Genomic DNA, 72,089 nt, shown 5'->3' with positions numbered 1-72,089 from the left:
TTACCAACCGTTGACAGTTCTCTAATTCAGCCTCGAACATTGCTGTCTCAAAAATATCAACTATGGGTTCTTGCAGAGTAGCTAATAACTTGAACCAAATTGCGTTGTCAAGAGCTTAGAATAGTTCTAAGAAAACAGCTCCCACCCGATGCACATCAGCTTTACGAGTGGTGTTCTTAATGTAAGGCAAAACGCAGTACTATCTTAGGAAGGTGGACCATATTTGAATTAAATATAGCAGTGGATAGCTGCAAGTCAACCCATGCGAATAATGCGGAGGCTGGAACACCGGTGGGCTACTCAGTCATAGAAAAGCGACCAAAAAATCAAAGTACAAGGTCTTTCCTGACTCATCGACACTGATGACTACAAAATAATGCTCTTCCCCTCTCTCCATCTCCCATAAATTCTTCGAACGCAACTACTGTAGCGAAAAAAAAAACAGTTCTCCTTAAGTGGATAGCTTCCGTCCTGCGGTTTAAAATTCACTAGCCGTGATCCCTCCTGAAATTTAAGCTTGATTATCCCAGGGCAGCTCAGATGAAAATTCCATTCCTTCAAGATGGGAAGGGCAAACTAACATGCTGATGTATACAAATGACAGTAGAGCAGATTTTTACATTTTACATTTTTTACATTTTTAAGAAATGGTTACAACCAAGATAGCCGATAGCACATGTTTCTGGCCGCTGAGTAACATTGCGGTAGCTACACTCACGCACTCCGATTCAACTGATATAAGTGAGGCAAGAATCAGTGTACTCTGAACTGTCACAAGTATTTGATGTTGTGAAACACCGTTTTTTCTATTGAAACGTCAGTCGTATGGCTCTTTGGGTAGTTACTGGGAGGAGTCCTGGGTCAAATTCGGCTCGGATGGTTTTAAAAAGAATGAGCGCCATGTGGTTATAATATGGAATTTTTAAAGTCAAAACAATGTAGTGGAATAGGGTGTTATAATGCAACGTTTTGGTTGCAACCTTTTTCGAAGATTTCTACAATCAATTGCTTGTACATGGTTTATAAATTTATATAAAAATACAGATATGGTTTGCACAAACTCGGTAATCAATTTCAGTGAAATTTGATGTAATACAGGTACGGATATCAGGTCTTCAACTGCTCTTGACCATCGATTATGAGTTGGCAGTCTACTGATTTCCCTAATGAGACGTTGACGGTGTTTATATCCGGTCAACGAAGAATACGAACACGGTCAATAAATCCGTGTAAGAGATTAGACGAATGCTTCATGAAAGTGGATATCGTCAAACGTTCCTGGTGAGCACGAAATAGATGTTCTAACACCTTTCCAGATAATAAGTGATACCTCAGCCTCGTGTTCGGGCTTGGGTGCCTGCAGGCTAGACTGGTTAGAAACTCGTTCCTCCAGGTAAAAACATGTCAGGAAGGTAAAAGTGGAGTAGCCAGATAAGGAACAGTGAGTGTACGCACTAACGCTAAATGAAGTTTTCTATAGAGGAAAATGTTGGTAGCTCAGGTAGCGTAGATGGTGTTTGGCTTGTTCGCTCAGCTGGGCAATTTGATTGCAAATGTTTCATCACCAGTCGAGGTGACAGCATCAGTGAGTTTTTGGAGAGCGTATTGGTGCGTAGCGGTGGGTTAGTGGTTGTGCGTTGAGCAGTGTTACTTGTGTGTTAATATACGGTGAGATGGACCACCTCCTCGTGACACCGACTGGGTAGCTTAGACGTCAGTCTGGGTGAGCTAACAGTTCAGTAACTCCAGACAGAGCTGACCACCCCGTTTGGTCTCAATGTGCTGGTTACATTCGACAATGTGTACTACGAATCATCTGGCGCCTTTGCATCAGTTCTAACCAATACCCAGGAGAGACTCGTTGGGTTCACGTGTGAGGGATGTTGCAAGTGCTGTAAATCGAAAGCTGGCTTGGTAGCCCACCATCGAGTTCACGAACATGGTTGCCTAATTGGCCTGCGCTGATTGTTCCTGCCTTTTTCCGACGAAGATTGACCTAAGTCAACATCGCCGGCACGCACACCCCAGTCAGTATAATGCAGATAAGCTTGGTCGAGTGAAGTATTCCGGTATCCGCCGGTCTCAACAAAAGTCACATTTACTCTTGCGCCTGGTTAACCATTTATGTACATCTTATGCACGAAAACCACGCTGTTCACGAGGCTGGATCAGTATATTCCTGGTCGATCGGCTATCAGCATCAAAACCAAGTAGCGGGTGCTTGACTGGCAAGCATAACAGGACAAATCATCATCTGGTGGACCTGACCAAATGGCGGCCCACCCGTTAGAAGCCGATGACTATAGCGTCTGGTTTATACAAACAGGTTCTCTCAGCTCCAAAACACGTGGATAGCCGGCCAAGTCGCATAGTAATACCATCCAACTGGAGCTTGATGGAGCTAATTACAGGAGAAGAAGTCGGCTGTACGATCCATTTAATGGGCAATTCGTCCTCAGGCCTGGACAGGCTCACGCCCAGGATGCCCCGCCGGTTCAGTGCTAACGTGCTCGCTGGGTATTTCAACCTACTGTTATTATCTGGGGGTTATCCCCCACATCCGTGAAGTGCCCGTATTATCCTAGTTCCGAAGGTCCCTAATCTGACTTCACCGGATCAACTGAGACCGATATGTGTCATCCGTTCTTGTTCGTTGCTTTCATAAGGTGCTTGCTGATCGCTGGAGTCGTAGATTGCAACTGCCCTCACTTCAGTAAAATAGTTGAGCATTCCCTTCACTTACAAGAGGAAAGGAGTCTTCACCGGCAGCACCTACTCAAAATGCTCCATTGAAGCCGCATCAAAGAATGGAGATTACGAAGAACTACCTGATACCGATGCTGACGTATTCGTTCGCGCTTAACCAAGTTCACCGAAACATGCTCAAAAGATTGGACAACTACATCAGGTAATATATTCGTGGCTACGTCTACCGAAGGACACCCCGATCAACTACATCCACGCGGGTAAACAATATGGGGGACTTGGTATCCCAAGTCTTAGTGCAACAAACCCGAGGTAGCGGAGAACGCGTACGGAAAAGCGCCTTTCTACTTAGTGCAGAATAATACACACTGTGGTCAACGATTCCGCATTTGGCGAAATTGTTCGGAATCTCAGCTATCCGATCCGAGTCCATGGTGCATGCGTAAGCACCATGAAAGAGCTGGTGGCTGCTGAACAACGCTGCACAACAGTGTTGATGGTCGCGGTTTACGAAAGTTGGTCGCTTCGCCTCTTTCTAGTCGGTGGATTGTATTTCCAGAACGAGTGTTTCCTCGGATATTTATCCGCGGTATCCAGCTCCAATGCAACATGCTCAGGACGAAAGTTAAAAGCGCTCGGCATGATCATGGTGGCCAGACGATCTTATGTCATGGAAATTGTGGCCAACCGGAGAGTTTGGTGCACATTTTGCAGTCCTCCTGGATCGTAATAGTCAGCTTGTAAGGGGACTCGCAAAATGTCTCCGTCGATTGGGATACACCGTCTTCGAGGAGCTGATAGCATCTACTTCGACGTCGTTCATCAAACCTGACCTAATTGCTGTCCGAGATCGCCGAGCAACTGTAATAGACGTCAGCATAGTCTCGGATGGGCGCAGTGTGACTGGAGTGGGAAGAAGCAAAAGTATGGTGCTGATGAATATTTCCTCGCCATAGTCTCAGCTCTACATGCAATCGGCTGTGCTATCAACTTTTTGGTTCACCAACCGATGATCATCTCTTATCGAGAGGTCTGCTTTCCCCAATCAGCTAAGACTGTTATTGGACTGGGACTTCTTAAGGTCGCAGTCCGTGACTTGTGTTTGCTTGCCATTGTGGGTTTTCTGCGTACTTAGGATACTTTTGTGCGCGGCATATGGCGCTGAATGTAGATTTTTGCCATTTAATCTCACACCAGACCCCGTATGAAAGAAATTTTGTGCCTGATGTGCGAGTCTTAATTGTGTCTTAATTGTACCTACAGTGCTTTGTTTGTTTGTTCTTTCTTTGCTTGTTGGCCTTCAGACGCGTGTTTCCATATCAAAATTTTTACATACTTTGTGATTCATGTCATCAGACTGGAACTGTTGTTGGCATGAATTCGAATGATACGTCTCTCTTTTAACTCATATTCTCCTGTTACCCTTTCACATTCGTCGCTTGCATTCACTTTTTATGTTTGTGACCATGCTCTCCAAAAATAAATGACAATTGCTGTTAGCCGGGGATGACCTTCGATCGCGGTTAGTTGTCTGTTTGGGTGGTTTGTTGGTTGCTCCGTTGTCCTGTGTCCTCATTCGCCGATGTCCACTTGACCTTTGAGCTTGGCATCCCCTGCCGTCGTAATCTGGTCGTTGCTGGAGTGACCTTTGTCCTTCCGAGTCCCGGCTTGTTATCTTTATTGATTTAATTTCAAGGAGTTCGTTATTTCTTTTCTTGTGGATCCGATATTCTGTCCTCCTTGGGTGTCCCGGTTGAGAAATTTGTCTTTTGCACGTAAAGATGCGCAAACTGGATAAAGTTCGATGCACAGGTTGACCAAATCTGCCGTGGAGTATCACACTTCCAGAAATTTTCTTCCGTGTCTCTTGTCTCTCTATGCCAAAATCTTTGCGTTCTCCAGATTGAATTAATGGCCTTCTTGGCCTTTGTGCATGATTTCAATGACAAGGGGTCATGTCTCCTGATGGCCGCGTTGTGTTTCTTTATTCGTGTACATAATTTCCTCCCAGTGTATCCAACGTAGAATTTGTTGCAGTTGTTGCAGTTGATTTAGTATATCACATTGTTCCTCTTGGTTTCGTTCGGTTGTCCTCCGGTTTACACATTAATTTCCTTAGGGTAGCACACGGCTTGTGGGCCACGAAGATTGCTTTTGATCCAATTATCTGGTTGCGAGTTCTGATATATTTTTGATGTAAGGCAGGACTACCCGTCTGGTGGCTTGTTCTTGCTGTTTCTATTGTTAAGAAGTCTTCTCCTTCAAGCTTCTCTTGATGAAATTCCTCGGACATCCATTGTTCTGGAATACTCTGAATAGATGGTTTTCTTCATTCTTCCGTAGTTCTGTGGTGCTGCAATGTCTCCGCCCTCTTGGACGCAGCTGTTCTTGTGGCTTACTGAATGATTGCTGTTGTAGTTCAGTAATTGATCCGTATGAGTCTCCTTCCGGTATATGCAGGTTTCAGAGACCCATCCGCCTTACTGTTGACTAAAACGACTAAGATTGGTAGCCAACTGTTTCTTTACAGTTTGAGATTTTAAACTTGATATCGTCAAATGTTGTGTTGAGCGATTCATGTACACGGTGTACTGTGCCCGTTTCATGATGACAAAGGTGTCGTCCACGTAGCGGATCCACAGCTTTGGATTGATGATCGGCAGTACCGCACGCTTTAACCTTTGCATTACCGCGTCGGCAATAAATCCTTATATTGGGGATCCCATTGGAGTTCCTTTCTGCTGTTGACATATTTGTCCATCTAAGGCAAAGTATGTATCCATGCAAAATTCCAGCAGTTTGCATATACTTTCAGGTTTCATGGTTCCTGTCGTATTGGGCTTATTCTAAAGCAGTTCTGCTAGGGTTGCCCTGGAGATGTTGTGATTGATTGAAGTGAAAAGCGATGTGACATCAAATGAAAGCATGACTTCATCGTCTTATATACTGACGTTCCGTAGTTTGTGTAGAAATTGACCTGCATTATTGACTGTGTGTTCCGATCTGGAGATTAAGTGGTTAATCTTCTCCATAAGTCTTTTGCTAATTTGTAAGATGGGGTTCCCGGAAGTGGAACGATTGGTCTCAGTGTGCACCTTTGTTAGTCCGTAGAAGTGTGCAATGTTGGTATCATCGGCTTTCATTTTCCATCGTTCCTGTCTGGTTATCTCGTGTGTTGCTTGCAGTTTCTTGAGCGTCCTGTTGACTTGATTGATGATGTTCGAATTTGGATCTTGACTGGCTGGTCTTGGTGTTATTTAACAGTTGTTTGGCCTTTTCAAGGTAATCTGGCTTGTCCATTATCACCGTGATGTGTCCTTTGTCCGCCGGTAGTAAATGAAGTCGCACGGCTAATTGCGATCGGGGTGTGGAAGCCGTGTGGCTCCTCCAGAGGACCGGCACTTATGCACTTGTGGAAGTAGTGACCCTGTCCTTAATCGAGGACCAGAGGTAGTAGAAAAGATCGCCCTAAAACCTAGCCATACTGATTGTCCAATGACCAGCAGGAGCCGCCAGAACGGTCAAAATACTTCTTATGTTAATGTGAAGGAATTTTGAGATTTTCACCTGCGATTTCGTCTTGTAAATGAAACCAGCATATGCCGAAATACATAACCACTGTGTAGTTGTTTCATCATCAATAATGTGCATCTCATGAAACTCAAGGGAGTTCCAAAAATACATTCGAAACCGAGAGTCTGGTGCTTCTTAGACGCATCTGTTGTGCGTTGTAGTGCTAGCACACATACGAGTATACCTTAATTCTCAAGCCCTAGGGTTAAATTGACCTTCAAACCGGGTGACTTGGACCACCGAACCGTCGGCTTCTCTGGTAGTTATTCAAAAGTATGATAAGACTCATTGCCTGGCGATCCAGGATGAGACATACGAACGACAGGGCCTTAGAATCACGCTGTCCTCTTGAGTCAAGTTAAAGTGCCATGACTAACTCTCTGCCACGGCCGTCTGGCTCTGTCAGAATTTGCAAATAGATATCCACAACCGAAATTCTGTTATCTTTGTAGGCTCCCCAACGAAATGCAGCAGTGATACTGTCAAGGATACCTTTCACGAAGAACTTCCCGGGTATCTTTGGATGGCAAATTGTATGCGTACTACTAGTCTATTTAGTGATTTGAGTGCATGGTCTGCAGGAATAAAAAAAACGTAAAGTTTGTGTTGGTAGAATTTTTGGTGTGGATGTATCCAGAACCGACAGTAGTCAAAACTTCATGCAACTGTGCTGGTCACTACCTATTTATCACAATCGCGAAGTTTTAACACAAAGGTGAGCAGTGTGTTACCTGGTGCACTTTTAACCATAACCACCAAGGACCTTCAGACTGTAAACAGAGATCACACTTTTACGACTATTGTTTCTTTTGTTGCACATGTGCGAGTTGAGACCATAACTTGGTCTTCACCCATGCTACAGCTGGTCCTTATGCGAACAAGACAAAAGGTGTCCATTTATATGATGCACACTACTAACAGGATGTGTTCCATAAATACTCCAGTCAGCAGCGACTATCTAGGTAGCTGAGGAGTACGAAGCAGAGTAGTCGGCCGAAGGGAGGCGTGTTAGAAATTAGCCACCTTATGAATCCGGCTTCGAACAATTACCTCAGTGTGATACATTTCTCTAACTGAGACAGAAAAGATTACACTATTCAACAAGAGGGTTCCTGAAAGAACATGTAGACCAAAGGGTCATTGTTAATCGATAGAAGTTGTGGCTAAGAGAATATGGAGTGATTAGGAATAATCGAGATCCCTTCGAACTTACTCACTAATCAGGGTCAAAAATACCTGCTAATGAATTTATCACACAAAAGGAAGTTTGGGAGAACCACTCAAATTCACATCGCCTAGTTCTGTGAGCGGAGCACTTCGGAAACCAAAATGTCTTGCGTTAAGTGCACACTACAACGGTCATTTCACTGAAAGCTTCAGACTGAAATGAAAAGAGTTAGATTCTAACGAAAAGTGAAGTAAAAAATCTGGTCCTGGCCATCTCCTTTTTTCCCGTCTAAGGAGGCATGAGAGAATTTCCTTCAAAATCTGACAAAATACGTTAGAGGAGAAAAGGATGTCAAAGGAATAGCAGACAGGAACTGTCATCTCTGTCTTCAGAAGGGCTGTTAGGCTTGAAGCTCAGAATCATAAAGGATCAATCTTCTCAACATTTTTTCTTTGCCGACACGTATCACTCTACAATGGCTTAGCAGCACCTTCGAGAAACAGAATGATTGAGACCCAGTAGAATTCAGTCGGAGCTGTGAATGCGGCAAATGTTGAATCATTTCCGCACACATATCTACAGTCAGCGGTCGAGTCGGCCAATCGCATCGCTTTGTAGTGACTTGTCTTCAAATGAAGCGAAGTACATTCATTTGTATAACATTTGGGTTTTTACGGGCAACTTAACTGAGTCCCAGCTGAATCGCTTGTTTATGATATTCTTCAACTGAATGTGCTACACACAGGCGTCTGGTGTTTCAAGTAGTACCAAGATAGTCGCAGTGTGTAATCTTGAAAGGAACTACTCACAAGTTCAAAGAGCCTTCAGCAAACTTGAGCAGTTTTCATAAACAAAGACAAGCGATCATCGGTGCTTCGATATGAAAAAAATAGATTAGTACTAGTGAAGTGTAACGAATGTTTTTGATAGCTTGTTAGATGCACTCCAATTGATGCAGTGACTTGACTGCGTCAAATGCTTTTGCTAGATCATCTGCTTCGTATTCCAGGCACTCGATTTTCTCACTCCGCTGAAACAAATTCACACTTGAAATTGATGTGAAGACGAAACATGAAAAACATAGCATTGGATCATAGCCACACTAATGTGTGAATTCTTTGAGGTTAGGTACACGTGTCTCACTATTCTCTGGGTGGTTCTTCACAGACATTGTGACTTCATGCAACCGGCGACACTTTCGTACCTATTCTTGAAGTCTTTATCTTTAACCCATCATCTTTTATCTGTTGCAGAGCCTCAGACCAGGTTGGTCAATGTTTACAGGTCTGATCTCTTAACTACTAGAGTTGTCGTTGTAACCTTGGCTACATACGCCGAAAAAAATTACGGCCCTAACGGAAGCATTCTCCATACGGTATACAATCATAGAGAAGTACCGGGAAAGTGCTTCCCAAACGCCATTAGGCACAAAGTCCTACTTTCTGCGTGTTTCCAGGTTCACCAGGTATAAACTAAATTGATGATAGGGTCATGGGACAGGAAGCTCATTTTTAGTCATAGGACACGTCTCCGCCGTATCGTCCTTGGACTGGCCGCAAGGGAGAATGGCTGATCCAGGATAATTTAATTCCCCCATAAATTCCAGCGCCACTCTGTTGACTTGCACTGCTTGCCCAGTGCCAAATTCTAAGAGGGAAAACTTGATTTTTGAGACATCACTCTCTGATCCACCTTTAAGTAACGCCGCAGTAGTCTGCAGAAAAAAGACGGTATTTTCCAAAAGGTCGATGTATCCTGTCCAATTTTCATTCCGAGATATCCGTCGACAGCCCCGTGCATGATTTAGTCTACGGCGAGTTTGGGCGACATCAGAGATAGTCGGCACCTCCTGACAAGCATTGGAGGTCAAATAAAAGGTTTTCATAGCGTAGTATGATTCCAACATCACCAACTTCCGTCAAATACGCTCCCCTTCCATCATATTCAACAGTGCTTTTCATCGTAATCGAATACTGCCAGGAATCGACGGTGCATGTTAGCCTTGATCGCCAGTGTTTGCAGCTCCAGCATAAGGTGTTGGGTGGAGAGTTAATCAGTTCCACTTTACCTTGGAAAAAGTGTTGTTTGGTCTGGTACTTGAATGTTTTTCGCTAGCGAATCGGTTCAAAAAAGTCAGCTGAAGATTAAAACCCTCATACTTAGTAGAGCTAGCCAGGAGAAGTTGCCACATCCTGTGTGAAAAGATAAGAATAGCAGTGATTCAGCCATGAGTAAACGCATATCTACCTTGGGCCGAAACCATAAACTATGAAAGAGTGCAAGAAGGGTAGATGCGCATACCGTGTGCATCTTGATTTATGGTCTTTCAGTCTTTTACCCAAAAGACAATATCATATGTTTCTTCTTGCTCTGGAGGCTCGCAGTTCACTTTGTATGACGTAGTAGAGTTAATCGGAGGGCACAGTCGTGGCGTAACTTCAATTAGGAGTTTTCCCTTTGTACTTGGGAAGGCTCCGCTTGCTGCAGTGCTCAAAATCAGTTGACAATAGGCATGTAAGGCGTCAACCGCTGGTTTTTGTGTATTTGTCTACTGGTTTGCATCGGCAACTAGTGGAGTATTTTATTTGACCCATTTGTCGATTATGTTACGCCAGGACATCATGTAAGTGCTACTTATATCTCTTGAATGGACCAGGTGGCTCATTTTCACGAGGTTAATGATGCGCCTTCTTACCATGAAACCGAACTTCGAATTGGTTTTGGAGGCCCAGTGGTTAGACCAATGGTTATAATCCACTAAGCCTCCGCGGTGCAGTGTAACATTTGCCATCTACACTGTCGGGTGTGAAGGCAGCATTCGTTGCTTCCTTAGACAGTGACATGAACTAACCTTGGAAATATTGGGGCCTTGGCAAGCACAACTTTTGAACCTAGCCCGTAGGCTTTGTATCCTTTTGTTAAACGTCGGACGTGTCGGAGGTTGTGCACCACATTCTTTTAGCTGCTGGATTGTATTTCATTGCCTTCTGTTAACTGAAATTTGTGTGACCAACGATCTACTGTCCCCCTTGATTTAACAAATCCATATTATTTTCGTTTGCACTTTTTTAAAACTTTTTATGCGCACCAGGCTTCGGTTGTTTTCCAAACGATGTTAGCTGATGCTTCACCAGTCCTTTGACCAGAGGATTTCAGCAGCATATACAGGGATTTGGCTGCATTCGGATGCAGCAGAAAACGTTGTATATGCACGCTATTGTCATGTGATGACAGGCTGGCGTTGTGTGATATTTTCAAATGAAGACCTTGAATGTCAAACACAACCAGCTTGGTATTTGACCTGCCGTACGGTTCGTATCCATGTGGGCACGGCCCTCGTAGGCTGTAACAAATTCATCCTGAGGGCACAATTCTTTCCTTAAACTCCGAAGCCTCTTCTCTACTTATAAAATACGAGTAGCTTGCTTACAGTAGGAATCTTTCGGCAAGATTTTCTCAGTACCTCTGGTACAGTTAAACTCCTCCAGGTTTCCTCTGCATGTTTGAGTTCTGAGACAATAAACGAACAAACCGGACTGACTTATAACCGTCAATATGATGGATTGACAAAAGTTGTACAGATATTTATCAAATAGAATAAGGACGAATGGTTCCACGCACCTATAGACGAATCACGACGTATCAGCAAACCACTACATACTGATGATAATCTTCGCTATGATACACCCGTATCCATCACACAACATTGACACAATACCCGCTTGCTTAAATAAGGATAGAGATAAAGAAGATGACAATGTACTAGCTGGTTGTCGCATTACAGTGAAGGGAATCACATTCATCGTCAATATCCAATTTCAGGTTCAAGAAGACCATATTACAGTAACCCAGTTTAATAAGTAGGTGCAAGGCAGAAGAGATCCTGTTCCGGTCAGTTTTGGATGACGGAGTAGAGTTTTCTTGGTCAACATTTTAGATAAACTGGTTAAATCAAAAATCATACCAGAGATCAAATTCGCCGACCACGAAAGCAGGCCGATGGACAGTCTATTCGTGAGGTATGGAAAAATTACCGCTTCCCGAGGAGGGACCATCACCGATCCTATTAGGATCAGTTACAAGATAAGCATAAAAGTGTAGGGAAAACTGCACCTGGAAAGGGACCTGTCTCATCTCTGGGTGGCAAGCTCTCCCAGTGAAACCAATTAGTTTATCAGTATGGAACATTGCAAAGTTGTTGTTCCAGGTCCACTGAAATCACACAGTGTCAAAAATAATGTTCTACTACTTGAGGACAACTACAGAAGCTATACACATATACCTGCAGATGTTTCCTCGTTTCCATATCAGCAACGGTACAGTACTGTGGCCGAAATGAAATTGGGTTCATAGATTTATCAGAATTCAATGGCTTTCCCGTAAGACCGAAGTGTTATTATAACACTTGCCGTCAATTATTATGGGCTAAGGGAAGAGAATATGACCTAAGAGTAACGCGGCCTTGATGCCTTTCGCTGTTCATCGCGCGAGGCGATATGTGTACAATGTACGAATCCAATCTGTTGTTTTGACCAAAAATCCAGAAGTCTCTAATGAACAGCAGCAAAAATTCTCAGCAGAATTTCACCAAAACTTAGGAAGGACATCAGTTGCTCAGATGGAACATACCTATATAGCATATGTTGTTATGGAGCACAATTCAAATATATCATTGTTTGGTTATCAGCGATTCAGCACTCTGATAAGAAAGGGTCTGCTTGAATAACTGAAAAATTATTCTTTTGCCTTGCATGTACGATGTGCGCAAATCTGCATTTGGACATAGGACACTACACATTTAGACTTTCCTGACTAACTTTCGTTACTGGAAGTTGCAATCTGTCCTGCTGGTAGTCAAATTTGTGCAAATACTTGCTGTTCAACGCCACACTGGGAGTGCGTAGGAGGAAAACCTGAAGGGCATTGCCTTCAAAGAAATACAACCGTTGTTGCCCAGATAAGGAGAGTGTGAGGTAACACATCCGCCTAACCGCGCACAGCTCCACGATTCCCAATACTGCGCTGAGTCACCAGATCATCCAGGGGGCGCACAAACTACCATTTGTGTGACTAGACATATTACCCTCCCACTCACGATCCAGCCACTTCGTTGAAAGAATCTGGAAGCGGTTAGCGACCGAGTAAAATCGTGTGCGAAGATAAACAGGTCGGCGTTCGCTCAGGTGACTGGAGCTGTACTAGACACATGTAGTGTGATCGGTTCAAGCAGCACTGCTTGGATCATGAAATGTAAGCAGAGAATCATGATTCCAAGAAAAGCTTCCGGGCCGAAGAATGTATTATTTCCGACTACTTAATCAGTAGGACAGCCGACAGCTCAAAACAGCAAGATCGGAATGTCAGTCTGCAAAGAGTGGACTGGAAATCTAGAGCTCCGGCTGCTTGCCACTTGAGACAAAGTTAACTTTCCAGGCTGTACTCTTACAAACTGTGGAATGCGTAGATTATTGTCAACTACATTGAATCCTTAAAACTAGAGTTAATGCTTACTTTGGACAAGGTAGTTCTCATATATATATATATATATATATATATATATATATATGACTGAAGGGGAATAGTTTCACTACCGTCGCTTAGTACGGAATAACCTTACCCTAAACAATAGCTTGGGTGAAGTGGGCCTGAAGATTACTGGGCCAGAATACTGACTCCAGCTTGCAATAGGCTTATTTGACTTCATAGCGGAGACCGTAAGAGCACTTTTGAAGTGGTCCTGCTTAAAGTCGATCCAAAATGTCAAATGACTTTGCTGTGTAATTAAGCTCAACCAAATTCACGTAAAAACTGAAAGACAGTTGCGCCTTTGTGTGTTGGTCATTTGGGTGCGTTCATTCTGCGGTTAATCACTATATCTCAACAGTTTTTCTGTTATTTTCTCGATTGGTTTTCTATGGCTGCAACACAGCGCTGATTTTGGTCATGCTGTTAATTGTGACGGCAAACCGTCGTTATATCCAGTAATTCCAATGACCTATTCGTATCAATTCAACACCCACACTCTTAACAACTTGCTGTGTTTGGGACAGATTTCAAGTTTTATCCTTTCTATACTGCCGTATGCACCAAAGAACTGGCCACTGCGTGGAGATTTGTTGACACCAGAGTTATTCGAGCACTGATGCCTGGGGATCATATCGAAACACCTTTACGGTGTATGGTAAACCATTATTCACATTCATCAGCATCGGCTCTGATGATGTGAATGCAGGTTTTGCAAATCCGACAACGAATTTGTCAAGGAGGTTTCAAAATGGAACTCATGCCTGGGTTGGCGATGTTGTGGAGGCGCGCAAATGAAGGCTGTCACTTTGGACGTTTATTGGCTAGGCTTTCGGACCATCTACTGTGTCCAACTTAGCAAACAGTTTGGAAGTGTGCATTAATGCAGCATACGTACAGATTTTTCCTGGCACTGGATATACTAAAACGTCACACACTAACTTCCTCCCAAGTGTGAATGAGATTGAGCATATTTCACTTGTAGTAGGTCATAAATTTGAATTTTGCTGGCGAGTAGACTCTTTCACGCTGACTTTACGGTATTATCCTTCCTCTGATTGTACACCTGAAAACCCCTGCTTGTGGACTTATTGGCCTTGATTATCAGCATCAGTCGATTGGGGGACGATTAGATCCTTCTTGCGCTCGTTCCTCAAACCGGGATATTAGTAAGTCAATTAATTCCAAGCCAAATCTTAGATTCCACCCGAGTGTCTGGTTTGCTATGTCGTGAGGATTCTGAAGCCAGACTAAGGCTAAAAAGCCATGCTAAATTTACTCCCGTTGATGCAAACAGGCTTTTGGAAGCTTTGGGTCCAGCAACTGTCGAGATTGATAGTATGACCAAACTGAACGATCAACAGAACACATAAACCAATTACAGAACCATCACACTCGACTCCTGGTAGCGCAGACTCGAGACAAGGTGTCAGACTTCATATGAAGCCATGTGTAATGTCTCCTAATGCAAAAAAAGAGATACTGGCCAGAAAATCAAAGAGTTGCATGCATACTACACTAATTCTCATTCTTGTGTGCGTATATATTTTCTTTGCGATCCAAAGATAGTGAGGATTTGCGCGATATATTTCAAATGACTAAAAGACTCACGTCAGTGAGTGCCTATTGCAAACTAGAACGATACAGTAGTGAATCCTTACCAGTCTAATTCACGAGCACCTCACTTGTAGACTGCCTGGTTTTCCAAGCTATTTTTGAACGGGACAGCTAGTGTGGGGGTTTAAACTTGATGCACGCAGTTTTTACAGGCAGGCATCTGCTAAATCCTTTCAACTCTCTTGGTTGCACTGTGCATTAAACAGTACCCACACAAAGTTGAAATGCAACAAACCACGCCGTAAACTTTTTTGGAGCAGCCAAAATGAGTGCGTTATGAACCAGTTTCGATTGCCACAATGATCACGACAAAAACAACGCGTTGCCTAGCTCGATTCGATAGAGGACAGTTGAGAGGACGTTCACTGTCAGGTATGGGTTCCCACTCTAATTCATTTGTTGATATTTCCGATAATAGTTTTACCTAGGGAGTGGGGTAATTTGAGCACTTTCTTTATAAATCCATAAACTAGCAGACCGTTCCAACCTACCCTTTATTTTTATCGCATTTCTTATGAAATTAAACTCCTCAAATCCAGACCATAACGAGGAACAGCAGATCAGAACTTACCTCAAACCTTGGACCAAATGCTATAATTCCGGCATGCATCTCGTATCGATTATCCAACATTCGCTGATGGTGCCTTATTGGAATCAATTTGCCCAAGTGTATGCCATTGATATCTGGGGTAAGCAGCCGGATAAAATCGTAGTCCGAGAGCTTCTTCCAAGCTTCGGTGATGTCTTCTCCAGTCGTCAATGTTGTGTCATCCATTCTCAAGTTACCAACTGGCCATGGAACGCGTCTACATGAATAGGGGATGTTTGTAAAGTGGATAATTGGAATTCACCCATCAGATAACAAATATATTAGTTACGAAGAAGAACAAAGGCACCACCTTTAAAACCTCATGATTTGGCTTGATAGCCTAATAGGTGATTCGGGACGAGGTGCCACAGACTCACGAGGTTCTGTAGTTCTGAATGGGAGTCTACTTTGTTAGGGAAATTCGAATTCGATTCGTACTAAACAGTTACCAGTTGTCTTTTAAAATATATTTATCGGGTCCAAATAGAGAAGAGTTGCGCAACTTATCCATTCTACACTCTAATACCCCAGTATGTAAAGCACCTAACGGTAAAACCGGTCGTCTGACCTACGACGAGATCGGGGTCTATCCAAGATTAGCACTTCAACTCTGCAGCATGTGAAACCCAGGAGTGTCTAGTCCAATTTGCTGACCGTCATAGGTGTAAAAAACATCTGTCCAGCCGCCTGCACTAAAGGTTTGTCAAACGAACACGCCTTATGCTATATTTGTGGATGGAATAACATTTATATGCTGAAACACGAGGTTGCTCTTCAAATTCATGGAAACGTGTGAGATTAGAGTGAGACTTTCTCTTGATTTGTGGCTGCAAATCGGTTTTTGCCCTCCTCATGGCTCATAGCAGCTCATAGGCAGGTTTCCTCCTGCATGTTGGAGTTTTTATCAGAGTTCATAGGAACTGGGTAGAAAAGACCCTTTGAGAGGATGCGCACTTTCCTGGCGATATCTTTACACAGTTGGCTAAACTTCAACTGCCGACCGGTCAACCAGCATTACTGTATCTGTCACCAAAGCCCCAAGTTTGGAAATAGCTATACCAATTCGAAAGTGCAACGAAACTACCAGAAATAGTACACCAATACCCAATTAATCTCAGCCATTTCGAACTATAAAAACACCCCCGGTAACACAGCTGTGAGACGATTAAATTAACTTCTACTGACGATGGCCTCACCTGAACACAAATGGCTAATTATTTCATATTTTGAAATTTTTTGACGTATTCTGAGTTACTGATATGTCATGAGCAATCAAGATTCCTCTCTTCACCTGTCTTGCTCAGAAGATTTCTCTAAGACTCTCGAACTGAATCAAATTGACGTGACTTAAATGCATATGTTCTGTGCAAACAGTCCAAGTGGAATCAGATTAATTACAACTGGAGTGAGAGCCAAGTGTTCGGATGGTTATGATGAAAAAAAAAACTTACAAATTAATTTTACTGCCACTGCACAGAAACAGTTTGCCTTCCAAAATGACCCAGTTACTGTATAAAGTAATAGCTTTTTTGAAACAGATAGATAACATTGGAGTACAAAGTTTCCGATAACTGTGTAATCAAAATCAAGTAGTGTCGATAAAAAACAAGTAATGAGAAAAACCAGGTTATGATCTTGACGTACCACACTAAAGTATTTGCGGGTTACTCCACAAGTCAGAATCTCACGGAGCATTCACCTAGAGAGGCCACTCAGTTCGTTGCTTAGGTGATCCTCGTCATGAACAGGAAAGGGTTACTGTGGTTGAATAGATACCGGGAGTACTTACCAGAAATCTGACGCACGGTACTTTGTTTACAACAACTAATCTTTAGTATGTTTACTTGCTTCTCAGTCGGCGCTTAATGGCTGATCTGGTAACACGACCATTTCGCAACAGTTTGTGCAAGCACGTTTAGCGAATGGGTGAAATGGATATACAGTCACGTCTCTTGAAATCAGAACATGTGTCCTAAGATGTTGTTGCTTGTACTATAGTAAGAAAAACAGCCTGCTAATTGCTTAAGTACGCATGATTGCTTGTTTCGTCCAGGTCAGAACAATGGGTCTCCATACTGGTCTAGCAATCTTAAAATCAATAGAATCCAGAATCACCCTGTGATCTTAAAATAATAGAATCCAGAATCACCCTGTGTAAAAATCGTGAGTTGCTTGGCCTTATTACCACAGTTTTTTTTAATGGAAGCGGAGCTGAGCATTTTTTTTTGGTTTATTTAAATAACCAACAGAATTAACAGAATAGTGTGCATCTAGGTTCCTCTAGAAGCCAAGTCCAATGATGTCTTACGCTTGAGTGGTTATCCGTCAGATTTCTCGCGCATTCGACAATAGAAGTATGCCATAGGTCTAGAAATCTCCAGATAGAGGACAAGACTTATGTCAGGGACAATCAAAAGATGAGTGTGGCCACGAATAGTAAAACCAACCTAACATGTTTAGTTGATATCAAGCAAAATCCCACCCTACCCTGCCTTTGCGTACTCAAATTTTCACAAGCGAATTTAGCTTGCAATTACATAGTTTATGATTACACGATGTAGGGTAGTCAGACAACAAAGCTAGGGAACTAAAGTTTTGAAGCGACACAGGACCGACGGATCAAGCCCGATAAAAAAAGCATTGCCATAGAGATACGTCCGCTGGACGATTGAATTAGCGGGGGTAGGTAAATCTTATCAGTGAGTGGAGATTTTCTATACTAACTTTATGCGATTATGACAGTATAGTTCACAATCCTAGAATAAAATATTTACCCTTCAAAAAGTAGGATAAGTGCCTGTGATCTTTGTTTTACGAAATCAGCAGCCTACAAGCATATTGATTTTCTACATGGAAGATATTCAATCTCGGGTATAATCAGGACACTGTGGCACCTTCGTAACATGGAGCCAACCGGTCCCAAATGTCGGACCGTGACAATGACGTTCTAATATTTCCCGCCAGTTTTTGTGAAGCATTGTGTGAGGGTCAGAATACCAGCGGCAGATAAAGAACGGATAACAAGTACGAAAACAAACCGATCCACATTACTCTAGCCCTTCTGAATGTTCCCCTAACGTCGGTCCTTTTGTACGAATGCATATGATCGAGAAGTCTCGACCACAGAAAATTAGAAAAAGCGCCGAAGGATGAGATACAGTGCAGCTGAAATCGGTTGTCTCACCAGGATGTGGACAGGTAAAGATATCAACAAAATACAAAAACAGTACTCAATGAAATAGACATTGGACGAACATGAGTAGAGACAACAAGTAAAAAGCTAATGTAAGACAATTATCAAAGTGTATCTAAGAGACATTCGTCGGGGAAGCCACGCTATTCTAGTCAATCCCACGAAAAGCTATCAAAAACTTCCTTGTAAGCCTACTTGAGACAAAACCTTCGTATTTCACGGTTATTTTCAAGTGGAATATGTAAGGGAACTGCCAGCTTACGGACACTCTGATCAAGTCTTTGGAGTCCCATGGAGTTTCCATGCTTACGTACAAATGTGGAAGTAGGTTCATAATGTTGTATTTCCTGAACGCATTTACAGACGCGAATAGATATATCCCATTCCGTATTGATTTAGTCGACGCTGTTTTTAATACAAGTGCTTTTCTATTGTCCATCGTTCCATTTGCACGTATGTCGAAGAAAGTACGGATGTAAGCGTCTAGCACTGTAAGCTCCATATGCTAAGAGATTCTTGCCCTAAATTCTGGTCGGTAATATTGGCATGATTAGCCTCCGAGTCAATGACTCTTGAATTGGTATCCTATTTGAGCAACAAGAGCCACATCTTTGGTTGTACTACCACATGTACTCGCAGAATACCATTCATCCTGGCTGATTGGGCTTTTAGTTTTTTGAAACACCACTCCATAGGGGAAGTATACCTTTCGTAATGTGAATTTATCATTGGATTAACGGGCAAAGTGACCAGCCTTCAAAAGCTACCAAAAATATCGTCAGGTTTGGACCACCACCCCAACTTGGACAAAATTTGTCGAGAATTAGAAAAGAATAGGAACACGGTTTAGGATGGAAAAAATTTCGCCGAAGCCATATTAGTTAAAGATCTTCTAACATTACAGGTAACACTAGAGGTTACCTGCGGCGCGCATTGCTGGTACTGTCGGATGGGACTAATAAGTAAGCTTTTTATGTAAACGTATGGCCTTAGGTTTGGTTCGTAATGCAGCAAATCAGGGGATGTACTGGGGAACGTAAGCTCCGTAGTGACTGGTCCAATTAATCTGGTTGACGTTACCAGCATTTCAAGGCATTGTGACGGCTTGGTTGTGATGCTGCTAACCCGGCTAAATTGCACAGGTTCATTAATGACCACTATTTTTGGAGCGATATGCCCTTGTGTATCAACAGGAAAATAAAAAATGTTTGGCACAACTGAAAAAACTTCACGCACTTGTTCAATTGGAGCAACACTGCTGACTACTGTGTAAAAGCTGATCCTACTATTGTTGGCTTACTTTTGACTGCAGGAGTTCTGGCGAATAATCAGGACTGGGTAAAAGGGACTCAGTTTCACAACTTCTTCGTAGCTGAAGTCACCAGCTTCGTGATTCTGGGAGAACAAACGAAGAAAATCAACAGCGGGCAAGATTTACAACCACGGGAAGAGACGCATAACACCCGTTTCATCATCGAAATTCCAAGAACAAGTCCCAGTAACCAAACATATGTACTACAATAAATGTCTTAAAATGAAGCAAACAGATGGAGAATAGTGCATGACGTATTCTTATAGACACTGTGTGAGCCTGGCATTTTACATATGATTCCTCATCATTAGGAATCACTTGGCCATCAGGAGTCTCTTAATCATTCCTACAGAAAGTTCTCATCCTGCAATTTTCTCTACTCCTCAATGAAACGTATTTACTGAAGGACAGACACACCTCTGGGCCTTCTGAGTATATCTGGTGGATAGTCTTTATCAAATGGCGTGCATCAATCCGACATCTTATGGATCAGAACATCCGATCAGAGGCTTTAAATGTGAACCCGGTTTTCGAACTGTGCAACCAAAAGGCATTCCGCCGATGGTAAAGTGTAGAACATGGTATCATATCTTCTCAATCGAAGGTTATGGTCTTTGGGAGAAATCTTTGAATGTGGCCTATCTCCATCGTTGGATTATTGCTTACACAACTTTCATTTATTTTTGTATAACCCTACTCACCGTTCCATCATTGACGCAGACACAGACGTCATTTATAATAAGCCTGTTGGCCTGAATGTGCTTCTGTGTTCTCGAATATTGCTTATCTGCCCTTTCTCTGTAACCCAGAACAACAGGTAAAGTCGTATTGTAAAACTTTGCAAACTATTTGAAGCGGTTATCTCTAGTCTCAGATCACCAGTACAGTCTGGCTAGCGCCTAAGACCTGTGAAAGGATGGGGGAAACGCGTGTTGTATTTCAGGGATCAGAATGCAGGATTTGGATATAATTCTGTCCTCGTTACAATCAAACTTAAGTGTAGCTAGCGCCCGTCTGCCCACTTTGAAAAATTACATCAGATCAAGCAGGAAAGTGAATGATACTCAGTCCCTTTACCTGAAATTCTTTGGATGCCGGACCGTTTTAAATTTCAAAACTCAATTTAACTCGTCTCAAAGATTTGTCCAAAGATCTCAGCGTCCCTTCTGGATCACATATTCTAACTAATATCAAGCTCGGCACCTTGGAATGTGGAGTTTATTTCCAACAGAATGTGTCAGATCTAGTCTGCAGAACCGTCCCTAGTCATCTATGACTTAACATCAAATAGTTCTCTTGTAATACATCTGTTGACACGTCTCAAGCCATGCACTCTATAATCGAAAGACTGCTCGCGAAACCGGGTTTAGATGAACTAGAATTGAGCTGTACCTCATTAACTTTAGGTGACATACCTTGATAAACAGCGCACCTCTGATAAACATCGGGTAAATTCCGTAACTTTGCTTCATTAGACATTTACCTGGTTAGTTTGGAATGCGACAGAGATAGTAATGTACTTACCTTGTTCAATTCGTTAGGATGTGGTATGCGCAGGGGTCAACGTAAGCGACGTATTATGGTAAACGGAGAAAATCCAAGAAAACTGACGAAAAACGATTGGTACGAGTTACACTGGTATGATACGATTGGTATGGAATGAGATGAAAAGTTTCATATTAGTACGCGTTACAACCAAACAATATTTACCAAAGTATCAATGCTTGTTTCCGTCTTTGTCTCCTCCTTACTGTTTTGCACGGGTAAGTTCTTTACTTTGGTTCACAAAACCTATAGTCAATTCGCTACCTTGGAAGATCACGCTTTTATTTTACATTGTTTTTGTGTCAAAGCTCGTATTTGTAAGCGGGGTATCATATTCTATCGCGTTCCTGTCTTTTCCTGAGGGAAAAACTGTATCAAGCTGTGTAAGTGAGACTGCAGTCGTGAGAGAGTTGATTCATGCTGTCTTACGGTCTAAATCTTTTCGAATTGTCAACCACGCATTAAGGTGATAATATCGAACTCCTCTCGAGCGGTCAGGATTCAATCTACCGTGACTAGCGGGTCTCCACTGACGGAAAGTAAGTTATGAACCGGAACATCCACTTGGGTGCAAAGTGACAAGAACGGAAACTTTTGCGTTCCCATCGCTTTCGAGGAAACCATTTTTAGATCTTACGCTTTGCTTCACTTCGCCAAAAGTGTATAACCACTGCTGCTAAGTTCAGCGGTCATGCGAGGAATCGAGCATGTATTGTATTGGACAATTAATTCCATTGTTTCAGTGAAGGCATGTTATCCTCGTACCAGCTCATCTCAAGTGGGGTTTGACTACTGAAAGGAAGGCGTGCGCTGNGGTTAGATTGGAATGCGACAGAGATAGTAATGTACTTACTTTGTTCAATTCGTTAGGATATGGTACGCGCAGGGGTCAACGTAAGAAACGTGTTGTGGTAAACGGAGAAAATCCAAGAAGACTGACGAAAAACGATTGGTACGAGGTACATTGGTATGATACGATTGGTATGGAATGAGATGAAAAGTTTCATATTAGTACGCGTTACAACCAAACATTATTTACAAAAGTATCAATGCTTGTTTCCGTCTTTGTCTCCTCCTTACTGTTTTGCACGGGTAAGTTCTTTACTTTGGTTCACAAAACCTATAGTCAATTCGCTACCTTGGAAGATCACGCTTTTATTTTACATTGTTTTTAAGTCAAAGCTCGTATTTGTAAGCGGGGTATCATATTCTATCGCGTTCCTGTCTTTTCCTGAGGGAAAAACTGTATCAAGCTGTGTAAGTGAGACTGCAGTCGTGAGAGAGTTGATTCATGCTGTCTTACGGTCTAAATCTTTTCGAATTGTCATTAAGGTGATAATATCGAACTCCTCTCGAGCGGTCAGGATTCAATCTACCGTGACTAGCGGGTCTCCACTGACGGAAAGTAAGTTATGAACCGGAACATCCACTTGGGTGCAAAGTGACAAGAACGGAAACTTTTGCGTTCCCATCGCTTTCGAGGAAACCATTTTTAGATCTTACGCTTTGCTTCACTTCGCCAAAAGTGTATAACCACTGCTGCTAAGTTCAGCGGTCATGCGAGGAATCGAGCATGTATTGTATTGGACAATTAATTCCATTGTTTCAGTGAAGGCATGTTATCCTCGTACCAGCTCATCTCAAGTGGGGTTTGACTACTGAAAGGAAGGCGTGCGCTGTGGAGTGATTTGTTAGAAAATGCCAACCGACCAGTTACGGACGGACGGACAGGGAAGCAAACCTCTCATTGTGATCGGCAGCGAAAAGTTACGCTGCCTCGGAAGTCTCCTTTAAGTTCTTTTCGTTATCAGTCAGTTACGGACTATTGGACAGGGAAGCAAACCTCTCATTGTGATCGGCAGCGAAAAGTTACGCTGCCTCGGAAGTCTCCTTTAAGTTCTTTTCGTTGCATATCAGTCAGACAAAAGTCAGTGGACAGTCGCATACTGATTCTAAACACCTACATGATAGTGACCATAATAAGAGAAATGCCTAAAACCAATATTTGAGCAGAAATGTGTAATATTTTTATGCCCACTATGGTGGTCACCGTTATGCTTGTGAACAAAATGCGTCATGAAGGGAGCGAACTTATCAACTCGATGTGTCGATAATATCTGTTAAGTTCCAGCAACTGGGTTCATTACTGAGGTTTATGGGAAGCTGTATAACGTTCGGGCATTACTGCTTGGAAGCGATACTTGTAATTGTCTCTAATCCGTGCCAAAATAGTCACGAGGTAATTTTTATCCTTCTTTATTATCATAATTAGTGTGCACCTCACAAACATCCGGGAAAATTTAAACTAGCAGCCATCCAGCTAGTGGTTAAAGAGTGAACCATTCGGCCTGATCAGCTTTCCTATAAACATGATAATATCTTCCGAACGCCCTTTCTAAATTCAGGCAGCTAAGATCGTACAGGAAGAATGGAGCTATACGCAGTTGTTATTTAGATGTGTGCGGGCAGCAAATTCTGTGTTGAGAGCTAGTTCTATGAATAAGTGGGTTAATTGACATCATGAATTAAGCACAACGCGCAATCAACAATCAAGTAACATAAGCAATAATAAAAACAAGCAGAAAAAACGGGGAAGTGAAGCTGTTGGACTTCGAATACGAACACTCAGATGGTATGAACAGGCAGTATGTAGAAAGAAAGGCACAGAAGGCAATCGGTGAGTGAGTGAGGTGACAGGAACTGTCTGGAAGACGGTTAGCTGGTAAATTTGGCACAAATTAAGTATACTTGCAGTCTTTAGCTGGAAGGACGTAGCACATGTGAAATTGAAATGTGCGCTCAGGCCCATTTAAAAAAATTTAAAAAACTATCATGTGAGAAGCAATACGAAGATAATAGAAAATAGGGATGCCTGGCAAGTCGAGGTGGCGTGGTGGATAACGCGCCTGTCTCCCATCTGAAGAGTTCTGGGTTAAACTTTAGGGCTAGCGGCTTCTCCGTCGCAGCAGTCACCCGGAAATAGGTGAGATGGACACTAAAGTACAAGCAAGCACGGATAGCAACAATATGCTGACATTAGAAATTAGAGTGTAAGTGAACCTAAAGATGGAGCAGAACCCCGGGTAACGAGCCGCAGAAACACAAAGCTGAGTTGCAGTTAAATAGGCGTAAGTCATGTCACCCATAAGTGGTCAAAGGAATAGGAGAATTAACCGCTGTTTGCCACTGATTGACAGGAGGAATCAAGCGTTCTCATTCTATTGGCATTTCATAAGTGGCTCACACGGAAGAGTAATTTACAAGCGGCGTGAATGTTCTACACGGGAAGTGGTCACTCGAGAGACCAGCCAACAAGCAACCGCGTGAGTTAAGTTTCGTGAACGAAGGATGAATGCCGCTATAATTTACAAACAATTCAATTGACTAATCAGTCCCGCGTGAAAGACTGGCAATTTGCAGGCCCAATTAAACCAGCAGAGTGTAAAAGCTGATGGTTTGACGGGTTTTCTCCAATTAATAAGACAAGAACGTCATTACTGCAAAAATCCAAGAGCATACAAAATCTTTATGGGCCACCAAGCTGATGGTTTGACGGGTTTTCTCCAATTAATAAGACAAGAACGTCATTACTGCAAAAATCCAAGCGGTGAATCTTCTAGAGCATACAAAATCTTTTATGGGCCACCACATCACCAAGCTGCACAAGAGCTTTGTGTTGGTTCACTCCAACTGGAATGTCTACAAGGTTCTAGTCCGCGATTTTTATGAACCCGCACCAACAGCATAATTCAGCAACAACTGCCGGACAGCTTCTATCCCGGTAAGTGGGATCTCCGAAACTTCTCAAAGCGGTCCGGTTTCCTTGTGAATTCTCCGCATGGAGTGAGTATGAGGGCTACTTCTACATAGCTGAGTGGCAGACCACACAACTTTTTTATTTGTGTGTTTGTGATCGCAGTTTCATTTTTCGTGAAATTCGCTAGAGCAAAGGGAAAGTTTTCAGAAGACTACAAGGATTTTTAAACACACAGGCTTCACAGCTTGCCCTCAGGTCAGAAACATAGTACTCAGCCTAATGATCCATCTTGCTGGATCTTTTTCTGTTGCAAACTCTTACGCTGATGAAGTTGTAGGCAAACGCTCGTGACAAACCGGAATTACAGAGGACAGAAGAATGCCAATACATGAAAATCAGTACACAAACAGTTGAAATTCAAAAGTGACAAAACTTGCTCTACAATGCTATGTCATATAAAATCCTCCCTTCAATGATAGTAAAAAGCCAGGCAAGCTGAAGTCTAGTTCGGCAGATTTTGTTTACTCATCAGTTCTGCTCTACTCGTTAGCTTAAAAACAGTATAAAAATTGTAGGAGTATTGCTGCTCAATGGCAGCCACAAGGGGTAACGAAGCATCCTCCATCAGGCTTTCGAATCGAACAGGCTGAGCACGATTACTTTGGTTGTCACCCATCTGATTAGTACGAGTAACTCACTCTACTAATCTGAGACATTCATTATGCCAACCGCTCTGAGGGTGTTTAATTGCATATAGTGTATTTTGGATTTCTGGATTTGGAATCTTATCTTATAGGGAAGTGTCTTTACAAAGTGTACCTTCTAGACCAAGTTAAAATAAAGTATCTTCGGATGAGGGCCAATCCCAGGAAAGCTGTCGATGAATTTCCAGCGTCTGCGGGATGTTGTTCAAAGTTTAAATATGGTATTATTAAGGCGTGTGATAATGGGCACGCATTTTAAGTGAACCGAGCAAGTGAATTTTGCAGTTGACCAGAGTGAAAGCATTTTTTCATTTTCAGCCGATGAATGTGCCTTCTCCGCAATCTAATTATCGATTTCAACTGACTTACGCGCCACTGAGTTTTGTACTGCCTTGGATTTCGTAGTTTCGTTCATAGTATAAACAGTCATCAAACTCATTTCAGCTGTCTGCGCATCCATTCCTTGTGGACAACAATTCCATGAGCCCTATGGAGAAATTAGCTTGTACGAACAAGTGTATCAATTCACGTCTTGTACATGGACGGTCCAAATGAAGAGGCGCAGAACATACGTTTTCCTTCTACACGAATTTTCTGTGAGTCCTTCTGAAAATTATTGTCAAAATGTTTTACTGAAAGTTTTGTGAACCCATTGTTATTTTTAATGGATGATCACCTACAGCAAAGTTACTGCACACATTCACCAATACGCTTTTATGACTGTCCACAATATACTGCTGCAGAACAATGGAAACTAGCCCTACACTAATGCTTAGCTGTTTGCAACGCAGATCTGTAACCAAGCGTTGTCGCCGCGATCAAAATCCGTCCTACATATCCAGCGTTTGTTTGCGCGTTTCATTGGATCGGAAATCGAAATGATATATGGATCTCTATTGATTCTGGCGACCGGTATGGGAATCCAGCGATTAAGTTTTGATGGTGATCCGGGGGTCTGCTTGAGAAATGGGATCCAAAAGTAACCCAAAAGAGAATGACTTTCCCTTCGAGACTGACCTTACACTAATTAGTCACTCGTTCTTGAGCCCCGCAATCTGCTGCGTTTTATTTGTTTTGCTAAACACTATATGTTTGTTATTAATTACCCTTCACGACTTGAATACGGTTAGTGGATGCGGCCTTTGATCCACTCTATTTGGTTTCAACCCCTCTATTACCCATTAAAATAAGTTTTGCGTTCTAAGAGATTTTCTTCTTTGCGCGAGTTCTAGTGTCGGAGAATTACGAGATATTCTTAGGCTGATTCGAATGAGCTATTGATCACTTCATCTCCAATATAAATTTTACTGGTGAGCATAAATCACCGCTACAGCCAGAACAGGCGTGACTGATGAGCAAACCTCTCCGTTCAACAATAGTCTGTTCCCACTCGTTGGGAAATATGGGGCCCACAATATCGCCTTAGCTTGTTTTGGAAAAAAACAACGTACGATATTCGGGCACATAAGAACGATTCTCTCCATTGGTGTATATGCAAACCAGTTTAAAAGTATGATATGTTTATTGCGTCCTATATACCCTTTAAACCGATAGGTTCCAAAGGAAAACCGCATCCTATACCACATACAGACCCGTGTAATACCAAGCACCCGAATAATAAGCATGGAAGGCGTGACTGATGAGCAAACCTCTCCGTTCAACAATAGTCTGTTCCCACTCGTTGGGAAATATGGGGCCCACAATATCGCCTTAGCTTGTTTTGGAAAAAAACAACGTACGATATTCGGGCACATAAGAACGATTCTCTCCATTGGTGTATATGCAAACCAGTTTAAAAGTATGATATGTTTATTGCGTCCTATATACCCTTTAAACCGATAGGTTCCAAAGGAAAACCGCATCCTATACCACATACAGACCCGTGTAATACCAAGCACCCGAATGAATAACTAAGCATGGAAATGTTTCACTCCAAAATGGTTGAACGTTCTCAAGGGTGATACAACACAACTTCATATATGCACCGTAAAAATTACGAAACTCAAGCGCGATCCCCACTCTGTAGCCCTAGATGTACTTTTGACATCGGAAATGGCAAATCCTGGTTACTTGATCAAATGATGAAACTTGGATTTACCTTAAATTAATATTCACAAAATGAAAACAACTTATGGGGACATTTGTATCAAATCAGCATTAAAAAAATGAAACTTTCATTAGGTGGAGACACTACGTTAAATTGTCGGATAAAAGTCAATTTTGCTCAGCCTTACTGATATCCCAAAAAACACGTGCAATGGTTCAAAAGTCAACAGCATATATATATGTATATGTATATATACAATCTGTAAGTGTCTTGCCACGGGCAGACCCATTTCATCTCTGGGTATCCTAAGCCAGCGCGAGGCATATACTTGTGGAGATAACTGATGTTTTCAGCGTAGCACTGAGCACACTATATTGGTCTAGATCGCTCAACCATCTGTTTCTGTGTGCGTTGCGCAGCGCCGCCTAGTTAACTAAGTAAGGCTTTTTGTGAACGTGCATTTTTCGAATTTTGACTTGCTCCAGAACTTGTGGCCTTTGAAAAGTGCTCAAAAATAGAATCTTTTGACCAGTCCATCCTGAGAAACTGGTGTAAAAGCCCACAAAAACCACACAATATTGGGTCCACGTTGTCAGCAGCGTCTAAGAAGTTATTGAAACTGGTGAAAGGACGGAAGCCCTTTGCTGCAAACTTGTTTATTCGCAAAGACGAACCAAGCTGTTACAAGCTTTAAGACACAGAAGTGAATATCTCATACGCACAGAGTTATTGAAAAGTGAACAGGCGTCCTCGTGAAATTTCCTGGAAGCCCATCGAATGGTAAACAACCGTAAACGAACGCTGCAGAGCAGTTCTACAGTTTGCATAGTGACCTTCACCTTCCATCTAATACGGGAGTGAAGCATCGACAGCGGACTGTAGACTACTTGCATGCCTAATCAGTAATGTACACCGTGGAAAACCCTGCCCCTTCAAAGGTGACACGCGTGCCACCAATGTTTCATTCGCCTCGGTTGAGTGGGCCTAAACGGCGGGTCTATTCGGCACCTTTTCAGGTGTATCATGCCACCGTTTGCTGCTTTCGATCTTCGACCTTCTCCAATTGTCTAAACGTTTCTACGATGACAACGAAAAACAGGCCTTGCGATCGACCACCAAATCTCTACTACCTCAGTTCACAGTTTCCAGGATTTTGGTGATCATTCTATTTGACCTTCATGCCCATGTGAAATGGTCAGGCCATTGCTTTTGTGTAGTTGTTTCTTGAACGGCGGTCAAGTTTTCTAGAGCTGTGTTTCTTCCTCCCCAAGCTCTTCCGGAAACAAACGTGTTGTCGGCCACAATCCAATATCTTGATCAAATGGAAGGCGTGGACGTCGACCGTACATCATTGTAAAATGGAAACTTTCCTGTGGTTGGCTCGATCAACGCACTTTCTTTGGCTGCTAACCACTCCCTAATCATTCAGCAGTTGCTTTCTTTTAGGCCGTTTGTTTATAGGTGGTAGGGTGCCGTTCTTAGTCGACTGATTCCCAACGTCTCCAAGCAACTCCTAAACTATTCTCTCTCAAAGCAAGGCCCCTGACCCTTTAGGATCGTTTTTGGCACTTTTTGGATAAACACGGTGTTGCATTACCACTCCGCTAATCATCGTCGCCCGTTGATTTACCGCGGCTGCCACCTCACCGTGACAGGTGTTTTGTCATTAGCACGATATATTGATTGCCAATGGCTGTCACTGGAAAAGGGCTCATGAGGTCAGTGGACCGTAACTCACACATCTCTAATGCAGGAATGGGTTCATGGGATGAGCTGCCCTTGTCGTATCCTCTTTCATCAGTTGGCACTGCTTACATGACACCACATAACTCAATTCTCATCCCTGGCCAGTAGACCTACTGCTGAAGTAGGTCGTACGTCTTGGTGCACCCTGTGTGTGCTATGTCTTGGCATTTGACTGTCAGTTTCCGTTTTTAAACGCAAGGTATCAAGGTATCACCGATCTAAACTGAGAAATCCACAGTCTTAGATCTTTGCCAGTTTTTTCGGAAATAGGTTAACCTCTCCTTAACCAGTCAGAGCATTGTCACCGAACTCCATTTGAGCTTTTTCTTGGCTTAATTTATCCGCAGGCTGTCTTCCGAATACGTCTCAGTGCGGCTTTAAATAAATGGCGTGGTCTGGCTCCGAATTGCTATACACGACTAACACGGCAACATTCCGTAGTCCCTTCGTCAAACAAAGCATCAAGCTCCGGAAAGTGAATGGTTCCCTCGACAATCCAAACGGCCTCTGCCAAACTGATACTGGATGTCCCCAACTGTGAACGCCGTGTTTTATCTCGGTCCTGTGATTTAATAGCTTGATAGATGATAGTATCCGGAACGCAAGTTTACACTTAATATACACCGTCACACTAGTACTTATTTCCATGTACATAATTTGGATGTTTTAATCATGGAGATCTAGTATTCTACCGAACTGTTTCACCAATAAATAAGGCACACCAAACCACTCCATTCTATTGCAGACGGGCAACACAGGAAGTCTTACCATACAAGACGGCAGCGGACAAGTTAACAAATATGATAAGAACATCAGCTCTCCTGTAATAATCGAGCACTTGAACAGAGATGTAATTATAACGGTAAAACTGAACTCCGTTGGAGGAAGTGTACGTCTTCGGGTCGAATATTATGAAGGTAAGTTCTTCGGAGCATGTGACACATAATGCACATTCGGTTATCTTCATATGAGGTCTACCTGCATAGGAAGACAATTTAGGAATGCATTTGCTTTCTGAAATGCACTTTCTGACAGGCGTTCACAACTGTAACCACTCTAATAATGTTGACTGGATTCAAAAGTGAAGTCAGTCATAATGAACGGATGACATAATGTGGCGCATAAACTTCTATTAGAAATCCCGAGCTTATTCAGGACGTGCGGAGGAAAACCTACTGATGTCAAACCGTTTACGGTAGTCCAGAACCATATTTGAAGCCTAGATTTGAAACCAAATTTGCGGAAAATTTTCCTCATCTTTCTGGTTATTCTAGAGAAACTACCGATAAAAATCTGTGTAAACAAATCTGCTTTTTACAGACGAATGTTTTTTATACAGAATTGTTGCAATTTCCTTGGTTTCAGATATAGAGCACGGGTTTCTAAAGCACAATACAAGTGAACTCATTAACTTGATCACAAAGCAGATGGCGTTCATTCGTGGATAAGTCACTATCGGTTGAACTCATGTTTTACAACTGCTCTAGGGATAAGGGAAAATCTTGCTCACATTTTCAGAATATAATCAAGGTGGACGTTGAAAACGGTTTTATAAAAAATACACTTCTACACGCATGTTTGTTGGAAGAAAGACCAATCTGACTACATAAATAAAGGAAACACGAACTGTACTTAAGAGTAGAGCTGGTTATTGCGACTCATTCACCTAAATGAAATTATTACGAACATATTTTAAATTAGAAACTCTCGTTTGAAGTGGATTCAGGGACATAAAATCGTTATTTGCAGAATTTTTGTTTCCGAGTTTTTTCTGGTTGTCCGCTGTGTCAAGCCCGGTTACTACTTCGTTGCCTGACGTGAGGCGGATTCAAACCGAGTTTCAACCCGACCTCTGCCTCTCGACTCCCCCTCCTAGGCTTGGACAGCCTGGCAGTATCCCAACCCTCGTGCTTCCTTTGGGTAACACCCGAAAGGTTCTTACAGCTGGACGACGGTTTTTGTCCCCGTTTGGGTCGTGCATACCAGAACCACTGATTGAATATCTACCATAAAAGCTGTTCTGAGAGAACCGCGCATATTCCGATCTATGTTTGTGCCACCACAGTGCCAAATGACATAGCAGCTTGGGTTTTACCCAAGCCGTTGTGGTTCCAACAAATGGAAAAGATTGCAAACAGTTAGTCACTAATCGGAAGAGGTCTAAGTGATTGTCTCTTTATGTTCTAAAACCTGGCGAAAAGGTTGTCCGGCCATAAAATTACCGATTGTTTACCAAGTCCTTCTGAAACGAGCGCTTTTTCAATCGAATCCAAATTTTTGCTAGTTATTTCACTCACTTCATTTTCAGCTTATTTGCTGGGCTCAGAAAGATATAGCACTGGTATTTGTATCATGGGATTTCCCACATTCACTGAGGCGATCTTCCTCCAACTGTCTGAAATTGACCCAATAACTTGTCGAATTTCGGTTGAAAAATTCAGATGTCGGCTATTTTCAACCAAGAGTCCCGTTAGTCTTCAGATTTAGCCAAACCAGGATTGTATTTAAACGTAGGGGTGGTGACATTTGAAATTCTATTCCAAAAGTGTGTGGTTTTAAGTGATGTTTTCAAGCTAGCTTTTGGGGTGTTGCGATCAAAACTGACACCGGCCAGTCGCAATGGCGCTATTTTTTGCGGCGCGTTATCGGAGTGATGCATCTGTAGACGAAACACATGCAAAACGTCAAAGTTAAAAGTCTCAAAGTCATTCGGGAACACAGTTCAACTGACACACATCTGTTCTGGTGTAAATAAGAAGAATGAAAAAACCAAGCAGTTGGTTTTCCATAATACGTTACCGATTTCAATAGTTAATTAGGTGACTACAAGACTATCGGGCGTCACATTAGGGCTAATCTGTCCATTTGACCAGAAAAAAGCATGATTATGACCAAGGTTACTGTGGGGTGCTGGGGGGGGGGGGATGGCGAAGAAATTTCTGATATGAAACAATGAGAGTGAATTTTGTAACTGGTGGAAGGTTTCCGTGTGCAGCCTCAGTGCGACACCAATAGATCCACTATATATACACATTTATATACATAAACACGCATATATATATATATATGTTTATCGAAATCAAGAGACATACTTAAATGATTCTGGCGGTTTATGCACAATTCGCTAGTCGCGTTTACTCTACAAATGTCGTGCTGTGGATGGTTTTGCAACGAAATAACCATGAAATGAGCTGATCCGGTAAACAGTTACCTATGGGAATTCAGACTGCCCTAGATGGAAGAGATGAGGAGTAGTGGTCCCTTTTTAGGAGGAACTATATGCACGAGATTAAGCCTGAATGGAATTTAGCTTACACAACTCTTGCATGCTATGGATTTCGGTTAGTCAAGTTATCCAGGCATATCCGAAGAACAACAGTGACTGTCTAGGGCAGCTGAATCGGAAGAGGTCTAAGTGATTGTCTCTTTATGTTCTAAAACCTGGCGAAAAGGTTGTCCGGCCATAAAATTACCGATTGTTTACCAAGTCCTTCTGAAACGAGCGCTTTTTCAATCGAATCCAAATTTTTGCTAGTTATTTCACTCACTTCATTTTCAGCTTATTTGCTGGGCTCAGAAAGATATAGCACTGGTATTTGTATCATGGGATTTCCCACATTCACTGAGGCGATCTTCCTCCAACTGTCTGAAATTGACCCAATAACTTGTCGAATTTCGGTTGAAAAATTCAGATGTCGGCTATTTTCAACCAAGAGTCCCGTTAGTCTTCAGATTTAGCCAAACCAGGATTGTATTTAAACGTAGGGGTGGTGACATTTGAAATTCTATTCCAAAAGTGTGTGGTTTTAAGTGATGTTTTCAAGCTAGCTTTTGGGGTGTTGCGATCAAAACTGACACCGGCCAGTCGCAATGGCGCTATTTTTTGCGGCGCGTTATCGGAGTGATGCATCTGTAGACGAAACACATGCAAAACGTCAAAGTTAAAAGTCTCAAAGTCATTCGGGAACACAGTTCAACTGACACACATCTGTTCTGGTGTAAATAAGAAGAATGAAAAAACCAAGCAGTTGGTTTTCCATAATACGTTACCGATTTCAATAGTTAATTAGGTGACTACAAGACTATCGGGCGTCACATTAGGGCTAATCTGTCCATTTGACCAGAAAAAAGCATGATTATGACCAAGGTTACTGTGGGGGGGGGATGGCGAAGAAATTTCTGATATGAAACAATGAGAGTGAATTTTGTAACTGGTGGAAGGTTTCCGTGTGCAGCCTCAGTGCGACACCAATAGATCCACTATATATACACATTTATATACATAAACACGCATATATATATATATATGTTTATCGAAATCAAGAGACATACTTAAATGATTCTGGCGGTTTATGCACAATTCGCTAGTCGCGTTTACTCTACAAATGTCGTGCTGTGGATGGTTTTGCAACGAAATAACCATGAAATGAGCTGATCCGGTAAACAGTTACCTATGGGAATTCAGACTGCCCTAGATGGAAGAGATGAGGAGTAGTGGTCCCTTTTTAGGAGGAACTATATGCACGAGATTAAGCCTGAATGGAATTTAGCTTACACAACTCTTGCATGCTATGGATTTCGGTTAGTCAAGTTATCCAGGCATATCCGAAGAACAACAGTGACTGTCTAGGGCAGCTGAATGGATGGATACCCACAAATTTGGTGCTTTTGTTTACTGCGAGTCAGTCCGTTTCACGACAGATTATCCCGGTGTTCTATCCACAAATCAGAGATGTCACGTATAATAGTATCCCACCGTTTCCAGAAAAACCTTGGAAGTTGGAAACAGACTCTTGTTCCGTGCTATTTTGTTATCAGTACCGACTGAATACTCGAGGCCCAAAACACGTTAGGTCTTGATTAGTTGTGTCGAACCACACAGGCTACAAATACCTAGCACTACACAGTGGACAAGAAGTGGAATATCGGAGACCACATCACCTCACAGAGGATCCCGTACATGACAGAATGATTTCGGTCAGTCTAGTGGGTGTTCGCTGTAAAGCAAAGCCACGCAATAGCTTTGTAGCTCACTGTGTAGTGTAGTGTGCCACAGTATAGTATAACATGATATGATATAATGTGGTGTGGTGTCATACGGTACAGAACAGTGGAGCATAATACGAAACCATACGCTCATTACAGGTAGGTTGGCAGGTTTAAGTTTGCATACCACCTATCACTTTCCGATTTCTGATTTTCCGATTAATATCTCTTTTCAACCTTGGTTCAGACAGCTGAATTGCCCGTAAACACATTGTTGCATCAACAAAACCACGAAACACACTACACATATGCCTGCTTAAAACTCGAACATCTCATGTTCGGTTTCATCTATCTTATGATTAATCAAATAGTCATAGTCTCCGGGTTTCTGTCGACCTCATGTTCTGTACACAAGTGGTGTAATATGCTCATCTGTATACAGTTTTGGGTTCAATAGCAGACTTCACTGAATCTCTTGTTTATGATATTCTTCAGTTGAATGTGCTCCACAAAGACCGTTCCACGTTTCAGCTGGCGCGATATTCGAGATGACATACTTTAAGTCCTTAGTGGCTCACATTAAACATAAGATTACACATAATTCTACAGAACCCCACGACCGGTTTCGCCCTTCTTAGGACTCATCAGCAATTACGTTGGTTTTGCAGAGGTATCTCTACATGTTCTACTGTACACTTTAGTAGATCTGGTCATCGACCATTCATAAATTTCACCGAGTCCACCAGTAGACTCTAATTAGGTGACTCGATAAACTGAAGGCTTAACAGGCATTATTACGCACTATTACGCATCAAATTGAAATGGCCGTTGCTTCTCGAACAAACGGCGAAATGGACTGCTTCAGTGGTGTGCAGTGTATATGAACAAATTAAAGTTCTAGTTATGCACCCTGCTTCGCTAGTTCTTTGTCGTCGTGGATGAAACGTGGTAAAGATCTAGTTGAAGGAGACCTTGGATGACCATAAAAGTTCACACCAGGTATCGGTGCTCCATTGAGGCATTGTTTTTTCATATGAACCATTAAGGTTACCTAGAACTTATTGAGTTTGCTAAAAGCAGTTTCCTTATTGGGTTATTTTGTATACGGTCACAGAGAAATGAAATAGAAATTCATGCTAGACTTCGTGATCAAGTGTGTTTAAGCTAGGACTACAAAGAACGTGTACAAAGCGTCCGATCCGTTGACTGCTAATGGGGTTTTCCGGTTTCTAGGCTTTGGATGCTACTGGCATGGAAATGGCACACCTTGTAACCCAAAGCTCACCATGTTAAGTGTGATATCCCAATGTGCTGGATCTTCGGTGTTCAGTTTTTTCACTTGGTACTTAATTTGGAAAATTGAAAATACGTAGGTCTGTTCATCATAAGAATGGTGTCTAGGTAAAAGCTTATCGTCCTTCTAAAGGTTACCTCAGCCTGACGGTGGATGTCTCGCGAGTAGTTGCGAAAAGTATTACTGTGATCAGGTACGTCCTTACCCATTTGGCTTAAATCATACTTCCTTTAATACTTCCTCAAAAATCTCTGTCGGACTCTGCGATTACGAATGATTAAGAGGTTTCAAACAGACGTTATGCAGATGTCAACTGCGTTCTGTTATTGGTGGCCAACGGTTCTTTCTGGGTAAATTGATTAAACAGACATCGGAAGGCAGACAGAAACTTGATGAGCACTGGAGCGAATCTTTAAGGAACGCACCAACATCCAAGCGAAAGATACAATCAACTGGGCGAGAGATCTGCAGCAGGACAAGCCGCAACAAGCATATTAAATGTTTACTAAACCTCGAAGGCCAGTCACTTATTAACCTTTCCAACGCTCAGTAGCTGCGCACGTTCTATCACTCAGATGTAAAAGGCACAAATGAATACAAATATGATATGCAAGCAAATTTTTCCTCACATATGCGGTGTGATTCTCACATACAACAGTTATACTCTAACCGTGGACTCAACTTCCAGCATGAAGGATGAAAAGTTCAGAATTCCTGCGCGAGGCATTCCAACAACAGCTCTATCAATAACCCGGGAGCTATCGTAGAATATAAACTGAACAAGGAGTGCTTGAGCACAATCCATTGGAGATTATGTCTCACTTGAAAAATTTTGGAAGTGCAGGAAATCGATATGCAAAATACAATAGCTCATTTCCTCACTGTTAGTAGATGGCTCGTATGTCTATGCCAGATAACTTATGAGTAAAAACCGTGCGACCGGCTTGAAGTGAACAGATGAATAGCTGCTTAAAAATCGATTTTCATGATAAACATCAGTACGGAACATAACAGTACAATTTTGTGCAATATTCTAAATAAATTTCTCAGCTTCTCCACACATGTATACTACAAATCTCAGTAGATAATACTTGGTTAAAGTATCTTGCTTCAAAAGGTTTCCTTAACAGGCTAGCATCCTGAGCACCAACAAAACTAAAGACGATTTCTGTCTACCGAGGTCTGGCTTCCAGTTACAAATTGTAATTGATTTAACACAATCAAACAGTCCGCTGTTTGTTGTACCGCACACGATACAAGAACCGGAGGTTTGGTGTAAAGGAGAAAAGGTAGACAAAAACAATGGGGATGACTATCTAGTGAAACACTGAGCAGATGGATGAAATCAGCTGCAGCTATTGTAGCAAACAGTGGGTGTTTCCCGTCTGAACCTTTGAAATGCCACCTAAGGGGGTCGCTCCTCTTGATTGAGAATTACTGATCTGGCCCATCTGCATAAACCGTGTGCACTGATACATGACCATAGATCAAGCTACTTTTCATGATGAACCAAAAGTCACCGTGAAACGGACAAATCTAAATAGGTCGCCCAGTCATAAAAGAATCGGCCTGTTCCAGTGCAGTAAGGAACAGACCGCATCTTCTTTGGACATACACAACTATTTCTGTTTTAATACCAATGTAAAACGACTTTAATTATTGAGCTATTATTAGTACCAAGCTCTAGTACTATCCACAAACATCAGATTGTTACACTGAAATACCACCCTAACCGTCTCCAGCATGCATTATCATATTGGTTGAGGGTAAACAACAAGCCCTAATCAGACAGGACTCATCACGTAGGTTGGACTAGGCCAGTTAATCTGTAGGTGATAGGGTTCCTGACTTACACTAAGTAGTACAAACAAATGCAATGGAGTTAACACTGGTAGTTTTGTTGAACTGACGTGGTCATTGGCTGTATGCAAACTTCCAAAAACCGGCAAACAACAGGTGCATCTTCGTAAACAAAGGCACATGCAAAATTACGAAATCACAAAATATACCGGCAGTTTTGAAAACGACAACTATTCAGCTTTTCTCTTTCATAGTCTGGAGAAACAACAGAGAGGTACAAGAAAACATAAAGCTTTCAGCACCCACATTTGTGTAGCTTTATAACCAGGGGGCAAAAACCACACTCGTGGGTGCATTTGTCGAGATTAAGTCGAGCCTAATCTTGACGGCACCCGTACTAACCAGCAATACTCCTTAAAATGTACTCAAAACCGATCTAGCGTGCCAGTCAAAATAGACCATGCTGATTAATTTTGTGCCTGTCTTAGAACTCGGTCAACCTGGTAGCCCACCAACGTGGCCCCAGGAAGCTTTCGAGTTAGAAGCGTCGCCCGGAAATAAATTCATTTGTTGTTTTCTACATCTTTCTGGAACGTTGACATCTAAATCGGTTCTGAAATTCTTTCCCACTGCCCGAAAAGAAAATTTCCCTTGCTTTTGCAAATTTTTGTGACAGAAATCTTTTCTTTTTGCAAAGAAGAGGCGTATTACAACATCATGAGTAACAAACTACACTGGCAGTAAACGAAGTGGTTACTGAAATGTGCTTAAAATTGCAAGTTTCTAGGCAATCGTGTATCCTCCGGTCGTAGTTAACACCATTCTGACCATAGCACTTGAAAGGGACAACTATGAATAAATTAGCCAAGTAAGTTTGCTTGAAAATCCACCTAGATTGTTTTATTTAACCTTGGTTTATCGTGCGAATTTTAGCGTCAAACACCATCACAGGTTGTGGTGGCATCATCCGATCGGCGGTTACTCTGCAGCTCCATTTTTCAACCCCAAAGCAACACATCTGTGAATGGCGGATCAATGACATCAGGGGACTTCCAGCTATCTTGGAACCGAAAACCTTTTTTGTAAGTACATTTCTGAGGATTACAGAGTACTGACAACCACAATATTTCCATCGATCCGACTTTTACGGATGGCCCGTCATGCCTTTTACCTTGGTATTCTTGTGTTAGGCTGAACATTGTTAGTTCGATTCTAGCCTGTTAATGGTGAGCGCCTCTGAAGGAATGGACCAACCTTTGTTTTTCTGATATATTTCAGGTTAAGTGTGTTACGTTTTGTCCTCCCCCTTCCGATAAGAACGAAAAACATCGAAAATCACCATACACAAACATCATTCTTCCAAGATCATATCCATCAGGTTTACCTCACAGCTAACTAAGGTGATAACTTTTGTGAGGGCATAATAATCGTTTTTGGTCGCAACACCCATGTGTCCCACCAGCTAACGTAGAGTGCATCCAACCGTCCCTTCGGTCTTACTGAACGTTGGCAATCTCAAACCGTTCTACAAACAATCTGGCCTGGACTGTCTTCAAGAACTTTGATCAATGTATGTACTTACTTCACTGAAAACTCTTTAGGTATGAACAGTTTTTTTAATGAACGCCACCTTGTTTAAAGATAACCTACTGTAATTCTTTCGGGCTCTAATAAGTCAGTTTTTATCCTCTCAACCTATGGGCGCTACCATATATTTATTTAGGCGTTCCTTGTAAAAGGGAAAATAATGTACGTAGACATTAGAAGTCTGCAGTGTTATCAGCCCCTTCTGCGATTACAAGTCCGTGACAAAGCTATTTAAGAGGCAAAAAATAGATTTGTTGTCCACTACATTTGAAAAACAATGGATGAAAAAATGGTGCTCGGGTAAGAAATATCGCTAGTAAACAAGTGAGGCCGTCGCCACCAGTCGAGCTTACCTATCTGTTTTGCCAGCGAAGAGCGAATTCTGTCAACGGGATAAGCAACTTCCGACTCCCAGGGAACGAAGCCCTCAAATATGAAGAGGAGAAATTTTCCGTTTCCTCGAGTGATCGAGTTACTCCAAATAGGTTACCTTACAATTGAAGCGCACAAGGTTGATGGTCTGTCGGTACTGGTTGATTGTTATTAGAAGTGCTTGAGATCAAAGACAACGCTCTCACCAAATTGTGCTCACACACTTACTTCCAGTCAATTGGAAGACCTCCAATACTTAATACTGATTGAACTACCACAGCTGAAGCTGAAATAGGAAACAACATACAACATAACAGCTGCTTTTTCGTCAGAAAACATCGTGACGCACTACTTTCTATATCAAGCTTTTCAGAGTTTGGCTAGACATTTGATTTCCGGGCATGAAAAACAATGAACATCTAAAGATACGCCCATAAATGAAGAAATTAGGCATTTTCAGCATTCGCTCTATTGCGGTCTGCGTTCGGTGGATAGACTTATCAAGGTAACTGTCTTCAAGTTCCGTCAGCTAGATTTTACTTAAATGTCCCCTCGTAATGATATTTTTGTTAGTATCGGATATAGTAGACGTTTCTGAAGAGCTCCTGGTAGCGCTTGGTCCAAGTTCCTGAGTAGAATATGCAGGTAATGTGCTATAGCCATCTGCCCATTGAAACGTTTGTTGAATGAGTTAGGAGTAAAGGAGGTTTCTTCACTAAAACTATCGTAGGGGGCTATAAAATGTCATTTTCTAGTGCGGTATACATTCCACTAAACGCTGCCGGTTTGTTTGTTCATAGTTTAGTGGGAATGGCAGCGCGTCACTGCGAATTTTCGACTATCATGGAGGCATAGAACGAAGTTTACTGGAACGCGAAGCGTCGGAGGAACTCCCACGTTATTTCCAAACACAAAAATCCAGAGTGTTGATCAGGCTTTCAGCTAACATCCAAAATGGGTTTCTGTTTTTCCGAATAAACAGATATGCAGGTAGGTATCTTGCATACGGTGCCAGAATTGAGGTAGCAAATTTTCCCCTCTCTCCATAAATATAAATATAAATATATAAATATATATATATATATATATCGTTTCCATAGATGTCGAAATGTGGAAGTAAATTTACCACTCTTTCAGTTTTTAATTGTCTGACCGCTATTTGGTGCAATGTTGTTATTATCTTATGCTGATGCTATGAATGAGTTTTTATTGATCATGTCCACTCAAACCTACCTTGACTACTTTGATAACAAATCGATAGGTCTTGATAGACGCTAAGGCTATCACCTAAAGGGTATATTCATATCGAAACCCGTAAACAGAACTTTCATGCAGTTTTCTGGTAAACAAAAACGTTAAATTCTTATCTAACAGCGAGTGACTGACGTTCAACGTTTATGCTGATTGGCCAAGATTTTCACCTTTGCAAGACAAGCCCTCACGCATTTTATGCAGTCCGGTCTGATGTTCGAAACCTCCACTCCCAAATAAACTACATGAGATCCCGATGATTTCAAGATAAGTGAATAGCCCATCTACACTCATACTTCTATATCTTCTATAGAACGAAGGATCTCGAGTCAAGCCTAAGTGAGTAGATTGACTATTTTAATCTTGGCATAGAACTTAGTGCTGGTGGACTGAAGTCAGAGCCAAATCCAGATCGGCCACGTATACGAGACTTAGGTGTCAGCCTTCTTGATTTAAAGGGATATATGTTGGTGTCGTTTGAACCAGTGAGCATACATCGGCAAAACGCAACCCCGTTTGACAGTGCATCCTACATTCTTCTTCCGGTCATTAAAAAACGGTGCATCATTGTTCACTAAGCGTATCACCGTTGAACAAGCCGGACGGTAAGGCATAGTCTTTGTGCTGTTGGCGGGAAAAAGCAAATAGCGATTGGTGTCGTTGAAATCGGACAATCGTCATCCCCATCTAGGTGGACGTGGTTATTTTCACTTGCTTGTCACGTCTTCATGGTGAACAAGCCATATACCTCCGGGATGGAATCAAAGTTCTAATACCGTCGACAGTCTACGCAGCCTGTATCCGGTGGAAGCCATCAGTTCTTGTTCAGACGCAAATACTACGCCAATACACGATGTAGCCTAACCCAAGTGCTCTATGACCCTGTTATCCACGCACGATGAACAAGGAAACAGTTCACAAAGTGTTTCACCATTTGAACAAGAAAGTGGTTTGTTTGGGAATCAAGCCAATATGTTTGCCTTCGGCTGTCAGTCACATTCGAGATAATATATCTTTGTTGAATTCTGTGGTTGCACAAACTGTTAGTGAAAGTTTGAGAGAACCTGGGGATATGTTGAATTGGAAAGACTTTTAACAGTCAGTATCAACGTTACTTTCCTGTGTTTGTTCCCTTCAATTAAAAAGTAGCTGTGTGAAAATCTCAACATCTTTCTGGGTAGCACCCAGTTTCACATCCGATTAATACGTAACCCGAATGTGCTTTGACATTGTAATATTGTACATCTACCTTAGTGGCTCTTCCGGCTACATTGACGGATGCATGGAGCAAAATAAACAACTCCTGTCTATAAAAGAGTACCTACAACTAATCCACAATACGCCTACCACTCACTGCTGAATCTGATAAATACATGCTTTTGTCAGCATTTGTCAGTTATCTGGACGGGTATTCGCTCACACGGAGGAAATGGCATCCTGCATGTGAGGCGATAAACTCGTTGCGTAGTGAGCAACTGTGAGAATGTGGTCATATGTTCACATATGTGTTCATATCATATGGTTGCTGAAAATTCTTCGACAGGCCACAAAGGGTTTCGTCCTTCTTGGTAGGCACAGTCTCAAAGTTCCCGTCAACCTTATGTTTTACTTGAACCGAAATTGCAGGGAATTAGCGAAATAAACTAATTTGCAAACCAATCTGCTTTTAGGGGGGGGGACTCACCTGAAGCCCGGCTAAAACTCTCGTTTATGATGTTTTTAGACATGTTATGTCCATTATTCACTTCATACAGCCTGCTGCTTACTTGCGAGTAACAGTTCACTAGTTCATTAGGTTCCAGTGATTAGTCGGCGATAGTCAAGCCTGTTGATTGTGTCTCGAATAGTATGTTTTCTATGCTTTTTTGTTTAGGAACAGTTATCTTGTTTAGTACTCATTCTCATCTGCAGTTTGTGTGCCTCCCTCTGGATGACAGGACGAAACGATACTCTGCAAAACAAAACTGACATCGACTTTGATAAATTTATACTCAGTTTGATGCCTGCGGCCTGAAATTTAGGGGTATCCTCTACAAAAGATTTGTGTGCTAAGACACTTGTATTCTTGACGGCCAGTGGAAACGATCCGATATTGACGCTATTCGTTAAAACTGGCTGAGACAACTTGCCATTGGACTGACTTGAGTTCGGTTTTAACGTCGTGTTCCCACCAATTTAATTCTTTGTATTTCTAGAGGCACTTCTGTGAAATGTGCATTTGCATTTTCTGAAGCCACGACAGGTGTTGGTTGCTGCTACCAGGCGTTGCGACAGCCCGTGTTAAATCATCCCCTTTCCCCAATCTGATGCACATTAGCGAAGAGCTGCTGGCAGGAAACATAAATAATTCCTATTGTGGTCGTTGGCTTTTTCGCTGAGCTCAGCTCAGCGAACAAGCCAACGACCACCATCTACGATACCTGAGCTACCAACACTTTCCTCTATAGAATTCCTATTGTTTTTGTACTATTTCCACGTATAAAAGGAGTCTGTTTTCTAGTGACACTCACTGTGAAGCTCATCTTTTTAGTACCAACCATCAGTTCCCTTTGTGGAGGCAGTCCAAATAATGGCATTCTCAGCGCGATTGTAAGTAACCGGAACCGGGCCTACAGCTGTTTCTGGCAAATGCAACGTCTGAAGGAGGGTCCTATGTGGTTTGAGTCCAAACTATTTCAAGTGAGTCACAACTTCGATCATGAATAATCGTGGTACATTATTCCCTCCTCATTATCTTCCTCTGCTTGGTAGCAAAAAATGTATCGCCATTAAAGATATTTTTTGTGGATACTGCTGCTTATAAAAAGCCTATTGCATGCTTTGTACACCGGATCAATAATGGTTTAGCGCTATACGGGTCGTATATATTTGAAATGGAATCCCAACCTTGTCTGGAACGACTGCTCTCTTATTTGTGACCTGGGCGCACTAGACTGACGTGGGAAGTCGTTAAAGTTGTCACAAACTAGTTCCGCCCGTGTCACAAAGAAGAATTTCAGCATCAGCTACCCATAGTCATCAAGCTATCCTCCATCCTCACTACAGTGTAACTCGAAAAGAACTGAATCACCTATGTCGCATCATCTTATGCCGCAAACACTAGTGAGTGGTGTTGTACGCACATCCTGAGTTGTGTTATTGGACAGAAGAAGCCTGTCCCATTCGAAGAGCTCCTGAAGAGGTGGTGAGAAGCTGCATGAGCAAATAAAATTTAGATGCACAGAGCCAATGATTCCCAACAATAATGAAACAGCAGTATAGAGTTCCTTGGCTTTCCCGCATAGACTGGCTTCCCTGACAGGATGGGCTCTCTATTGAAATACTAAGTCATTTCAAGGCATCACGAATCACTTTGAGAGAAGAATTCTTGCTTCTAACGCTGCTTTGTTAATTAGGGTGCCTCTTCTTGGGCGACTGCTGTAATGTGTTAGGAGCTAGTATGAATGAGAAATGCCTCAAATCCTCTCATATTTTGACTACTACTTGACCGCTTAACCTTACGACATTAAATATGATTCAGTACATATTGGGAAGGGTGTGAATCCAAGAATTCAGGGTTGAACTTTATTGGGATCCTGAGAAAATAAGGAGACAAGAATATTTGGAAAGTTACAGTGAAACCACTGGTGGCACCAAGTAATACGTTGGCATAATTATTTCACGTATGCGCATGAATTTTCGGTTATGCCTGTTGGAGGGGCGTCATAGTAAATCGTGAAATCAAATAACTTTAGACAATTCCGAAAGCGTCTCTACTAATCATCTTGTTACTTTCTTAGGTACGGTACCCGGAGGCATAAAATCATTACCAAGGCTTGTATCACCGGAACATTTCGGACAATACATAATACAAGGTTCAAGTACAACATAGGTTTGACAAGAATCGTTGACCGCGCCTAGCAGATGATTCTCAAGATGAGCGAAATCGGTCGTCGGTTGTCGAAGAGTTTCAGCAGCCTAATCAATATATGTTGCTTCTAGCAGATGATTCTCAAGATGAGCGAAATCGGTCGTCGGTTGTCGAAGAGTTTCAGCAGCCTAATCAATAGTATGTTGCTTCTCCACAATATATTAGGTCTGTACTAAGGTAAAACGCTTCAGTATAGCAAACCTCCACGAAAAGTAATAATATTCTATTTTATCTGGAAGTAGAGCCAGAAGGAGTTCTCGCTTTCACAAACAAAACATTCCGGATAGAGAGCTCACTTGCATTGTGGACTGTTTACATTTCGGAACAGATCACGCTAAAATCGAGACTGAACGGAATGCTTGATAATTCGCCGGTTGTAATTAGCAGTCGAATCCAGTTGACGGAAATGATACCAAAATAATGGACGTATATGGACTTTTCCGTATGATGTTGTCAACTCTACCTCCTAAAGCCATTTTACAATTAAAAAAAAAACAGAGCATTACTTTGGTTATGTTTTATGGATTGAGTATGTGATGTTGACAGTCAGGTAGTGTGCAATGCCTGTCAAACATTATAAATATGATCGCTACCTGGTGTTAACTTTTCCAAAGCATTTCGTCTCTTTGAGGAAAGTAAGCAACAAGGGCAGACAGCAATCAGTGTTCGAATTCAAATGACGTCACTCGGAGCAAAAATTACACAGATATGTGCCAAATAGAAACTCAAGCGTTTTTTTACAGAGAAGCATTCTTGTGGTTCTCGAGACATTTGGCTGCAAGTTTAGAACGTCTCCTTTGGGTACGTTTATTAAAGTTCAAGTAATGATGAATTTTGGAGTGTACTGCAGTTGGAATGTTTTTTATGTAGTTGTTCTTTTGTTGATCACCCTAGTGAATCCTGATATTTTGGGAGGCCAATGTTTGACGTCCATAAATGCTGGATTCCAGTCACCAATTGAAACAATGAGCACTACTAAGTGTTCGTGTGTGCAAGAGAGTGACTCTCACTCGATCACACTATAAGTTATTTGGAGTAGTGGGACGATCTCGACCTCTGCATCTCTACTGTTCCTGTCTAGTCTTGCGAAACCTGGCAGTATATCAGCCACCTTGCTTCCCTTAGATGGCATGGTATCCATGCGCAGTAAGTGTGTTGCAGCTGAACGACTGTTTCTTATTTTATTAAATGAAGTAATGATAACAACACTGCTTCAATTATCAGTCGACTGGAGTCGGAACCTCAGCACAACAAGGGACTAGTATCGTTCTGACCCCACTTGCCATAAACTTTCCAAAATATTCACGCGCATAAAAAATGAAGGTTGTCCAAAAAAGACAGTAACACAGGTTGAAAATGGTAAATATTAGAGTGCCCATGGGCGGTGAAAGGTAAAAGTGGCGTTACAGTTGATAGTGGCATAGCAGGGTTAGACACCTGACGTTAAATGATTTACAGCTACACTGCGCATGTATTTTGCACTTGAATTTACTTATTAAAAGTACGCCAGACCGGTGGCGCCTACATACAGGCAAAAGTACTGACTTTCATCATTCCGATGACGGATAGTTTGGGTGGGTACAATGTATCCGAGGAACACTTTACGAATTCGTGGTTTCCAAAGCCCGCCGAAATTCGATGATCAAGGTTAAATCCTTATAATCGCAAGTGTCACAACGGAAAAACTTAGTGAAAGATGGTCATCAGCTGTTGCTTGTAAAACAGCCCCTAATATGATTTTCATATCCGAACATGGAGGTTTACTGAACACTGTCTGATCTGTTTCCCTTTAACCGTTTATTCAGCCGGCTTCAGCTTGATTTAATGACTCAGCTCATGTGGTCGTTTTTGCCCAGAGGAAACATCTTTGTTTTTATTGGTCATTGTGAGCTCTCCGCTTTTCTTCAGGCACCACTGGGAGTTGCATATCTCAGCGTAACCGCGTTATCAAACTCGTTGGAAAAACTCAGGTTGTCGTTTGCCCCGGAGGATATGTGGAGTGCTAAGAGGATCCAGGTTAACGCAACCGAAATGTTTGTAGAGCTGGTGGTTCTCAGGTCGGGCCTTCCGTTACTTTTCCGAGCAAATTACAATGAACGTGAGTTCATACGAGTTCTTTCCGTAACTTGCCAATTGTTGTTATTTCTTTTCCCGGCTTGCATAATCACCGTCATTTCTTAAAACTATTTCTACCAGCTACTTATGTGAAAGACATGCGATCCGAAGTTATTGGTTCGAATTTTGTGCTGAACTGGAAACAAGGGGATATGCCATATGATTTCCTCCGTGTTAGCTGGCAAAAGGACAATACGGAGGTTCATCAAGACGTACTCTACGCCAAGCATTATCTATCGATTCCGATAGAACGGGAATCAACTGAACCTTTCAAAATATCAGTATACCTAGTCAATTCCAACGTAGCTGCAGACACGTGGACCATACACCAACCAGAAGGTAAGCGCAACCGAACTAGTAAAGCATATGCTTACTTTGTTTCTTTACAACTACTGCTTTCTAGACGTTAGTGTGCTTTATGGTTCAAGTCCTTCAGAGTGCTTTACCAAGATGAAATGCGATCATATACTCCTCACGCTACATTCCTTAGGGATGTGCGAACACATATATATATANTGATCAGATCAATGACCGGTGTTTCTAAACATTTATCTGTTTTGTAGTAAACAACCAAATAATAAAAATGTTGCGACAGAAACACTGAACCCAGTAAGAAAAAAGTAGCGTGCACTTTACCAAAATGGTCCTCACTGTTTGTCCAAGTGTATATTCAGTTGCCTTTCATTCATATTTTTCCTTTTTTGCAGAAAGTGAAATTGACCCAATTCTGATTGTCGAACCCTCATACACCTCCTTATCCGTTGAACTGACCAACATCTATCATGGGAGTTGTAAGCTATGCTTCCTGTGGAGAAAGGATTTTAACGATGAAGTTAAAAGTATTTGCCAGAATAATAGTCAACCAGATAGCGTTATCAGGAACTTGGAGTCCGGAACAGCGTATCACGTGACGTATCAGGTGCAGCGGCAAAAAAGGCTTCTCACTGGTCATTGGATGAAGGTAGAAACATGTGAGTTTCCTTACTAATGAAAAAGTAGGAAAGCCATATTATTTTGTCTTCTGTTTCGCACATTAATTTCTGCTCGTTCGTTCATTTTGCTCTATGCATGTTACTTACTGAAGTCATCAGGCAAGGGACGTGGTCACCGATCAGACTACGAACTTGTTAGTCCCACAGATGACCGCTAATGGGACGACTAGTCTGAGTAGTAAACATAGGTAATGAATCCTCGCAGCATCAAAACTCAGACTCCCCAAGTTAAATGCACCACTTAAAGGACTGATTGCTCTTTGAAGCTGCAGCTCTTTTCGCAACAGTTAGATTTGCTTAGTATTTTGGGACTGGATGCAACTGATCTGGCTTCTTCATAGTAATATTATGGTATTGAAATATTTTGCTTGATTCTAAGGGAGATTAATTTAGAGGTAATTCGGTTAAAAGAGTTTTATATGGATTAGTTAACCAAGCAATCCGTTACCACATCACACACACTACTTTTAAGATATTAAGAAAGATCATTTGACGGCTTCACTCCCAGTCGCTATCACAGCATACTTAAGCAGGCTGGTCGCTGGAGTAGTCATGCACGAATTGGTCTCTGTTAACAGATTTCTACACCTTAAGATAGTATCAATATTACGATCTCGTTATGCATATCCTTTCCAATTGGATAATCACTGGCAAACAAACCGGGTCACCAAAAAATATATATAAGCTACCACATGCGAGCTCTCTAGAAGCATCCAATAAGTGAGAGTTATGGGCCTATAGGTGAACACGGTAGCAAGCTGCGGTTGTGTACTTGGAATATCTGGTTCAGAAAGTGCACCTATTAACTCACTCAGATAATATGCCCACTTTTCATGAAAAGTTTTTCGTGTGACTACATTGGTTGTTAACCATGAGCATATTTGCAAGGAACAAATGATAAAATTGCGTTAATTCATGAGATTTCGACCAGTATGTGGGGAACCACTATTGTTACTAAAGGCTAGCACAAGATTACTGTGAAGGCCTTTTAAACCACCTCAATGACTATCTTCCCTGAAGAAGGCGAATAACTCCCTTCGAGATTCGGTTGTCCTACTGCTTGCTTCATCACTAAACGACTGGAGTTAATTGGGTGATTTTCACAAGGGTCGGCAAAACAGATGCATTTAACCTCGGCTTACGACACTGCAATGTTTCTAGGCATTCCGGATATATACATTTATACAAATATAAAGAGAGTAGTGATCAGATTCATATGTTGTGACAACAGGACTCCTTGCGCTACCGAATTTAAGCCATGGTGTGAAGGACAACAGTTGGAAGATGAACGAATAGCAGTGATATTTTTATGTTGCGAGCAACAATACTATGGTTTTCTGCTGTGTCTAAGGTCGTATTTTCCACTGAAGCAGGGTTTAAGTTTGTTACATTTTCCTTCGAAGTTCCCAGTATTTTCATACTTGTGGAAACGGTCGTCCAAGGTCAGAAGGTTAGCAAAGTTTGTCGGAAATTTCGCACACATTGCTTGCGCGACAGTCCACTTACCCACTACTCAATACGGTTAAAGTGCTCCATAAAACCAACAGCCCGGTGCATTTTCAAAATCGGCTACTACGCCAACAGGCATGCTTAGTAATGTGTGCCTATGTTGAACATCATAACATCAATGGGGTCCTACCACCTGCTGTTTCATGGGCGAAATCACTAAGCTGATCGCACTGGTTGGAGTACACTGAACCAACCAAACTCACAATCTGGAAATCCAAAAGAGTAATCCGTTCTTCAAACCGCGATAAAACAAAAAATTAGCTTGTAAAAGAAACGATATTTAACCATCTAAAGCTAGGAACCATAAACTGGATGACGTAAATAACGACAGACCTTAAAATCGGGCATCGCTGCCCGCTGCACTCAAAATTTATGCGCCAAAATGGCAGCTCGGAATTAGACAAAGATGACAATACAGAGTAAGCCTCGTTAATATGGGCCTTGTATGACTATTTTAGAACAGATGTATTGGAAGAAGAGGATAAGGAATTAGGATTAACCGTCTCGCTCAACACTGACGAACCAGTCCGCATGTATTCAAGACTAAATACAGTCTAAGTGAAACTCACAAAAGTTCCTTTCAATCAATGCAGACACCCAGTTGTTTACCTATCACACCAGAAATAGCAAAGTTTAGCACAGTTCAGAGCATTCACATTGCTCTTGTCAAAACAGTTTTCCTCCCATCCTAGCTCAATTATTCTGGTGAGTGCATACCAAAAGGCGAAACACTTTATTACTGCTCATCGGTGGTCCGTTCAAAGCCCTCTAGTACGTTCTGTACAGAAATCATGGTTTAAAACCTCCATATTAACAAGCGTACCAGCGAAATGTTAACGAAATTTTCTAAACAGAGTCCGCCGATTTCTGCCCGTTTAAGGGCCGATAGTTTTCTGGGCTTCTAGTTACTGTGATCGACACATCTGCCATAAAACTGAATTGAAAAAATCCCAGTTCGCTTGGCTTTCTGTTGGCTTGAATAAAATCTGACTACCTTATAGAAGTTGAGGGCAGCTTCAAAGCCGAAGGCCGAACTGTCTGCTTTCTACGTTGCAGAATGCGGACAGCTGGAAAAAACATCATGTACTAGTTACGACTTAGTAACCTAAACCGGGACAAAGGGCCAGGCTAGAATATTAAACCTGTGTCGGGAACATTTGGGCATTTGAAGCAAGGAACCCGTCTTATCTCCGGAAATAACACTGAAAGCACAAATATACCATGCCCATAAGGTTTCGGGTTTCTCTCCACTGCTGAAAACATACATGTGGATTAAACCTTATGGGTGCTGGTGTGTAGAGCATCGTTCCACAGTCTTCCGTAATCTGCCTGGTGCTTACGATGGTGCTAATTTGTTGATTAATAAAGACGCCATCGTCCTTCTGAACGAGGGAAATTTAGTATCGGTACAAGTAAAAGAGCTAAAGAGTTTTCGGAGTTCTGTACGAAGGAAGGAAATTTTGCCACAAAGTGGCGAGGAACTGCCTGGATTTCTTTGGTAAATGGTCGGGTGAAGCGATTGAACGAAGGATTTCGCACAAGGGACTTTTATTTTCATTGAAATAATTGCCTCGCTCATTTGTAATATAAAATAGCACAACTGGTTTTTAAACGGAGTGTGTTTTCCCATAATCTACTGCATAATCCGAGAGCCATAGAGTGGCTTCACTTATGGGACGAAATATACGCTGAACATTACAAAATATCTTCATACCACACAAAATAATCCAATGGTTTCCAGAAATGTCGCAACCTGTGGATTAAACAAAGCTGTAAAATTTACATTCGGAAAACTATCTGGGTGTGGTTTTCGAATGGGCTGAAATCATAAGTACAAGGCGGGTTCGGTAAGTGAATCTGGTTGAAGACTCATCAATGTATGCTTGTTCATGAATTTTTGAAGGCTGCTTTCGTTGACACAGTACGTGTAATGTATCGGCTGAGTTGTCCTCTAATATCTAGAATGATTTATTATATACCAATAATGAATTACTCGCAAGAGAGCAGGGAGCGATAACGCACTAATATAACTCGAGATTTTGCATGTTCTTGAGCACCTTGACTACTATCATCGGGCAAAACGAAGGTAGAACTGATGGTGGGCAATAGGAACTAACCGATTCGTTGTCTTTATTAGCTCCCTAGCTTTCGGAGAGCATGGGTAAGTTAATCCGAAATACATAGTCCTGTCTAATACAACTCTGTTCTGGAAACGCAGTGGTTTCGTGACCCAACTAAGAGCTCTCCTGGCTGTAGAAACTGCACCCCGTTTTAATGCGCTTTGTGCTCGGTTTAAGGGAGTGAACAATATCCAACCTAAGGAGGAAAACAGACCGCTGGCTTGCCGCATGTGGCCGAGTGTTTTAACCTTCCACTAAGAACCAGGAGATTGCGAATTCAAACTCTGTGAGACCCACATTGCTGATGATTCTTAATAAGGATGAAGCGTCTATACGCCGCTGCTAGGCAGTTCGGCATAGATCAACTTAATTTACGAAACTAAATGCCCACTGCATTTTCTAACACTGTTCATACTACCACAAGTTATAAGTAGTTTAGACGGAAGAAAAATTCGCTTGGTGTTAAACTGCTAGCCAGAAAGTTGAGCTCGAATCACCCTGGAAACTCGTGAGATGGCGCAGCTGATGATTCCTAGTAAGGAAGAAACAGTTGTACAGTGCTTCTTGATTTTTTAGCATACGGTGTCTTCACTTAACGGATAAACTCTTCATTAAACCAACGATATGTTTGTTCGCCACAATAACTAGTTTAACTAGTGAACTGTGCCATGAACACTGCGCGAACAGCGTGGTCCAACGACAGAGGTGATATCCGAATGACTCCTGGCGTCTACCTTGTCATTTAAGTCACTAGACTGAAAGAGAAGGTAGTCAAACGTTACGCTCCCCAGTCATTTTGAATCATGTATAACAAAATCCAGCGTGCAATCCGAATCCACCTCATTACCTTAGGTAACCATCTGCAGGTCGAGGAAGGCGGACACAAATTTCCATGAAACAGCTGCGGTGTGTAATCTTTGCATCTCCTTTCTTTACGTACTCTGATCCTCCTCTCTTCAGTTGATTGTTAGAAAGGACGGTAGGCAGCACAACTGACACCGAATGCACTGTTTAAAATGTCGGCTAAAGAGTCAGCTGATCAACTCAGGTGTATGACCACTGCAGTCATCCATGGGATGACGTGGGAAAGCCACATTAAAAGATATAATCTGTTTAAATGCTGGCGACATTTTTTTCCAACATCTGCCTCACGGTGAGCCATAATCGAGACATTAAGTTTCCAGATGTCACCAAATGAACGAACTCAAATAAGGCCCACAAACGAAAAGATAATTCTAAATTCTGGATCGCAGTTCCACTGGTGTACCAGTGAAATTCTCATACAAGCTATTATTATCTATCACCCTGACGCGCTTACTGTTTACGCAGACGTGTTGTGGAGATCCATTTGGTTTAGCGACGACTCTTGTAAGGAGGCAGATGATAATTCTACTCACAGTTTCGACTGTCTCATTATTCTTGTTGTGCTATCCAGGGGGTTATATTAACCATCATTATCATCATCCAAGTATTCATCATATGACATCAACACCTCATAGCCACCTCCGACAGTATGTCACGGTAACATGGGGACTAAATGGCAACAACCTTCGGGCTTCACTGTTTGCTCGTATATTTTTACCGTTTCATGTGGCAGCGGTCAGCGTATCCGAAAGAGTAGTCAGTGCATCTTGCTAATTTCATTAATGTGCATTACCTCAATTGTTCACACACAACTTGACATCAAATGCTAAGAATAGCGGAACTGGACTATGACAGTAGACTGACAAATTTAATTGGAGTTAAATACACTATCCATATTTGGACATTTTATTTTAAGGCTCAGAAACAATCAAATAGCCGAGAACTACGGTCACTCCCATTTTCCGCTAGTGCGGGGATCAAACCAGTAGGCTTGTTATTCATATCTGATAACCGGGACTCACGCTGGTCGTGAAAGTTTAGGCAGTCAGAAGGATATTAGCTATCCCTCAGCGTCTCACAAAAAATACCCGGTTGTTGAGCGCGTGACCGTTGATAATTTCGATTTGACTCGCAATCGACCTTGTGAGGCTTTCGTCAACGATTGAGGAGATATCAGCAGTGCGTATTTGGGTGTCCAAAAACCTTTTACGTGCCTACGTTTAGAGAACTTCTTATATCTAGCAACGTGATGGGACAACTGTAGTGCTGAATGCCTGTACGTTTATATGTCCGTTTGCTAGATGTGTTGCGTTGTGTTCATTTTGATCACGTGACTACCTGACTGGTTTAATTTCTATTCTGGTGAAACTAGCTTACCTCTTGGATTTGAGTTCTCCTATTCCTTCTAAAGACTAATGATGTGGTTTGTGTACAGATTTGTTAAGGGCGAAACTAAAACGTTTCTTATAGCCTTTTCAGTGGGGTGCTGTGTCAAAGACCATTGTCACAAAAAATCGTTCTGTTCCACGCCCGAAAAAAACCTGTTAATATAAGCCAAATAAAACATTGAAGCTGCTCAGTAGCCCGACAAAATTCTGGTCGCCTGAAGACACTACTTTTCAAAATTGCTCAACCTGACAGAACTTTTTTTTTGCTGTGAATATACAAAGAATACCTGCATGGCTGACTTGCACACAGCTGTTGAACTACTCTGAGCCATAATGCTACTTTAGAATGAGAAACCTGTGGTATTGGGCAGCTTGTTCGTGGAACTTCTCAATCTGGGAGGATCAAAATTGCAGAATGAACCTATGTACAGACTATGCGGAACTTGAGAGGTGAAAAACCTCGAGCAAGATTTCAAGGATGCAAATATAATTCCCATGTATAACTTGAAAGAAAGTCAACAAAAGGTTGACAGCTACCACAGTGTCAACCTCTCAGGCACGACAGGCAAGACTACGGGCTCATATCCTCCTCACTAGGCCTCACTCTGGTATCCTGGGAGAACTATTCCCAAATAGTCGTGTGGTCAAAATGTAACTGACTTCATTTTTACTGAAAGACAAGTTTGAGTGAAATATCCGGAGCAGAAACAACCGTTTCGGAGACTGCTCGGATTCCACAAAAGCTCTCGTCTCACTCACGGTGAATCATCCTAAAATGTTCGGTTGTTCAGATAAAAATTGCCAGTCTTATCGAAGCCTTCCGCAGTGGGAATAAAACCCAGATACATAACTACGAAACTTAATCGAAAGATTTCCCAGTTGACACTGGTGGCGTTCCTGCTCCAACTCCTTTTAACAACGTGCACCCTGCGGTGTTTCACCAATCCAGATCCGGTATACCTAATCAACAATGTTTTCAGGATCACTAGCTCGGTCTGAAGCCTTTACTGACCAAAGCATCATTGCGGAAGTCCAGAGTCCGTATGCATCCGCTGACAGACGACTGCGTTTCATTTTCGAATCCTGAAACGGACTTTCAAAAGCTTGCTATGGTATTTGGTTTAGAGATATATCTTTTATCAGCTTCCATTTTGGATTCAATGTAAAACAAGTGTTCCTTTAAATGTTTTTTAGGTATTGCTGTGCATACGCTACATGAAACATTTGTTGGGAGTAGTGGATCTGTTTCTTTCTTCAAACAACTGCTCACTTGGGCGAAATGAAGTCAATATAAAACATGACTTTGGTAGCATGACCTGTCATTTGTCACAAGTTTACAAACGAATTCGAAGTAAAGAAGGGTGACGCCTTCTAATGAAGGCTTTCTTATCACTCCATGAAAACTATTTCTTACGATTAGGAAAAGGTATATTACTTTGCATTATTGAAGTTCTTCAACGTCTGTTATGGAAGGAAATGCAGGTAGATCAGCTTGTTCAACTAGTGATCGACCTGTTCGCTGAGCACGGCTACTAGTTCATTGTTGAATTTATTGTGAACTATGCTGCGTTTCCTGCACTGGCTTCCAAACTGTCCTGGTTTGTTTTGACGCAGATCCTCGACCTTAAGGACAAGGAATGAAAGGTGCCAAGAAGGGACAGTTTGTAAAATGACATTATTGTTATAAGGCAGGTTAGGCAAGTGACACTGATTTGGCACAGCATGCTTCATGTGAGTGTAGGTCATTACTTCATTTGACCAGGAAAGCTAAGTGAGGTCAAGAACAAAGCTAATCATCTTGCCCACTAGTGAAATGATTGATTTTCTGACTTCAGAATGTGAACCCGCACTCGTATATAGCTGTTCACATGTTGGAGAAGTATGCTGACATGGGCAATTCACAATGTAAAATAACTTTGACTCGTTCGGAACTTTTCCATTTGGCTTGATTTTTAAGTGCAGGTTTTATTTTAGGAAATCAGCACTGTGATCAGCTATTCTTTCCTTAGGAGCATAAGGACCAATTTTGGATGATAATGCTACATATAATTTCGCTGGAAAATATTGATCGGCTATCACGCAGTATTAGCGGTATTATTTATACGAATGATCAACTAATAAGACTTCATTTCAGAAAGGCTCTTGTTCAGTCGGACGAAAAAAGATTGTAACAGAAGACAGATGCTTGCACCAAAATCTTCGTAGAGATTCTTTTAATTCAACTTGAGCGGAGTAAAGTACACTTTTCAAACACTTGGAATGAGAAATTCTGCCACCGTTTTAAATCAGCCATTTTATCTAGAATTTCTCGAAAATTCCCCATTTACACTCAGTATCTTTACTTGCGGACATCAGGACTGGGGAGCGACCCGGTGAGATTGTAATCCGTTGGGATATTAGCAAAAGCGCTGGTGTCCAGGTGAGGTTTACCTGCACCGTCAATGTACCTAAAGACTCTCAGTTGGTGGACTGCGAAAAGGAACTCCCAGTGGGGCTAGTCAGAAGAGGAAGTTATGTCATTCCTGTCAAACTTACCGACGTGGAATACACCATTCAATATCATGGCACAGGTGAACAGGGACAGCCTATTGTGGGGCACCCGATTATTGTGAAAACAAGTGAGTTTGCCTAAGTGAGTTGCCTAATTCGTTATCTTAGAGAAAAGGTAGCACCAGTAGCAACTTCACTTTGAGGCGCCATGTTCTATGCAATTTATAGACGATTGATTTTAATTCAGGGAGTGAAATGAACCTTCGGGATTTGATTCATTCGCTAATTTCCGCTACGAGGCACGTGGATGGCGTTACTGCCACAGATCTACAAATTGTTAGACATATGGCTTGAGAATTTCCAGGAATACTTACGGTTATAGTTTTTGGGCAGTGGCAGAGTACAGAGCTTCAGCTGAGAACTCAGCTGCAAGTGATTTTAGTGAATGCTAAAAGCCGAAAGCATGTGCGTGTCCAGGTATCTTCAATGAGATTCGAATTCGCCAACTTACGATCAGGAGTGTAGCACAATAGTATTCAGCTATAAGTAACAAATCGGTGATATGACTAATCGCATTTGGAGGCGTATGGAACCAGCCACTTTTTGTCAAGTATTTCAGGTCACATGATCACATGTTGATTGGCTTCTACACTAACTGTCAGATGCGGGTTACTCCCAACTTGTGGGTAGTTTCGAGACTTCGAAGTGACTCAGTTCCCCAAATATAACCATCCTGCTGATCAGCCACCTGTAGCTGCACTGTGCGCCAACGGAGAGATCAGTAAATCTATTACATTTAGGGATTTGAGTGTTATGTACTACTGATGGTGGTTGAGACAAGTGTACAGTGTTTCTTGGCTTTTCAGCGCAGCTTTACTTCAATCTCAAAGTGAAACGTTATTTGGTACTTCAGAAAAGCATAATAACTTCTAACCATTGACAGCTTGTTCACATAAGACGAACCCATAACTTGCTTGGGCTTTCTACGTCATCGGGCTTTAGCTGATGTGGCAGCCGAGATGTGAATTGCGTGCTCGACGGTAGGGTGCCTTTACATGAGTTATTCATTGTTGATTGAACACTGTGGAACGCGGGGTAGATGGCTTAGCTCCTCCCAGAACTTCGTGAAATTTTCTTTACCAGTACGCTTTTGCTAGAATGAAACATCTGCACAGTGTCTATCAGTTGTTCAGTCTAGAATGAATTTCCCCGGAGAAGCAGGATCTGAAGCATAAAATCTAGTAATGATGCCCGGCAAAGTTACGCTGATGATGATTAGTTCAGTTCCAGAAGTTACAGCATACTAGCCAACATAAACTAAACATTCGGTCGTTTTGTATTCCGCTCAACTTGCTAAGCAGCGTGGGAATTAAGTTGGCCCACTGGTTTACCTATTCTTCTGTGACGTGAGGTATGAGAAATTGATAGTTATGTGCTTCCCTTGTAAAGGACAAGATTACTGCATCAGTTATCATTGCAGTTGTCGATTATGTACATCCTAGTATAGTTGAATGTCCACCTTCCTTCTGACTAGCTGTTTTGATGTATACATGATCACATGTGCGGCTTGCTGTTAGCTTCAAACCACCAGATATGCCCGTAAGCCTGTTGTATCGGATACACGTCCTACTGGAAATACTTATATGGAAACCAGACTCGCGAACATGCTCGGATCTTCACAGTACTCGATCTTTCTGCCTCTGAACAGAGGTTTGAAAAATAAATAATCTAAAGCTTAGAGTTATTATGAACGCACTATGGAAGCTAACGTTTTATACATGCTGTCATAGACAAGGTTGTCAATTTTGATTGAGTTCCGCAATCCACTTGACGTGAATGGTGATTAGAGATAGGTAAAAAGTTAACATTTTATTTTATTTTAATCTCTCATAATCGTGAAACAAGTCAGAAACATTTACGATGCAAACAGTGTGACATAATAGCAGTACCTAATGTGTTCAGCAGCCCGACGCATCACGCTTGAGGTTTCAGTAAAATCAGTACGAATTTTCACTATTTCGTTATTAAGTGGCCTCCATAAAGCCGCATTGTCTTGTGCTGATATCACAAAGATACTGTTCTGCTTGATACCAATATGGATAGACCAGCCTAGTTATTATTATTTTGGGGTTAAAACGGTCATTCTTTTGCGTTAACGCATACGCATGAGTCGGTTTTCAAGCACCTCATTTCCACATACTACGCAGAACCATTTCTGGAAAATCTCAAAGTTGTGAGGAGGAATAAAGGCACGGAAATTTCATGGGACGGACTTCGTTCCTCATTCACAAGTATCTGTATACTTTGGGGAACTCGTGGCCATCTTCGAGAGAGCAGTTGCTTCAGGCCTGGTCTCAGAATGGCCTTTTTGACAACCACTCCGGAGTTTATTTCATACACTGTTGGTCTGTCCGGATCGAGGTTTCTGGAATCCCCAGCTTATCCGGTTCAGTCAGGTAAGCAAGCATTCACAAACAAGCATTCAGTAGATCATATCTGGAATCCCCAGCTTATCCGGTTCAGTCAGGTAAGCAAGCATTCACAAACAAGCATTCAAGTAGATCATAAGGTTGACGGGAACTCGGGGACTGCGCCTACCTGATGAGCCCCAAATAGGGCGAAACCGGTCGTGGGCTGTCGAAGAGTTTTCAGCGACCTTGTGAGTAGTTTCTTTTATGAAAGCATTCACCAATGGTCCCTCCGGTGGTTTCCACATGGCCTTTAGATTCGCTTGAGCTATGTTCTGTTCTGTAAACAAAATACTGTGTTTTCTCCAATAAGACTTAGTCTAGGGAGTTGTCACGGCTAAATAAGCAAACTTTATCTTTTCTGTGTGTGACGTTGCCACAAATTTTCCGGGCGTTCCATTTGATATGACCTGAAGCATCTTGAGCTCGCTTGCTGACCTTTAGGAGCACCATTACTGAACAGTGCGTATGGCACTAATTTGAATGTAATTTCATTATTTCGATCCTTCAGGTGCTAAAGTTGACTACCCCCCCCCCACTTAAAGCATGGGTGCTTGGCAAATTTTTTCACATTTCGGAGTTTGCACAATGTACGCGAATCCTTGAGGTGATAGCTTTATGCTGTCGGAACTGATAAATGCTTGTATCTCTCTTGACTGTCTAGCAAGACTCTATTTGTTTCGTTGAACATTGAAGGTTAGTTTAGGCTTAGCTGGTGAAATTGAGAACCATGTCGCATACTTCCATGGTCCGAATGAGTGAGCAATGAGTTTAGCGGATTACACTCAGTTGTATGCCAATTTGGTTTTTATGGAAGACCCAACTGAATCCCAGCTAAATTTCTCGTTCTTAAATTGCATGTGCTGCATCTGGCTGCCTCATATTTGAGTTGCGATACGCCAGTATCACAATGCATAGTTTATACTTAACACACTACTCAAAAGTGTATTTCGCTAGTTGCATGGGAAAAAACTTGGAAAAAACGTTTGGGAAGCACCTACCTGATGAGCCACAGGAAGGGCGAAACCGGTCGTGGGCTGTCGAAGGGCTTTCTACAACTTTGAGAGTTGTGTTACGTCTAAACTATGAAGTTACCTTGAAAACTGCAGGTTTCATGCATTCACTCGGACATGGTTTCCCGATCGTTCGTGTGTGAGACTCACTATTCACAAATGTAATCAGCTGATAGCATTGCACTGGATTCCATGGAGAATGACTACCAGCGGAGCCGCAGTATCTCGTCTGGCGTTCTATGATGCACTGGTGAACAACTCTTTGGTCGAGTTAAAACGATGTGTTAAGCTACGCAAAATCGATTTGAATGTGCGATTAAGCAATGTACGGAAACGGAACCGCACCGATTTGTGTCCTGTACATTTGGTCATCTACAAGGGATACTTGGCCATGTTGCACTACCTCATTCAAAACGGGATCAATGTACACCAGGCGACTTTGACCCTTCAAAGTCGAGCGGTGCACTTTGCTGCGTTGCGTCACCAAGTTCCGTGTTTGCAGATGTTGTTGAATACTGATGCTCAAATGAATGCGCTGGATACAGTTGGTAACACACCGTTGCATTACGCAGCGGAGGATGGTGACAGAGCTTTACTCAGCCTACTACTCAACAATGGAACAAGTGTGGATTCACAGGACATAACAAACAAGACATCGTTAATGAGGGCTGCAGGAAGTGGAAAACTCTAGGCCATGCGACGATTTATTGCTTTTGGGGCGAACGTCAATGCAAAGGATCGTAACGACGAGGCCGCTTAGCATTTTGCCTGCAGACAAGGTTCCACGGAAATCACTAGCATGCTGATCAAGGCCGGAGCTCCTTTGAATGCCCATAGACAAATAGGTCTCATACGACTTTGCAAACTCAACTGAATCTCTCGTTTATGATGTTCTACAACTTAGTGTGCTGCACACAGGATGCCTAATGTTTCAGTTGGCACGATATTCGAAATATCGCAGTATATTTTCACGAAGGAAACTACTCACAAGGTTGCTGAAAACTCTTTCATAGCCCACGACCGGTTTTGCCCTTCATGGGGCTCATCATGTAGGCGCAGTCCCCGAGAAATGCACTCATGCGCAAACGAGAGATTTACTTGATTCTCTCGTGAAAATCAAATTGATTCCCAAATGGGAGTATTTCTCGAAAACAGTCCACTTTGGGTTCGAGTAGAAAATATGGCTGACGGAAACTCGGGGGCTGCGCCTATCTGATGAGCCCCAAGAAGAGCGAAACCGATCTTGAGCTGTCGAAGAGTTTTCAGCAACCTTGTGAATAGTCTCCTTTATGAAGAGGTCTCACACCACTACAATAAAATGAAAGCGGTCAGTCTAATGGTCAAACAACGCGGTGATGACCTCAACAAGCGAGGCTTTTGTACTGGCGATACGGCATTGCATATCCAGTAAAGAAGAATCACACACATATGGTGGAAATATGATTGCAAGCAGGAAACTGGTATATTGAGTACAACTATAATAACCTCGGTGAATCCTTAGTACACCATGTGATTGCTTACAATCGACTGGACTTACTTGAACTATTTTCTGCCAACAACTATGACTTTGGTTTTCCTACTAAAAGACTTCCTGCATCCATTTTTGGACTCGTTGTACCGGAAGCTTCCAGCAGCAGCACTGTTAGAGCAGTGGAAGGTTGTTTTCCAATACATATGAAAAGTCACCATTCCCTCATATGAATCGAATACGAAATAAGTTAGCGGCATGCTGGCATTCATAACCTACCTTGAAATATCAGTGGAAGCAACTGATTTATCTCCTCGGTTTATGAATGCTGCGGCGCCCGGCGTATGAGTCAAAGTGTCACCAAACGTACTGAGTTAGGGGTTATTTGTGCCACATGACGTCTTCATTTGACTACAGCGAGCTTCTACTTTTGCGGATTGTGGGTTATCGATTGACGCCAATTGGTCTAAAGCACCATCTACTTAGAATCCTACCTAATTCTATAATTTGAAGTTAAATAGCTGTATCGTTACTATCATTTGCAAAGACCAATATTAAAGCATCTGCGACAACACAGTTTTAAAATCAGTCTGCCTGTTATATCTATAATTTCCATTCTGTTCGGTATCCTCTTCCGAGCCTATGCCTTACGCCCCCCAGGATCAACGGATTTGTAAAACGTCTAGAAAATCCATGCACTTTTAGTCCTAGCCACATAAACTGCAACAGTACACAATTTTTTCCGGAGACTTTACATATGTGAAATTTCCAAGTGAGCCTATCCTCACATATTCAGGCACAAAACATTCCGCTTGAAAAGACAGGAGTTCGTTTACTGAAGGAATGCAACTCGAACTAAAAATGTTTCATTCTTGCACTAATTGTTTTCGAAAACGATTTTTGACAGTTGCATTCTGTCCACGTTTTAAATATCCGTGCTCACGCGTTCTGTCCCACGTCATCTGCACGACTTGTAGTTAGACTAAATCAGAGCACTCATTCAATAAATGGCATTGCAATATTCACAAAGGTTTGCTTACGTATCGGAATCGCAACATTTAATTAGAGTGAAAGAAATGTGATGGAATATGGGAACATAGTGATCTCCAGCTGACCCGTTAAAACGTTAGGGTTAATCGGGTATACTTTGATGAACGAAACGCGAGTAGACTCTCGCAATTGTTTGAGTGCCGCTCATGGATACTGAACAAACCTATGTGATGCTTTCAGGAATATTGGTGTTTATAACTTCAACCAAAGTTACAGTGTTGAACCGGGCAATTGGAACTCAAGTGTGCTCATCCCGTTTGACCCTGTTATGGTCGCAGCTTAAAATGCTGATACCATCTGAGCCACCTATATGCTTTTATAAAACTGGCGATTCCCTGAATGTTTTATGAGCTCTGTACACTGAATGCTGGCTCCAAAATCATCAGTGTGATATAGAAGCTACTTCACCAAGCGTCAACGCTTTTCGGAAAGTTTTGTTTACGGTTTTGCTTATCATGTGGGCTGAAATAAACACTTGAAATGATAGAGTGACCCATCTCTTGGTTATTGTGCAAGTCCGCAATGCTGTGTAACCCAAGGAAAGATTACCCTACACACCGAGTTCTCAGCAACTTAGGGAACCAGTATTCGGAGAAGTAGATTTGACCAGGATATCACCTTTCGGGATTCGGAAGCACCACGTTTCGGTCGCTTCATTTTTATTTGCGTCAGTAATTCAGTAATTTTGAATGTAATCCGGACATGCATCAAACACACCCGTTCAGTCATTAGAAGTCTGAGTTATGGTGTCTTAGACTTTGGAATATAGACCCAATGGTGACAGGTATTCTCATTCACGATGCACTGATCAACATCCGCGCGTCGTGTTTCTCCTGGAGTGACGGTATCGTGACCTTTATTCAACCGAGATCTTACTGCTTCTTACCAGCTGATCGTGGTTCACGTGGGCTTGTTTATGGTTCGGAATAAACCAGTATCTATTGAGTGTACGCAGCTGGTGGTTCAAATGTGGAATTAGTCGGCCTATGATGTTTGTAAGAGCTCAAAGATAAGGTTACTTAAGCTAAGTACGTATGTGACGACCGAATCTGGTTGCAAAATTCCTTTGGTGTTGAGGACAGATGGAACCATAATCCAACTGAAGCTATCATGCATGATAGCCTTCAAGTGAATACGCTGCTTTATACAGCACATATACAGTCGACTTATATTTTATAGGGATGTCACACTGTCGATGAGAAATGTATGGGCCACTGCCCCTTATGATTCTAATTAGCCCCCAAGTTTCCATCAAACACATTGTGCTGGGGCATCATCGACTTGTACCTATATGGCGAAAATCAGTGGCAGGATTTGTGCGGATTATTGATGAAGTGTAGGTAAACTTTCAGTGCAACGCATTTTTGAATCACTGTTCTTGTGTTTCGACTATAGCTGTAAACTTCGCTTGTATTTCTCTTTTTAGACGAGCCCTCTCGCGGAAACAGAAGAGTGACATCGACGAGTTAGGGGTCATAGTTTCTGTGATCTGTTGTTTAAATATCGTGCGTTTCAGCTCTATTCCTATCTAAAAGCTTATTATACTGCTCAGTTGACTCTTTTTGGCGTAGTTAGTCCATAAACAAATGTTGAAAAATGTCGTCTGGAAGTCAGCGGACAATTTTTTCGTCATCCAACCGTGCCGTGGAAAACATTTGTACGCACCAGGATTTTTTGACATTCTTGATATGCAAAATAAAACATGAAACCGTTCACTAAAGTTCTATGGTGATCAGACTGACACTTACGGAATCGACAAGACTTTGACCATTATTCTTTGCATAACACTACCAATATTGGTGAAGGCCCTTCGGCGTCCAACTACAAGTTGCGTCCCTCTTGTGATTCATCGGACGGGCATATTCTCCGAGTCTCCGTCAGTATTATTCTCTACTTATGCATCAAATCTTTCGTTACTCTTTCGGCCGATCATTTGCAGATTACGTCAGGATTACCGGGAGTTAGTTGTTTTATCACCTATCATATTGTTCAACTGAGTGTGCGGCGCACAGGCCGCTTGTTAATAGCAGTTGTGTGGATTACTGGTGTCCTATATCAGTGCATATTAAGATCGTTGGTTAGTTCACGATAGCAGCAGGCTGACAAGTTTGGGACTCGTTTTCCATGATCTTGAAGGTGATCCATTACCAAACTGCCAAACAGTTGATATGAATTATTTCAGTAAATTTAGCGCCTATTCCAGAAGAACAGCTTTCACTACGTTCGTTTGCTCATTTGTGGGTTGATGCGCATGACTCCCTTATCTTCTTCCAATTGATAGCTCGGTTGGTGGTTGTCCTGAAATCCCGACGCCGTTAGGTGAAATTTCACACCAGAACCCGTGGTTAATTTGACCATTAGGATCGTAGCTCCTGAACGCAGCAAGATATCCGGACAGCTGCGCCGATTCCTCACAGGCGCGAAGAAGAGCATGCGCATAGTTTTGTCATGGCCCCTCAAACTATTGAACAAAACCTGGTCTCAAATCCAACCACTCAAACATAAAATGAACCGTTTCGAGTGTGTCGTAGGAAGTGTTGGGAATAAACTACATCATAGACTTATCCTTTCGTAGGGTTGTTATTTATTTTTGTGCCTACAAAATCCACTAGTAGGAAAGTGTTATGAATGAATACATCCCTAATTGGACCATATTCTACGTTGGCAATCTACCTTGGTCCCAATAGACTAATGAGTAAAATAGGACACAGATTGACTGATTTCAGAATTTCGTAGCCCGTGCCCAGCTAAAATTTCCAAATTTCCTTCCCGACACCAAAAATGGGCTTAATCTTGATGGAAAAACAAAGCACTGAACGGTATGAGAGCTCTTGCAGACAGCCAAGTTGATTGCTCAGATAAAGCTGCCCATTTGGTGGTTTCAAAGTGCAAACAGCATTTGGTATATCAAATAGTATGGAAAATCACAGTATATATACGTCACGGTTATCCGGTTTATTTGGGATGAAGTAGATGAACCTAGGGTGTGACTCCAAGAGCATGAGCTGTTCATCAGTAGTCAGGTGGAAGTCAGATGAATCAACAGCTTAGCCGCACACCGAGACCAAGGCAGCCGACGATTTGCGAGCTAAGCCGCACCATCGTTTTTTAGGAAAAAAACAAACTTGTAGAAACATTTCAGAAACACTTGTGCACCAGAATCATCACTGCAAAAACTGAACAAAGTAATGTTTTCCATAGAGCTCGCATGTATATCTTGGTCCGATGAATGCCACTAATTAATTTACTAGCATTCGGAAGGAATCACTAGTAGTGGACAGCAACACTGTACGTGAAATAGTGTCACCGATAGAAAGTTTGGATGCGAACAACGGATTGAGTATTCCAGAGTTGAGTTTCTTCAGTACAAATGAATATGAAAGCATCATTGGGTGTCCAGCCCATCGGTTGGTACGGATTTCCGTCACCAAGGTGCACCCACCAAGACAATGATACCCAACTTTAGACTTTCCCACCCACCGATGCCACGTTTCTCAAGCGTTGATCCACTGATTTCTGAGGTGTGCTTGCGTTTCCAAAATGCCGGTACATGTGTCAGAATCTCCACAGTAAAATACGTGCGTGTCCAAATGCAATGGGACCAAACGCCCTTATCACGCATGTTCTCAGTCGTCCAATGTTGATGCCTCACCTGATAAGCCCTGCAGGCAGGTGGGCAAATGCTGCAACGGTCGGTCAATTCGATCACCTTTGTAAAAGGTGGCTAAGGTGCGGATGCTCGTGCTTGGGCCGGCCGCTGTAAATAGGCTGCAGTTGAGCCTCAACAAATCAACCAGTGGCCCTAACCTGGTTTGTTGTCCTTCTCATCCTGTCCCAAAGTACCCTATTTGGGGCTGTAATGTATAATAATGAAGCTGCTCCACACTACACAAACAGTTCAACCAAGTGCGATGAAGCTTGAAGCGCTTCCGCAAAAAATTGGATTTAGAACTAAAAGCTCAGGGACAAAAAGTTACAAGGGTTTATTGTGGTGTGAGAAGCCCTGGTGATTTTCAAAAGAGATTTTATCCTACCGTGAAGCTGAAAAGCCAAAAAGCACCCTACAACTGTTTCATCCTTATTGGGATTCATCAACAGTGCACACCTCACGAAACCCAGAGAAATTCGAACCAGCCCTTTTCCGTTCAATGGTTGAAAACGTTACTGCTTCGCCGCGAGTGACTGAACAGCAGTGTGATTAGCTTCTCTCACTGAAGTATGAATGACAGTTTATCCCGTAACGCTGCTGTCCAGCACCGCGTGACCATGCGGTTAATTGTTCAACCACTGGACAAATAGGCGCGGGTGTGAAACTCTCTAATTTCCGTGAGATGAGCACTGCTGATGCTTCCGAAAAAGGAAGAAATAGCTGTACAGAGCTTCGCAACTTTTCAGCAGCACAGGAATAGATGTCAGCTACAAAAGTTTAACCGTGCCCCCGGAACACTTTAAAATTACTAGTATTAAACGAAGTCGACCAGTTTTGTTTTGAAATACTGGAGTATATCGCTACCGAATACTGTATACGTTCAGTAGACTTCTGAGAAGTTTCCCGCAGTTTATTGACTTTTTATTGGAGGGCACTATTCATATGAGGATGACAGTGCATTTTAGTACATTGAAAATGAGAGTACTTCTAATCTTTCGGTAGATAAATTCATCACACAGCATGTAAACAAACACTGTTCTTAACGTATTTTTGTTGCTATTTACGTCAGTTCATGAAGGCTTTAGTACTTTTATCCTGTTCACCTTTTATAAAGCCGCTGTACTTTCATATAAATCACAGGCTTTTATAGCGGCGTCTCTTCCTATACAATTTTAGGTGAGTTAATATCTTAAAAGCAGACTGTAGGGAAGACTAAACTAATTAATGCTTACCGGTAAAACCTGATGAAACCACATGAGATGGATCCAGTGGCCATTCTGGCTTAACTGATTGGCCAACTACATAAGTTCAGTCCTCATAGTTACTGTCTGAAGACACCTCACCAATAAGTTAAAAGGATAAATTCCATATATACGAGACCACTTTCCCAAAATGTTTTCATGATCTGATTTTATGTAAAGTGAAGCGACAATAAGGCAAATGACTAACAGACTGCGCTTCCATTGGGTAGAATCGCAAGGGACAATCGTTATAGTGTGACAGGTGTGTCATGTGGTTTCTAAAAGTTGACAGGCATAACAAAAGCAATCAAATGATTAGTTCACATATCAATTTGATCTATATAACAGCTGTCTAAATCACGGACTAGCTAAGGTTATTCCGAACGAGTAACAATATAACGACAATGATTCGTTGCAGTTTGCTTGCTTGCTCCTGATGTCGCTCGTTTTACATCTTGACTTCCACATAAACATGGTCATTAATTTTTTTCTGTCTGCATTGACCATCGAACCTCAGCACCTTAACACAACTCATTTTCGCTAAGGTTGAATCGCTTGGTTTAGGCGAATGCTTAAAGTCAGCTTACCTATCTAGCGATAAAAGTCGGCATTTTTCTGCAGCAGCATGTTCTCTGATACCACTGGCCCTGTGAATTCAAATGTAGCACACATGAGTTGAGTTTATCTAGAGGTAACCCACTACTCAGACCACCACCAGCTTTATCCTTCTTGGAGCTCTCCTGATCGGGCCAACTGGAGTCTAAATCACCGAACACAAAAATGGCCAAGTACATCTGTAGCTGATCCAGCAGCAACAAAACACTGATCGACATACGCGTGTTCCTAATTTCAGAAGTCTAATGGGGCCACCAAAACATCACCTGATCTATTTCGTTTTATGTGCCCGATTGGGACGAAAAGCTCAGTGACCGAGGGTTTCATTACATATTTGGATAATGTGCGCATTGTGCAGCCTAATCGATAAGTAAGCACAATGTAGCAGGACCCCAAAAGTTATCTTTGGAGGCTAGATTGGTTTTCACGATTCCGTGTATCTCAAGAAGTACTAAATAAATCAAGGTTGAAAAATCAAGGTTTAGGGTACGAAGGTCTTTATGGCTGGTTCATTCATTACAGTGGGTGAAAGTCATTAGACCCTAAAAGGAGTTGGAGAAATGTTCCAGCGCTCTAGATATGATTCATTGTCGAAGTAAGGTGAGGCCACTCATAAGTACTAATTGTCTATACGGATTAGATTTAAAGCGTCCGCTGATTCCACAAGGCCAGTGCTTCGCATCTATTGACTCTTTTTTTTATTAAACCGGTGATGAACGAGTACACCAGACGGAAATGTTTATATAATAACTTCGTCTCCGACATCGTCTAACGATGTCCACTGGATCAAGGGCAAAATAGGTGGCCAAATTTATCGGACTTGCATCACAAATTCACGAACGTCAAACATCGTACTAGAGAATCACTGAAGAGCTCTAATGGAACAACAAAGAAACTGAAATTTTGCAGTCCAAAGAACAGACAAAAGCCCTGGAATGGTATTAATGAATACCTGAGATAATGTCATAAAAATGAGTGAAGTTCTTTAGAACCAAGGGAAATGGGACAATTACAGTCTAAGAAACAAGGAAACGTGACCTGCCCCAGTTGTTCTAATATGCTTTGCTAGGTGAACGTACGATGGCTTCTTCCCTGCGTCGCGACGCTCTATATTATGTAGCCTTCCTAAAGTCTACAACGATAGTACTTTGCATACACAGATGGCCTCATTGGAACCTAGTCCAGCGAGTTTCCGAGCCCATTTAACCAACCACAAGGAATCTAGCTACACGATCTGAAATAGTGGCTTGTGTTAACCGTGTTCTTGCAAACTTGACTAATTTCCAGAAACCCACAGCAAAATATAAGTCGTGTCACTTGCAAACGTTCACCTTAAGGAGACAATTGGTATACTACTGACAAATGCTAGTGAATGAATGTCCATGCCTTGTTTATGCACCAGAGCAGTACAGTTCTGTTTCTACATCAAAAGCCATAATGTCTACCGGAGATGCAGTGTTCCGCATCAAGGAATTTCGGGGATATACTACTACTGATTTTCTGCCAGTAGTTTTAACGTAAACTACTTCAAAAATACTGAAGAATGAAGAGTGTTTTTCTACATGAATGACGCTGCAAACCAGTGGTTTTGTTGTATCGTGCTGGGGCCGAACTATTGGGTTACGCCTGCACTGCGCCTGCCAGACTACGCGATAGGGAGAAGACAGAGAACTGGGGGACATGGCCGTATTGCCAGGACAAAACGTACAGAGCCTCTGCGTAAATATATAGGATGACTAATTGGCCAAATATGGTCGTTCACTTGTTCGCTCCATACAGTCAATGGTGGTGTTCCGGTCGTGAACATTCTCAGGCCCACTGCGCTGGTCGTGTGTTGCTAGGCCATGTTTGGTGGGAGCCGCCGACTCACCTACTTTCCGGACGTGTCGAACCGATGGTGACCTTGGGGATGCGTCACTCTGTGCACATGTGCTTTTTCTTCTGTCTGGGCGCGCCCTGACAGGTTAACTATATTGGGAATGAATCTTGGGTGAATTTATTTGGTATAGGAGACTGCTGTGTGAAGTACTAATACAAGGTACTAATAATGCAGTTGTCTTGAAACTAGCACTGAAACATCACACCTGTTCAGCAATATTTCATTTGGTTGTGATTTGCATCAAACAATAAGAAAAGGTGACTGGAACTTAACAGTAATTTGGTCATTTTGGAGACAACCGTGCTATTCGGAGCGTTCTAGATTATCGCAACCCTACGACACGTCCGAAGTTAATGGTTCGTTTGGACATAAGGATATCCCCACGTTGATGGTGGATGCGGTAGAATGAACCTAGTGGACCGCAGTCATATTATCACCCCTCTGATTGATGTCAGAAATAAATACTTTTGCCTTGAACTGAATTTGCCTTTCAAGTGACCGATCCAGACCCAGAGCAGTTGATTTAGCCACGATACCCAGTGTCACAGCAGTTCCGATATATCAATATGTGCGAGCTTTAGATCTCAATGCGAAATTTTGCTCAACACTGTCAATCGGTGCAGATGATGATGGTGGCAAAACATCTGCAACAGAGTTGTCCACCTTCAAACGATCACCAATGATCCATCCAGCAAACTGACGAAATCGTCCTTTTTGATTGTATTCGCATCTCCGGGAATCAAAAGATTTTCTCGTGTAAATTCAGTAAGATCTGAGTCCAGTTACACACCAGACCATCAGGCAGACAAACGGTTAATACGTCGTAGATTTCTAAGGTCAGCACTTTCTCCAGTAATTACCTCTATCAATTAGAAAATTCTTTATGGGACTGACAACATGCTTTTATCATTTGAGGAGTATTGTCCTAAAGTGAATCCGGTCTTCTTGATTAAAAACTTCAAGGGAAATTCGTTTGCATCATTTTGCAACCACGTACTAAGTAAACACGTTTCGGTTGAACATAGCCAAATACGTGGCCTCAGTTACATTACAGACTGACAATTTTATCATAGGCTAGCGGTCGCTCTTGTGCATTAGAGTAAGGGAATCCTCCAATAACTCGATAATGCCCCATTCACTCAAGGCTTACGATAGAGGGTGAATAACACGATAGTTGCCTCTCTTTTATAGTAGTAAGCCTATCTGAACTAAAAGACGGGCCACCCACTGTCTCGAGGTATGCATGAAACTTGTGGAAAAAGTGAAACTTGGAGTATACTGGCCTCAAAAGTTTCACGATCTTTATGTTTGGTAACTTTGCTGACGTCAGTCAATTTGGCCAGAACTACTGTGAAGCTCGTGATTCGCTCTTTAGGAAAAAAACAAGCCAATGAATGACTTTACTAAGAGCGTTACTTCAAATACGGTGCTTACTGAAATAAGGCGTTTGCGCATCTTGAAATTATTGTTGACTGGGCTTACTGCTGTTTTTGATGAACGTGGACTTCTAGCATACCAGGCGAACTAGTCAGTAAAATTTAAGTTTATAAACCACAAAAAACTTAAATTCGACCAGTTCAGTCTACTTCATCCGTGCGCCTTTTAACAATGACAGGGTCTTTCAAAACGACTTTGTTAAAAATATCCCCATCGAATGTCGTGGAACGTGAACACAATTCCATTTCAGTGGAGTCTTTTGGGATAAAGACAAGGTGATTTCAGAAAAAAACATAACGGTACATCTGGGCGAGCACATGTTTTGCCAATGTAACTCTCATCATCCTTCAAAAGTCTTCTGCTTGACCTGTAATGGTGGTGCTCGACTACTATTCGGTTTCCCAAAGACAACGTTCTTACGTCTCTATGACAAATTAACACAGTAATGACCATTACGAAGAGTGGTAGAAGCTTCACTTGTATGCATATCTCTCCTATCTTCTACTGGGAATCTCATTACCTTATCCCTTAAAGTATATTTTGTTTCTGTCTAACAGTTGACTCGTAAACGAGGGTTCTCAGCTACTGACAACGATGCAGTAGTCTTCGGGAATGGCTTCACCTGTTCATAAATAATCTACCAAAAGATTCAGACAGATTACTTAAACTTTGATCGATGACCCTCCTGGTCTGTGGCATTTCGGAGCCGATAATTTTGCAATGTAGTTGTCATGGCATCATAACAATGATAGTGTGAAATATCGGGGGGTGCGGAAGGTGGTAGCGACTTCGGTAAGTGGGGTTTTCCAACCTAAATCGATCTTTGTGGAGGAAGTTCGACCTATCTCAGTGAATTCGCTCACAGTAATTCCTGAATCACTTTTTTGGAGACACGAAATATTTGCATTTGTGTCTTGAACGAAGGTCGCATGCGACGCATTACCGATAAAATCGCAAGCAGTCACTGGAGCTCTTAAGACCTGCTATTCTTACAGGGACGAGTTTCACAGAAATCGTGTGCCGTCCGATGTAGCACTTCAACAACTGACGGCAGCCTTGCAGTTAGTCACACTATTACGACTCATCAACCTACCGTCTAGCCCCATCAGAC

The 72,089-nt window shown here is 42.1% G+C and overlaps 2 protein-coding genes across 2 annotated transcripts; both read left to right on the top strand.

Moving 5' to 3' along the window:
- Positions 1 to 30,225: 30,225 nt before the first annotated feature.
- T265_12821 (hypothetical protein) lies at positions 30,226 to 56,285 on the top strand (the record flags this gene model as incomplete). The annotated part of the gene is made up of 9 exons (XM_009165682.1): positions 30,226 to 30,397; positions 34,962 to 35,035; positions 38,494 to 38,642; positions 40,325 to 40,509; positions 43,301 to 43,449; positions 46,589 to 46,778; positions 46,877 to 47,200; positions 47,503 to 47,766; positions 56,002 to 56,285. Coding segments are annotated over 9 exons (1,791 nt in total), but the record flags the coding sequence as incomplete, so codon positions are not given.
- Positions 56,286 to 59,838: 3,553 nt separating this feature from the next.
- Positions 59,839 to 60,330, top strand: T265_01584 (hypothetical protein; the record flags this gene model as incomplete). Its single annotated transcript, XM_009165643.1, has 1 exon — positions 59,839 to 60,330. One exon carries the CDS (start codon positions 59,839 to 59,841, stop codon positions 60,328 to 60,330), a length of 492 nt encoding a protein of 163 aa, XP_009163907.1.
- Between the last annotated feature and the right edge of the window lie 11,759 nt (positions 60,331 to 72,089).

Source organism: Opisthorchis viverrini, assembly GCF_000715545.1.
Source record: "Opisthorchis viverrini unplaced genomic scaffold opera_v5_17, whole genome shotgun sequence".
Taxonomy (NCBI): Eukaryota; Metazoa; Platyhelminthes; class Trematoda; order Opisthorchiida; family Opisthorchiidae; genus Opisthorchis; species Opisthorchis viverrini.
The sequence above is the reverse complement of the archived record's forward strand: the minus strand, read 5'-3'. Positions and strand labels throughout refer to the sequence as shown.